The sequence below is a fragment of the Medicago sativa genome, chromosome 2 (assembly GCF_051527215.1).
Source record: "Medicago sativa cultivar Bolivia chromosome 2, Bolivia_mono, whole genome shotgun sequence".
Classification (NCBI taxonomy): Eukaryota; Viridiplantae; Streptophyta; class Magnoliopsida; order Fabales; family Fabaceae; genus Medicago; species Medicago sativa.
The window spans coordinates 15,862,987-15,935,075 of NC_140750.1; the positions used below are offsets into that span (position 1 = coordinate 15,862,987).

Genomic DNA, 72,089 nt, shown 5'->3' on the forward strand with positions numbered 1-72,089 from the left:
ATGTTTTAGGCACCAATCAACAAATAGATATTCAAGGTCCAACTCATTTTACATTCATACTGCCCTTCTAAAACTCAATCAACTATATTTTTTTTAAAAAAGTTTATATTAATGGTAGGATATGCATTTGACATGGGAAAATCTTTTAATTTGCTTATCATGGTCAACTTCAAGCAGGTACTCTACCAGCAATAATCAATCTCGCGGTAATTTAACATTTCACCAAAAAATATTCATGTTAGTGGATTGTGTCTTAGTCTATTTCTACTATAGTTCAAAGCAGGTTTTTGTATGTCTTCTTTAAGGTTTTGGTTCTAATGCAGAGAAGTTCTAGAATAGTTACAAGTTCAATAGCTAATTTTAAACACAATCAATGGTACATTACGCTCATAAACAAAATGATAAATGGCTCTCCCAAATAATGAATTCAAATTCAATTCTTGGGGTCCTTTATTTGATAGGTGGTTCAATCTTAGATGCTGGTTTGGATTTATTTATTTTTAAGTTTATGTGAAACAACTTACACAACTAAATAAATTTTTATGGATTATTTATAAGTTTGTCAAATTAGTTCATGAAAAAATATATTTTTTAGAATGAATAAATATCTTATGAAGGTACAATTTTCGTTAATGAAAACTTAAAAATTAATACAAAAATTTATTTATTTGCATAACACTCAAAATCATTTCTATTTTTCTTTCACTTAATACGTGTGAAATAAATAAAAAACTCGTTTATAATAGTAGGACAGAGGGGAGTAAATTAAGAAAATGTCAAATGTATCAACTTCTTATGCATTGAAGGTTGCATACTACTACTACTACTACTACTACTATAGTTCTGCAATTGCAATACTATGGCTGACAGTGCAACAAAATCTGTTGAATAAGTTGACAAAATTACGTTGAGAGTTATGGTGGATAAAGAAAGTAACAAAGTTATATATGCTGAGGCAGTGAAGGATTTCGTTGATGTTCTCTTAAGCTTCTTAACATTGCCTTTAGGGACTATTATTAGGAAACTGAAGAAAATGAACAAAATGATTCTTATTAATTGTATTGAAAGCTTACAACAAGTATTTATAGTAGTATGGGAATGTATGCTAAGCTATCATGTACTTGCATTAGAGGAAATGAACCCTAGAACACTGTTACTTGCGCAGCAAGTAACAACTGTCTAAGTGATATTACTATCAATAATATCACTGTGTAATATCCCCCCACAAGTTGGAGGTTGATAGATGTTGATCAGACCCAACTTGGACAAGAGCACATTGAAAGTCTTGGGAAGCAGGGCCTTGGTGAAGAAGTCTGCAACCTGGTCTTGAGAGGAAACTGGAAGCAGTTTAATGATGCCAGCTTGTAACTTTTCTCTGATAAGATGACAATCAATCTCCAAGTGTTTTGTGCGTTCATGAAATACAGGATTAGAGGCAATGTGAATGGCACTCTGATTGTCACAATAAAGGACAGGCAACTTGGAGCATGTAACATGTAAATCCCTGAGAAGATATAAAATCCACTGCAGCTCACAAGTGGTTGAAGCTAATGCCATATACTCAGCTTCAGAGGAAGATCTGGAAACTGTGATTTGTTTCTTAGTTCTCCATGAAATCATGGAGCTGCCCAAGAAGAAACACTGACCAGAAATGGATCTTCTTGTATCAAGGCAACCAGCCCAGTCTGCATCAGAAAAACCCTGCAGAGTGAGAGAAGAGCTTCTGGGAAAGAATAAACCCTTGCCTGGACAACCTTTAAGATATTTCAAAACTCTTAAAGTTGCATGGTGATGAGTTTGTGTAGGTTTAGATAGGAATTGACTCAGTTGCTGGGTGATGAAGGTAATGTCAGGTCTTGTAGTATTGAGATAAAGAAGCCTCCCCACAAGTCTCCTATATGCAGCAATATCATCAAAAGGAGGACTTGAATCATGATAAAGTTTGATGGAGGGGTCAGAAGGAGTAGAAATTGGTTTGGAACTGACAGTGCCTGAATCAGCAAGCAGATCCAGACAATACTTCCTTTGACATAATGAAATCCCCAGCTTTGAATGAGCAACTTCAATCCCCAAGAAATACTTCAGCTGCCCTAAGTCTTTGATTTTGAATAAAGAATCCAAAACTGACTTGATATGATCAAATTCACTAAGAGAGTTTCCTGCAAGAATAATATCATCAACATAAACTAGAAGGATAGTGAATGATGATGATGTTTTCTTGACAAACAAGGAATGATCAGAAGCAGCTTGGGAGTAGTCTTGAGCTAAAAGTGTAGATGCTAATCTTTCATACCACTTCCTACTGGCCTGTTTCAAACCATACAAAGATTTTTGTAACTTGCGAACTTGATTTTGTTTATCAGTCTTAATACCAGGAGGAATCTGCATGTAAACATCTTCCTGAAGCTCTCCATGAAGAAAGGCATTATTAACACCAAGTTGATGTAAATGCCAACTATGAATGGAGGACAAAGCAATCACAAGTCTGACAGTGGTGAGTTTGGCAACTGGAGAATAGGTATCAAAATAATCTAAGCCTTCAACTTGATTATAACCCTTGGCAACCAATCTTGCCTTATATCTCTCAATAGTGCCATCAACATGAAATTTAACTTTGTAAATCCATCTGCATCCAATTGGTTTAACATTGGGTGGTGAATCCACAAGCTTCCAAGTGCCAGTTTTCTCAAGAGCCTGAAGTTCAACTTGCATAGCATGCTTCCAACAATCATGTTTACTTGCTTCAGCATAAGTGGTAGGCTCAGGATGAGAATGTAAAGACATAACAAAGGAAGAATGATTATTAGAGAGTTGATGATGTGAAATATAATGAGAAGTAGGATATGTAGATGCATGAATATTAGCACAAATGTAATCATTAAGGTAAGAAGGTGTAGTGATGTTTCTGGTGGAATGTCTATGTATGACAGGTGAAATAGGTGGAGATGAAGTAGTGGGAGGGACAATAGGAGATGAAGAAGGGACAATGTCATCAATAATGGGAGGTTGATGAGAGGAGGTAATAGGTTCAGTAACAACTGAAGAAGGAAAATGAGAAAAATATTCCCAATCAGGAGAAGTAGAAGATGGAGAATGAGGATATGGTAAATAGTTTTCATGAAATGTGACATGTCTAGACACAAAAATCTCTCTTGAGTGAAGATCATAGAGAGCAAAACCTTTATATCCAGACTTGTATCCCAAGAAAAGAAACTTCCTGGCTCTAGGTTGGAGTTTGGTTCTATGAGAATGCAAGGTTGAAGCATAACACAAGCAACCAAAAACTATGAAAAGGGCAATATCAGGAAGTTTATTGTAAAGGAGAAAATAAGGAGAATGATTTTGAAGTAAAGGTGTAGGTACTCTATTGATGAGAAAAACAACATGATGAATGACATAGGATCAAAATGAAGGAGGAAGTTTTGACTGATAAAGCAAAGCTCTACCAACATTGAGGATGTGTTGATGCTTTCTTTCAACTCTACCATTTTGTTGGGGAGTTTCAACACAAGACATTTGGTGTACAATACCATGTAAGGCATAGAAAGAAGGTAACATGAATTCATGGCCATTGTCAGTTCTGAGAAATTTAGGTGTAGTATGAAAATGAGTTTGAATCATAGTAATGAAATTCTTAACATGTGAAGACACTTCAGCTTTGGTTTTCATAAGTATAACTCAGAGAAATCTGCTGTGATCATCTAAAATAGTAAGGAAATATCTATGACCATGAACTGAAGTAATTGAAAGAGGACCCCAAATGTCTAGATGAAGAAGTTCAAAATTAGCATCAGCATATGAAGAACTAGAATTGAAAGGCAAATGTCTGTGCTTGGCAAAATGACAAAGATCACAAGCATCTTTATTATTATTAAGAGTAATAGCAGGATACAAATTGGACATTACATGAAGTCTCTGATGAGACAAATGACCAAGTCTAAAGTGCCACAAGGCATGATTAGGCACATGGTGAGCAATTTTATTACAAGTAGGGTTTAAAACTGCATTACAAGAAGTTTGAGACAAAGTAAAAGACTCAAAATTAGAAGTTTTGCATGATGGATAGAATCTGTATAAGCCATCTATCTGCTCAGCCAAACCAATCATCTTCAAAGATTGTTGGTCATGTATAAGACATTTGTCAAGGGAAAAATGAAAGAAACAAGTTAAAGATTCACAACATTTAGCAACAGATATAAGGTTGAGAGTGAAATGGGGTGAATAAAGGACATGACTCAAGTGAAACTTGGAATTGAAAGAAACATTACCAGCAAAATGAGCTAACACAGAATTACCATTGGGTAAAGAAACATAAACATGTTTGATTCTATAAAAGGAACTAAAAAAGGCAATGTCACAACAAATATGTTCATTAGCACCATAATCAATAAGCCAAAATGGAGGTTTGCTTGCTAAAGAAGAAACAGAAGCATATATACCTGCAGGAGGATCAGGAGTGGAAATGCTGGTAGATGCAATGTGGTTTGAGGTAGCTTGAGGAGAAGGAGATGCTGAAACAACCAAATTTGATTGTTGTAACATGGATACAAGTTGAGCTAATTGCTCTTGAGAAAAACTAGCAGAAGAAGAGCCTGCAGATGCACCCAAACCAGAAGAAGACATTGCACCATTTTCAGGGTCTTCTTGAGAAGCAACATTCACTCTTGATGAAGATTTGTTAACATTTGGATAACCATGCTTCATGTAACAAAAACCCACAGTGTGATTTGTACGGTTACAGAATGTGCAAAATCTAGTAGGTTTATTGGAAGATTTGTCAGCAGCATTGATTTGAATAGAAGTGTCTTCAGAAACACTTAATGAAGGAATAGAAGCATGATTACTCTCTTCCTGAACAACCAAGGAATAAACTTTGTTCAAGGAAGGAAGAGGATCAAGAAGAAGGATTTGAGTTCTCACAACTGATAATTGATCATTCAATCCTGTAAGAAACTGCATGATCTGATCCTCATTTCTGTGAACCTTTGCAACTCTAGATGCAGCACAACGACAAGGATGAATACAAGAACAATTAGGAATAGGTCTTTGTGAAGACAATTCTTCCCATAAATCCTTCATTTCAGTAAAATAATCCAAAACGGATTTTGATCCTTGCTTCAAGTTGTTGATGTTAGAACGCAAATTTGCAATGCGAATACAATCAATCTTAGAGAATCGTTCCTTCAAATCAAGCCAAACCTTAATTGCAGAATCACAAAAGACAATAGTTTGAGCAATTGACTCAGAAACCGAGTTGATAAGCCACGATTGCACCAAATGATTGCACCGTTCTCATGCTGCGCGGTTCAAATCGTCTTCATCAGGCATAGGAATGGATCCATTGATGAAACCAAGCTTGTTCTTCGTTCCCAAAGAACGTTCAACAGTGCGACTCCAAGCAATGTAGTTGGAACCGTTGAGTTTAGGAGTAATAGCAAGAGAATTAGGACCTTCACTAGGATGAACAAAGTACACTGATTCAGTATCATGTTGATTATTACGTGGCGCCATGGATGCAGCTCAAGATGAACAAGAACAGAGTGTAACGAATTCAGAAATGGATGTTGAGAAAATTCAACAAAAAAATGTGATTGAAGAAAATCAATCAATCCAAGAAAGAATCAAGAACAAGAATGAAGAATCAAAGTGTGAAATCATGAAGATTTGCACACAAAAACAGAGAAACTGATCCAAAGAAAGATCAATTGAAGAAGAAGATGCAACGGAAAAATGGTTACAAACCGTTATGGATCGTAACAAACCCTTTCTCTTTGGAAAGAGCTCATGATACCATATTAGGAAACTGAAGAAAATGAACAAAACTAGTATGGAGCCCGTGCCATGCACGGGTAAATAAATAACTATTAAGAAAATAATTTAATTTTAGAGATTGATTTGCATATATTGACCGTTTAATTTTAGTGCGCATGCCTCTACGCATGAGCCGGATTAGTCGTCTACCTTTGGTGGGTCGGAAACCGGTGCGAAAGCCAAAAAAAAAAAATTCATTACATTTAGTTAAATCAAGTCAAATATTTTTTTGCAATGTTTTAGGAATTAACTTTTTTTTTTGTGGTGTCCGAGGTTCGAACCCCGGACCTTACATATATTATGCATTGTCCTTACCAACTGAGTTAAGCTCACGAGGACTTTAAGAACTAAATTAAAAAGTAGTATCATGGTATAATTTAGTCGGATATACTGTAAAAGATATTTCTAGTATCAATGTATATAAATTAAATCTTTGGTTCTATGTTATGGATTGACAAAACTATTGTGAAGAATGAGATTAAAATTCATTGACAAAATTATATATAATTTGATACTATGATTCATAAATCTATATTTTTATACAAATATAAAAAATTAATCAAATTAATAAAAGGGTCATGGTCTATTGTTAGAGTCATTTTAGTTGTAATGTGACGAACTCAACTTTGAATTCGGTCCTAAGATGATAGGTAGATTATTTTTTTTCTTCGTATTTTCTTACTTGTGAAAAGTTTATTCATGTGTCTAGGGTTTTAAATATTAATCATACTTAAAAAATATTGATCTTTTTTAAATAAAAAGATGTTAATTATGTTAAAAAAAATATTCATAAATATTCATCCCCCTGTATAAATTTTTATTTATATAAAAACAAAATAACATTGCTAATTTTTTACTTAAAAAAAACATTGCTTATTTTTAAATAAAAAGTGTTAATATTTTATTTCTACTAAAATATTAATTCAAAGTAATTAAGATGATAATGTTACTTCATATAAAAGGTTCAAGAGTATTTTATAAAGAATTTGTTGCAAGTCGAGTCTAGTTGATTAGTTGATTGGTGGGATAGTATATATTCAAATATTTCACGCTTTAGTAACAAAAAAAAAAAAACATATTTCACGCTTTTGAACTTGTCATGCTTCCTTAGGGTCCAATCGGTTAAATAGAGATGGGAGATTTTAATAGAGGGAATGGATGAGAGATATTTTAACTATATACATGTTTAATTCATAATTGTAGAGGAGATCTTTAAAACTAAATTACTTTTTATCCTTAAAGTCTTTAATTTTAATCTAACTTACTCTTCTCCAATGTTTCTACCTTTTGCTCGTTTCATCCCTTATCTAATTGTCCACCACTCTCCACTATGTCGTCTCTCTCTCTCTCTCTCTCTCTCTCTCTCTCTCTCTCTCTCTCTCTCTCTCTCTCCACAACTCGCCTCCAACATGACCCTGCCTCTCTTCCTTCTCTCTCTAGTCCCTCCTATCCTATTTCTCTTCCTCTCTCCCATCGCACACTACCACCCTTTCAACTTCTTTTGATCATGTTATCATTTTTTTTATTTTGTTCTTGAATGTTTCCAAAACATACAATTTGGTTTTGCTCCTATTTCAATCATCCAAGTTCTACTTAATATGAAATCTTCCAATTCCAAAATCTAATAACGTTAAACTGATCATCATAGTTTGGCAATACAATTAACTAAATCGTGTTATGCTCTCTTCAATTGTCTACGGCTTCTCCAATTTGAGCAAGTTCTATAACAATTGGTATGGACAACATGATTTTCTGATGAGTACTAATTTAGCTACTCCTAATCAAGAAATTTTTTTGAAATCAAAAGATATTGTCGTTGGTTTGATAATATAGTTAATACCATTTTTGTTATTAAGTTCTTGAATGGGATTTCATCTTATCATTGGATAAGATACATAATTAAGGAACTTGCAGCTCTTGGTTTACCAATCAACAATCTTCTATCGATAATCCGTAACATGAAAAAACAAAAAAGATAGACGTCGTTGTATCGTTAAATCATAGATGGCAGAGATATGTTGCTCATGGTCTTTTTCTGCAATTCAATTATTCCTTATTTCTACCAAACTTGTCAAATTACAGGCAACCTTTTAAGAAAATTGACTCCATGATGAAATTCAAAATTGTTTGATTCAACTCAAATTTAACTTTTAAAGTGATTACTATAATGATATAGTTTTATGACTTGAACTGATTATTTTAGGTATAACTAAAAACTACTATGGATCAATTTATACTCATATAAACGTTACTATGATTGAAGGTAAACGATGAAAGAATTAAAATCTACAAATTAAAGAGAAAAATAAAATAAAATGAACATAATGGTAACTTCTAATGTACATCCAAATCATAAGAGAATAAATAAGATTATTTTGTATTTATCTACTTCCCATAATTCATATAATGAGTTGAAAAGTAATATATGAAATCAAAATAAACTAAGAATGGGAAAATATAAGTTAAATCAAGCATGATTATATTGCAAAATGTTCTTGAAAGTTATGGTCAAGTAAACAATGCATCAATCCAGCAAAGCAATAATCAATCTAACAAATTGACCACACACTGCATACTACAATGTTCTACAACAAATCTGAGTAAAAAAGTAGAATATATTTAGTACCAAAATAAAGGCATCCAATAATAAGAATAAAAATAAAGGGTGTCTAACAGGGAACAAAAGGGTTTACCCTTGGACCATTATCTAAAAGGTTGGTATTACACGTATCTAAAATGGTGTAAAATAGTAATTATCATGTTACAAACCAAAATGAGTGTGCAATATCGATTATTAAAAATTTACATAACCGGTCATTTTTATAAGAAAAAAAGTTTTTCTAATTTCGTCACAAAGAAAAGATATTTATCAAAATATTTATTTCCATTCGATTTTATTTATTCTAGAGCAAGGGTATCTTCTTTAAAAAAAGTATGCTAAAAGATTACTTTTTTTAACTTTTTTTTTGTTGCCCGTTCTTCTGTTAAATATTACCACATGGTTAAAAAAACTCAATTATATCTCAATTTGTCACACTATGTTAGTATGACAACACCATACCTAGTCAAATATTGATATGTCAAATAACGAAAGATGTTTAATGAAACAATCAAATAAGGAGAGTGATAAAGAAAAAGGCCAATTGCATGTTGAAACTTAATCATGACAAAATGAATTGAACTTGAATACCTTTTTTTTTTTATATTCGGTAAATTAAAGATATTTTTCACTCACAACTTCGGAGATCAATTTAAAATCTTTCATCAAATGTTTTTCCATATGTACCAGTCAAGAATTATACCCTACCAAATGATTGATGAGTCTAATAACTACCGCTAGTGTCACACTGTGTTGCTTGAATATCTCATTTTATAAGAAGTCAAAGATCAATTAAATAAATGGAAATTAATTCTCTTGTTTTTGAATCTCACCAAATCAATTTGAATGAAAGTCAATTAATAGGAATTAAATCATTATTTTTTTCTTTCGGAAGGGTTAAATCACGATTACTAATAGCACAAATTATGTTGCAAATGCTCTTAATTTCATATATTTTTTTGATTACATATTAATTTCATATATAATAGTACTGATTTTTTTTTTTAATTACACCTGGTGCTGATTTTTCTTAAGGAGCAGTACTTATTATTGTATGCTGAGAAAATCAAAAGCTGATTTTTTTTTGAAGGATGTTGAAATTTTTGAAGGATGAATATGCCTTATGATAATAGTAGATGTTTATGATGTTATGCATTGAATGTCTTCATGTTCTCCTAAAATGCCTTGTGTTGCCGTGGGAATTTTTTTGAATGAGATAAATATGTCATAACAATGTCACGTGTCCTTTAGAATAGAGGATGATTGATTTTTATTTTTTAGGGTCATAAGGGCAAATGTTAGAGATTTCACAAAACTTAATTTTCAACCTTTTGAAAAATAAATTAGCACAATTGCCGGTGCATAATTTCTAATTCCAAAATCTTATCGGCATTTCCCTTTTTTATATTGTAGAATTGTAAACCTGAAATTATAAACCTCAATAATTATTATTGCAGATTAGAGGTTACATGTTACCATCTATATTCTCTTATTATTGACACCTCTAACTATTTTTGGATATATATCAAGCCAATGAACAGAGATCAACTTGAACCAAAGTCTCTAACAATGATGCCTCGAATTTCCAAATTCCAATCATTAAACTATGAAAAATAAAAGTTCATTGCTAATTCAAATAAATCTTAAAAAAGAATTAAATTAAAAAGAAAAGGAACCCTGCTTGCTCTTTGAATCATGTCCAACATCGGAACCTCTTTTTGATTAAGTAGTATGTGCATGATGCAACCCATTCATGTTTTCAGAGTGATTGGAAAAAAAACCTCAAATAAAATAAAATGTATAGTAAATTTATTCAAGTAGATGATTTGGAAAAGGGAAAAATGAAAATAAGAGAATGCAGAGAGAATAGTGATATGAGTTGTGAACTTGTGATTGAAATTCCATCCACATGCCTTACATTCTGAAACCGTAATTTTTTCGTAACTGCCTTACATGCATTTCAAAATGACGATTTGAAACGAAAAACCAAATGAATACTTGCAATAACAATGTTTAATCATATAATTAAGGAGAGTAGAAAATTTCAATTTCAAATCTGTAACAATTAATCATAATAATAACATTAAGTATTGTGTTGACCTTGAAAGCATTAATGATCATTAGGCCATAAGAATGCCACGTGTACTATAGAATAGAGGAGGATTGAATTGTTTATATTGTAGATGATTCTTATTGATTGTATTGAAAGCTTACAACATGTATTTATAGTAGTATGGGAATGTATGCTAAGCGATCATGTACTTGCATTAGAGGAAATGAACCCTAGAACACTGTTACTTGCGTAGCAAGTAACAACCGTCTAAGTGATATTACTATCAATATTATCACTGTGTAATAACTATTGCTAGACTCGTGGCTGCAGAGTCAAATATTGAAGCAGTTCAATTTGGTAGCATTAATTAGTTCACTGTATCAAAGTGTGAAAGATCTTGATCAACAATATTTATGGAATCAAACCTGCAAAAAAATGCTATTGAAGCCAAGAAACTCTATGGAAGCTTAGTGCCAGAAGCTCAATCTCAATATAGACGACACAGAACCATTGCAGCACTTCGTCTGTAAGAATAGGAACTGTATTAGAATGGAAACTGGAAACTGTTTAAGCATATTTAGGAATCAAAAGTGCAGTTGTGGAGAAGTAATGAACAAGTTATTATTCCCACCACCAGAATGTGAGATTTCAGAACACGGCTTTGCTCAGGAAACCACAACATTGATCATTTCTGATGAGCTTATGTATGCTTCAAGGATTCTCTTCTTTAAGCTGCATTGATAATTTATACAGAAGCCTTGCTGAGTTGAGTCCAGAAGGATGTTTAAGGTCACAAGAACTCAAAGAAAAACTAACTAAGCCTCCCATTGCTGCACAATTTAACCACAGCAGCCAGATATTTCCAATTACTGCAGCATCCTTACCTGTCTATTATTGTCGTACTTATTTTCATAATCGCAGGTTTCATTGCACTCTTACTACTACAGACGAGCATGATGATTGTTTTTCTGATGAAATGTGTGTTCCTTTAAATCTGGTTGATTCTAAGTACTCTGCTTCAAAATCATCTAGTTGTGGAGAATTCGCCAAAGGTCCACTAGTATACATGGTGACAAATGACTTGGTTGTGACTCCAATGTCGTCCTTCGCTGCTATTTCACATCTGAATAGTTTAAATAATCCTGTATCTGATGTTGAGGAAAAGGTGGTTAGAATTGGTCTGAGTGAGGTAAATCAATAATACTTTTAGCATTTGTCATTCATATTATCTTTCATTTGCTTACATTACACTAACTTTTTTATTATATATATTGCAGAGTTCCGGCATGCTAACTGCTTCACTGATCTCAACATCTGCTTTGACACATGGTCTCAACAAATTACTAAGGATGAAAAATGATCGATATTAGAATTGTGGTTGTCGCTTCTTAAGAGTGTTATGTATTGATATTATTTCATCAAATTTAGGTTTTATGCAACAAAAAAAATTGATTTGTCAGTGGTATATTTTCATTTCTCCATAATAAATTGTCTGTATTCAATGGAACAGTGCGACCTTGATATCAAATAAGGTTCTGTAGGGCGTTTGGTACTTAAATTGGGACCATAAGAGAGGGGAAAATTGTTTTGGCACCTAATCCTCGTAAGATAGCAAATAGATATTCAAGGTCCAACTCATGTTACATTCTTTTTTTTTTTTGAGAGAAACTCATGTTACATTCCTATTGCCCTTAAAAAACCCTATCAACTAAATATATATATATATATATTTTTTTTTTAAAAGTTTATATTAATGGTAGGATATGCATTTGACCATGATGAGAAAATCTTTTAATTTGCTTATCATGGTCAATCGGGTACTCTACCAGCAATAATCAATCTCGCGGTATTTTAATTATTGAAAATTTTACCAAAAAATATTCATGTTAGTGGATTGTGTCTTAGTTTATTTGTCCTATAGTCCAAATCAGTTTTTTGTAAGTCTTCTTTAAGGTTTTGGTTCTAATGCATAGAAATTATAGAATAATACAAGTGTAAGAGCTAATTTTAATCACAATCAATGATAACATTACGCTTATAAAAAAATGATAAATGACTCTCCCAAAAAATGAATTCAAATTCAATTCTTTGAATCCTTTATTTGATAGGTGGTGGTCCAATTCTATAGGGCTCGTTTGGATTTTTTATTTTTGAGTTTAAGTGAAATAACTTATACTCCTTCAAAAAAAAAAGTGAAATAACTTATACAAATAAATAAACTTTTATGGATTATTTATAAGCTTGTCAAAGTATGAATTATTTATAAGTTCATGAAAAAAAATATCTTTTTTTTTTAGAATGAAAATATATTTATTAGCTGAAGGGTAATGCTGTTATTTTGGAGCCTAGTAAGGGCATTTTAGTAAAAAAAACTAGGGCAAATTTAGGGTTTGTGTGCAATTTTTTTTACATTTGTATACATATTAAGATAAGATAAGATATATGTCTATGTTTCAGCAATAATATATTTTACCTTTCATTTTGATTTATTCTGATATTTGTTATTTCATAAACTTCTACGAAGTTCAACATGTCTCAAGATGCACAAATTGAAGTTCATATCCGATACACTTTCAAGAAGACGATTAAAGTTTTTTTTAACTCCAACCGACACAATAGATGAGTTGAAAACACAACTTAACAAATACTCTGTCTATCTTGATGAAAATCATACGACATCTCATGTATTTATATAAGTACCTTGTGTAGATCTGAGGGCGGATAAAGATGAAGACATGTGAAAAACAGTTTATTATCCTCAGGTTATCCGTGAGGATAACGACATATAATTTATGTTTAGGTCGATGGTTGAAAATAATGTGTTATATCTCTGTGTTCGTCCCAACTGCAACGGCCCATATTGTCAGTATAGATTTGATGTCATTTTATGAGCTTTTAACTTTATTCGTGTATTGTTGTGTAATGTGTTACCTAATGCTTCACCTTTGTTGAATTTCAATCATTTGTGTAATGTTAACGTAATGTCGAATTGATTTAATGTTAATGAATTATGAAAAATTATGTAATATTGTAGCTGATGACTTGGTATAGTTGGTGTATTGGTTTTACTTCCTCTGAAATTGTCGTTTTGCATTACATGTCATAATAGACTAAAAATTTGCTTGGTTTTGCATTACAGGATGCACTGTCTATATTACTGATACCAACAATAGTTAACTATGAGTTGAAGGTAAAAACATCATTTCTATCTGTTTTTAAGCAAATGCATCCGTGTGAATAGCAATTTTCAAAATGAATGGAGACGGGTCTTTGAGAATGATGATACATTGCAGGCTTTTGTATATTTTCAGCTGAAACTACAGTTCTACTTCTCCAACCCCCTCACTACTAAAAAAATCCATCGATCAATTATAACCTTATACTGCGACTTGCAATGGGTGACCTACTAATGTTTCTGTCATCACATGGCTGTGTTTTCTAACGACTAGGTTAAACTTCCACACTCCAACACTCAACAACCTATCTCAAAATTGGAAGGGACATTTATATTTTTTTCGAGCCATTATCGATGTGTTTCATGCATTTTTTTTGTAATACTCACGCATTTCCTATCCCAAAAACAATGTAACATTTATTCTTTGTCGTTCACCATTATCGGACCTCATCATCACAAAAAAAAAAAAAATCCTATCTTGGTTGCAATATTTTGAACTCATTTTTTATCTCACAAAAAGAGGGGTTTCCCCTCATTTCAGTAGGTTATATGAGTACAAAATACTTGAAATAAACAATAAACTAATTATAACAATATTCTCATATTAAAAAAAAAGGTTAAATATGTTTTTGATCTATATAAATATATCAATTTTTCATTTTAATCATTCAAAAAATTTTATTCGACTATCAGTCTCTCAAAAGTTTTCAATGGCCACTTTTGATATTTACTTTTAAGTCAAAAATTTTTGAATTTTTTTTTTTGGAATATTATAAGAATCTCTCCCAATATATTTTTTTTAACAAAACATAATTTCAATATGAATTTTTATGTTTTTGGCGCTCAAATATTCATACTTAATTCATGTTTTGTTAATTTTTTTTTTCCGGAGAGGTTCTTCTAAAGTTCTACACATTTATGCAAAATTTTACTAAAAAATATGAAGGCTACACACAAGTTGACTAAAAAATAGAAACTAAAAGTGGTGATAGAAAAAAAAATAGAAAATTAAAGTGGTGATAAATGCATTTATATCAGGTGTCCACCAAACATTTTCCTTTATTTCTTTTAGACAAAACATGTCTTCAAAATATATTTCTAGGCAACCCTTTTATTATGGTCTCAAAAAATGACTAGACAGCAAAAATAGACAATGATCAAAATTGAATTAAATTGTTTTAGATTACTAGCTACAAACCCATGCTTCGCACGGGGTGGATTGCTTTTTTTCGGATAATTTTGTTGGCAAACAGATATTTGTTAATACTCTTAAAAGTAAACTGATTCGAAATCTCTAGTTTTTTTTCGATGCATCATTTATAATGACGTATCTTACAGCAGCCCGTGAATATATAATCATATAAGTTATAAGTTACATCTCATTCACAACATATAATGGAGGAAAGAGTGGCACAACAGTAATGGAAAAAATATAGGCATGATGAAATGGAAGTATGAGTAATCAATGTAGACTAACAAAATTCTGTTCTTTGCAGCTAATTATAACAAATCCATTCTTTATTCTACCTCCCAAAGTTGCAATAGTTAATTTACTCAAAAAAGGAAATGTAAGTATCTGATCTCAAATAATGATATTACCCAACCCAAGTTAAGTCTATGATATTTTTAAATGAACAACTTCTCCAAAAAATTGCAATCACTTATATCGTGTGATGTTAGTTACGGTACACAACTTTTGAAATGCTCAAGCAAGCAATTTTTACTCAAATTAAGCTCTCTATACTCTTGGATTGAAAGAAGAAAAATGGAAGAAGATCAAGTGATTCAGATGGAAGAGTCTAAACCCTTTGATTCAATTAATCAAAGGTATTCAATTTTGCATATTTACTTTGGATTGAGGTTGATTAGGATGTTAGCTCATTTTTACTTCATTTTGAGTAAAAATTGCTTTCTTCTCCTTATATATAATGTGCAAATTATAATTCATTTTGACCTATCTAATGAGTATAGAGAGCTTAGATAGGTCAAAATGAATTATAATTTACTTTAAAACTACGGTTTGGGACCTATCTAATGATCTCATTATATATAATTTGCACATTACAATGAATTATAATTTCATCTTCTCCTTCAAAAGGAAAATTGATTTGCAAAGCATCCGGCCATTCCATTAGAAGTTAATGGCAACTATTAATATAAGATATTGTGTCCTAAACAAATCGCCTATTTATATCAATAAATCAATACTGCAATTGCTCAAAATTAGACTTCACATATTGATTTGCCTTCTTTGTATTGCTTTTACATCTTTCCTTTATTATGCCTTCCTCATTGTGCTCAATTTAAATGCTGAAATTTATCCGTATCGCAACACCTGTAACAGCCGAAATTGCGGAATCCTATACACGACCGCGACCTTGACCTTTATTTAAATCCTTGAAGACTATTACTAAACTGTTTTGTCCAATTAACCATTAGTAGATGCTAGTACATGGCCAGGAGCAGGTATACTAATCATGATGCTAAGAGAGTGAATAAGAGAAGCCTGCTTGCCATTTGCTTGTAATAATAAACCATTAGTAGTAAACAATGGCTACCCAAGAGGGAACGTAGGTAGCAAGCCCATCTGACATAAGCCAATTGATAATAAAAGTCATTGCCACACGAAACCTTGGAAACCTGAACTTAATTAACATCATTGTATTAAGAAACTTCAAGTTAACCACCTGAATAAAGTCATCACCTATGTCATATACAATATTATGATTACCCCCAGTTGAAGCACGCCTTAAGTAGCATAATTTGTTCATATATAATTACAGTGTTACACATATACCACAAACTGGACAGTAACAAAGTTGGATAGAAAAAATACCTCATATTTTAAATTTAAACCATTTTAAATTATAATAACAAATCTCTCAATTGCAAAACTTTTGCCTATAGAGAACCATGACACTGTTTAGCTAGTATAATTTTCTTACCAATATGGAATGGAAAATGCATATGCTTTAATAACTTTCCAAATTAAACATGGGTGAAATAATGGGGAAATTAAACTCCTTTAACATCAATCATTCAGTTTCAAGGCTAAATATACCGCAGATCCTTTGTTAGTCTTCCTTTATCAGCCACAACAAAACAACCTCAATGAAGAGCAAGACCGCACAATAATACTCCAAATCAAATACATGAGTTGCTTATTCATGAAGCATACTCCAAATCAAATACATGAGTTGCTTATTCATGAAACAATTACAATAAAGATTTTAAAGGTAACCAATTACGGATTTTGATTCTCAAATAGCAAATGGTGACACAATTCAAATGCTTTCAATAGGATATCTCTTAAACCAATGGTAGTCTCTTCATCACACTTTCTCAATCTTCAAAATAGAGTGTTGGGTTCAACCGCCTTCAAATTTCTTAACTTCATCCTAAACAACTCCAAATTCTAAATCCTGAAATGATCCATGGCACAACTAATGTAACAATTGCTGCAGGCAAATTATATTCATGGAAGCCAATGCAGACACGTATCAATAAAACCCTCTGCAGATTATTTCTATCAGCCGAACTCTTACACACGTAACAACTAAAACTTAACCAAAATACATGCAATTTTTTATCCCCACTCAACCCTCGCTGTCAATGACAATATGAGCATTCAAAATCAGTGGCGTAAAACAGACTTCATACAATAATTTCTGATGAAAACATAAAGATGGGAGAAATCAACAAATTGTAAGCTAAAAAAAACTCTCGATTATAGAAGCTCATTGTGGATCAATATCTTCCGGAAATTCTAGCTGATGGTTCATAAATTTTACAGCTCCAATAACCTGTCAGTAAAATCAAGAAAGATTCTCTCAAACCAATTAAGTCCTTAATAACTTACATCAACAACATTTTCTCATGTCTCGACTAATATTAGACTCAATGGAGGTTTCTTTGTTGAAAATGTGTTTGTATACTTTTCTCAATATGAAAATGATGACAAATTGATAATTGCAGATACATAACCATGGACCTCTGCCTTCTTGATAAGCATGTTATAAATTCAAATGATACTAAACTTACCACATTATCTTGTTCAAGCACTCATACAGCTCTCTTTTTAGATGTACCTGCATTGGATGTGGTCCCTTTAGTAGAAGAAGGATCCTGAGACACATAATAAATATTTTGATTTTCTTCATAAACAAACCTAAAACCACATTAAACTTAAATACGAATTAGAGACAGTAAAGCATGGTTAATCTTCAGAAATTATGAAAGGGAAAAACGCATATTTTCTTCGATATTAAAAGATGGCTTATGATTGAATTTTAGTGTACATTAGGAATCAAAAAGTAAGTATACTGCAATATTCTAATGAATTTTGAAAGAAAGGCCAGTAAGGTAAAGAAAAGGATGACACAAAAAGGATCAGTGGATTTGGTACAGAAACTGCACGCAGTTTTCGATCTCAACTGATTGTTCAAAGCTAATTTTGGTATTCAATTACCAAAAATAGCAAAAGTCATAACTCAGCATTTTTTTTTCAAATTGCATCGTGCATAAGGAACTTATACCTGCTCCAGGTCTGACAATTCAAATACCAATAATCCCAGTTCATCCAAGGCCACCAGAAACCTTTCGACACTCATCAGCTCATTCGAAGAACCACTTCCCTGAAGTTAAAAATGCATTCTTTAGAAGAAAGAGGACATAAAAAATATAATGAAAACAGTTCTAACTTGATTTCAGCTCAATTAATAAACAATGGATGATAATGTATACATAACTGATAGGGGAAAAGAAAAAGCATAGTATATTAGCTTGAGCATATAACACAATAAAAGATATTCCTACTACCTCCAGCGAACCAGGAACCAGTTTGTCTAAAATGGTACATGATACGGATCCATCCCTCAAGCATGCCCTTAATTCTTCCTCAGAAATTTCTAAGGCAGATATCCATGTTATCAGAGGTGCAAGCGGGATACCTAAAACCATATAAAAATCCAGTCAGTGTCGTAGATACGGAATGCAAAACTGCGAATAAACTATCCTTAGAGACAGAAGCTCCAGCTTGACCGGCGAGTTGTCGTTTCCAAGCATAGGCAACAACGACACCATCTGGACAAACCAGCAGCATATGCGATCCCCAAAAATCCGATTCACTGAGAACTCCAGCTTTTTCAAGCTCCTTTCCTATCAAATCGAATAAATATATATTCAGAAATTATGTAGATGTGATATAACCTTAAAAAAATCACATATTCCATATTAGCTAGATGTGATATAACCTTAATCAAAAAATAAGTTTGCATCAACCCAAATTCTAAATTTCACACGTTCTCACAACTACCAGTGGTCCAAATAATAATGTTTCAAATACCAAAATATTCAACACTCCCACGAACTGAAACCTGCAAACCCAACTCACCAAAATACACATTACCTGTGGCTGTCACCATAAAAACCAGTAGAACCAGTAGAAATAACTCGATTGCAAATGAACAGATGTACAATGCTAAAGTCGAAGTCTCTCTTCCAAAACCCATTTTTAAAGTCTATTAAAACCTCAATATCTGCTGCAAAAATGCATATGAGAAAGGGAAAAAAGTACAACTACTTTTAACAACAGAAATGTACAGAAGTGTCCTATGCATTATTAGGCATAAAAAGTCCACATACTTTAACAGCAGAACCTTATGATGCAAGAGTTCGCGTACAGTGGCAGCTAGTGGTATAAGTGAAACCAAAACCTTGCTTCCACTCCTGCAAGGACAATATCAAAGCTGATGATAAAAAAGATCATCATTGTCAAATGTTCATTTTTATTGCATTATCAGCTTGCCTGTGATTTGGGAAAAGGAGTGTGAATGATTATAGGATAGTAATGATTACTTGTTTATGGCAGACACCTTTTCTTCTTGTTGTTCCAGTAACGAAAGACCCTCTTCAAGCTTTCCTAGGTGAAAGTAGGCCTTAAGCATCATTGAACACCTCCATAGTCTGAAGTAGACAACTTTTGAGAGTTCTGAAATATCCATATATGTCACTTGGCAACCAGCAACAATTGGACAAGCATTCTTCTCAACAGAACTAACAGTCTTGTCACACTGATGAATCACCTCCTCATATCTACTCAGCTGATATTTGAAACGAAAGTTAACCAACTCGAATCAATTGGCATAAATTACTACACTAAAAGGCTTATGCTGACTCGTAAGTTTTTTTTTGATATTAATAGATTCAGAGAATTTGAGAGAAAATACAGAAACTGTAACTTGAAAATGAAACATGCTCTATCTACATAATATAAACTAAACATGCACTGAGATTGCAGATCATGTCAATTCAAAAATTGTTATGACTTATGGGTTCAAGACACAATATATCTAGCTAACCAATTAAAGTCCAACAAAAGATGAAAAACATAGCAAAATAACTATGACTAAAACTTGGCAACTATAAGGGAGGACAATGAGAAGAAGTTTAATACCTTTCTCTTTATCTCTTCTCTAACTCTTTTGTATCTCTCTCAAACCAATCAAAGGGTTAACAAAATCAATCAAGCGAGCAATAGGTTTCCTTTCTGTAATTATTATGGCTATGGTTATACACTAATCCTTGATACTAATTTTTTTTTCTTTCCTCACTTCAGTTATGAAATCACATGTCTTCAAATAATTTTGTAATGTAGCTAACATCAAACAAACTGGAAATCAAGAAAGTGATATAAATGCTTACCGGCCAGGCTTGAATAAGAGATAGCGATAGGTGAACCACTGAAATAGAAAAGGAAATTTCAGTTAGATATCAATTCATGTTGCCAAATCAATCCATCAATTCATCAAGTGAGTCAATTGCTAATCAATTGAGACTGGGATAGCTAAGAATAAATCAATGAACAAAATTCAGCTATATAAGATAAAAAAGAGAGCGAAATTTCAACATATTACTTGCAGTGTTCAATCCCATTGCAAATATTATAAAAATAATGAACAAAGAGCAAAAGAAATACTTTGAAATGAAACTTACATATTTTAGAACAGATATGGCCTTAATAGCTAGCAAAACAGCATCATTTGCAGTCTTCATGCACTCTCAGAATGAAACACAACCTAAACAACTGCTAGAAAGTGAATATCTTCAATGCAAAGCTTAGCACTATAACCTGAAAAAGTAGAGAAGCTTCAAACTTGACAACCATATGGATAATTTCACAACCTGTAAATAAGAGGAAAAACACAATAAATATTGTAACTCCTACACATTCATTCAGACAATCTTACAAACACTTAGTATTTCTTTTTGATTCTAAGGACAACAGATATGAACCCCTTACTTACAGGTCCACTTCTTGAGCTGGCTTTTGATTCTGCCATATAGAAATCCTGGAACAGAAATAGGAAAAAATTAAATGACAAATTCTACTCTCACTATTCTTATTACTCAATTCCATAAAACCCTAAATAAAAGAGGGCTCATCAAGGACTCCCAAATCAAAGGATCAGAAGCATGTAGCAATTCTGAAACAAATCAACATTGATGTATAATGCCAAATTTAGTTTTCAGTTCCTAACTAAATCACTGTGAAAGTGAGAGTGGTGATGGAGGTCTCAGTGAATTATATGTAGAAAAACTATAATGAAGAAAAACTAAAAGAACACAAGAAAAAGTAGAAATTAACCCTTTTTTTTCCTCTGTTGACTGATTGCCATCGTATCAGAAGCTGCTTGTCCATCCTCAAATCCATTGTCCATCTAAATTTTCAATAAAAGGGTGTGTGTAAATAACAAATAAGTAATGGATTCAAAACATTAGATTTCAAAATTAATCAATGTACAAAATACATATTTTTCAGTAATCATTCTAAACCAAAAAAATCAAAAGATACTTCTAACCCATTATTTCTATCTCAGACTAAACCCATTATTTCTTCTCTCTCAAATTTTTTCACTTCTTTGTGGTTGCAATTTTCACTTATGATATACAAACTACAATCACTAAACAACAACCCAAAATCAAAACACCAGACCCTCAATTAAAATCAAAGATACAATTTTCTGAAGATATTCAAGCAGAATTAGAACCACAAACATTAGCATCATCAAAAAACTTTGTATATCATAAAAACAAATTCCTAAAAGCATGAATTTCCTCAACCCAGAAAAAAATACTTGAACATGCAAACAAAATTAAGGTTTAGATGAAGAGAGAAACAAAGATTAGATAAAGAGGACACCTCTGATGCAAATCGGTGCAGATCAGAGTGTTGGACGATGAGGTCGACGGCGGCGACCCTTTCTACCTTTCGTCCCTCTCCTCTCCCTCGACCCTCTTTCTCGTTCAGCTCTGTTCCGCTGCAATTTCGTCGGAATCGCCGAATCGTCCAAATACCGGCGACGAATTCCTTCTTCCTCTTGGTTACCCGTTTCCTCTTCTTCTCCTCTCACTCGACCTCCCTTCTTTTCCCGTTTTCCCGTTCTTCTCACCTCTCTTCTTCTCTGTCCCCGATCTGTTTTCCTTTTTTTTTTTTTGCTTCACATATATATATAGTGGGGAGATGCTTATTTACTAATTTACAAAATTGCCCCTCTTAGGGGCAAAATGGTAAAATGCACGGACATGGATTTTCCTATTTAGTTTAGATAGTATCATATTTCATCCAGTTCTGAAATCAAACCAATTGAATTATATAGCAACAAAACCAACGAGACTAGATCATATCATTTTTCACCTCAAAATCGAGCAAATCCAATCTACAAGCACCTCGTTTTAAGGGTTTCCACAATTTATAGCGTAATAAAATGGATAATTAGAAATTAACTATTCAATCAAAGATAAAAGTGATAGATTAGAACCCAATTAAAAGTGATAGTAGCACATGTATTATAATTTCTCGCAATTTTGTTATTCTAATTGTAATCATTTGACTCCTTTCTTTATTCTCGGTTGTAACAATATACTAGCACACCTGCATATCTATATGTAATGGTGTTGGTGCATGTGAAACGGCCATAGAAAAATTGAATTGTAAAATGCATATATCTGTTAAGTTTCTACGGCATGGCTACCGAAAAATGGCGGAGAAAAGAGATGAAACAGAAATCTCATTAAGTGGAACAACATTGTTTTAAATGAGGAAGAAGAGAAACAAATTGATAGAGAGGTGGTGATGGAGCCGAAAAAATAGTTTGGATGAGCCATTAAAAGTTTGACTAAAAAGTTCGGGTACTTTAAAAAAATAAATTCCATAGTTTACTATTTCTATAAATTATGAATATTTTTTTATGGGAAATGTTAACTTGTGCCCTTAGGGCACAAGTTTAGAAACTATACATAAAAACTTTTTTTTTGAAAAGTGTGCATTCAATGCATTTAAATTTTAAAGTTTTATCTTTTCAATGTAAAAGTTATCTTTTAATTCCCTTTTTAGCTTCTTAACTTGTGCCCTTGGGGCACAAGTTAACATGACCCTTTTTTTATAATACAACTGTTAATTGGAGGAGTTTTCAGTTGACAAGACAATATAAATGAGATTTGAAACCCCAAAATATTAGAAGGTCTGTAAACCTCCGCTATCCAACCAAGTATAAACATTACAAAAATCACATATGTCACTTTTAGAACCGCTGAAAAAATTGTTTAAAAACTCGTAAAATAGACCTAAATTTTTTAATTTTCTAGATGGGCCACTACACTAATTAGTGGGGATTTAGATCTCTCTAACACTAAACCGCAACAAAATTGTTTAAAATCTCAGCAAAATAGACTTGCGGTCATAAATTTTTTAATTTTTCCCACCCAGCCCATGAAGGGCTCTGCCCCTGGAGAGAGGGAGGAAGAAGAGAAATCTAGGTTTTATCCCCAAATTTTCTTATTTTCATTTTACTTTTTTTTTATAAATATGAGATGGATTTAAAAAAAATGAAAAATAAATAAATTTGTCCGTTCAACGTGCCACGTCAATTTAGTTGCTTAGTCAGGTGTGATCAAAGGTTGTTTTTGATGGAATCTTTAAATGACAAGGAAGAATCTAAAATTTTTTTTACAGGATTTTTTTTCTTTTTAAAATTGCTCAAAAGGTTGAGGGAAAACATTATTTAACCCAAAAATATATTATAAAATCCATCACTTATATATAAAAAGTAATAATAGATTATAAATCTAGTAAAAGAAATATAGGAAAATATATAAGTAAATTATAAAGCATAACCGTTAAAGTTTATCTTATACTCTTATTAAGTTTTTATAAAAAAAGAGTGACTCCTCTTGGTCAAGTCTTATTTGTATCTCATCCAATATAAACTTGTAACACTGGAATAGATAACACATAAAATGCTATCTAATGTCCAAAAACATAAAGCTTTGATTTTTTTTTTTTTGACAATAAACATAAAGCTTTGATAAAACTACTTTAATGGCTTAATCCAACCTTTTTATTTTTGTCTTTATTTTTTGCTCAATTGATAAATTAATTAGAACTCAGTTCTTGATAAGGAAATCATACATGTGACCCACAAGCATTTTCTCATATGCTTGAAAAAACAACATGACGTTTGTCATTAAAAAAAAGAAGCGACATATCACTTGACTATGATTGTAAAAATGTGATATTAAAATAATACACTCTCCGGTCACTATTATAAGCAAAAATTTATATTTTAAATTCATTCAATGAATGACATATATGATCTTTATTATAGACCACATACATAATTTAATAAATGAATCTAAAATATTGATTTTTGCAATTATAATAGTGAACATATTCAATTCATTTTCAATTAGGCCTTGCTCTAGCCTCATTAGAGGTCATTACTTCGTTGGTAGCTCAACATATGTACTCTTTACTTATAATAGTGAACATATTCAATTCATTTTCAATTAGGCCTTGCTCTAGCCTCATTAGAGGTCATTACTTCGTTGGTAGCTCAACATAGGGTTAATTAAGTTTTTAATCCCTATAAATATTCAAAATTTTGTTTTTAGTTCCTACAAAATAAAATCACACTTTTGAGTCCCTATAAAATTTTTCCATTAGCATTTTTGATCCTTGTAAAAAATTTCCATCAACATTTATGGTCCCTAAAATGCTTAAGGAAAAGGTCACAGGGACTAAAAAGAATGTGATTTTATTTTGTAGGGACTAAAAACAGAACTGTGAATATTTATAGGGATTAAAAACTTAATCAACCCCTCAACATATGTAATCTTTACTTGCTTATGCGTTTATAGCGCAATACTTTACTACTCAAGTTGCGTTATATACTCATCATCAATACATTGCAGGGTTTATTACGACAGTGCTTTTTGCTCATGAAACGATATATTTTATTCGAGATGTACAATCCCGAACCGAAAGAGGATAACGTATTGGCAAGAATGTTAGCGCACAAAGAAGCTATCATATCCCATTTAAGTTGGGCCAGCCTATTTATGGGGTTCCATACTTTCGGACTTAATGTCCATAATGTTTTTTTTTTTTAGGGTTTATGTCCATAATGATGTCATGCTTTGTAAGGAATAAGACTAGCAAGCAAAGTAGGAGCAAAAAGAAACCTACATCAATACGTTTTGGTGACTTACGTGAGAGAGAATAATAGACATGCATGGAAAATCAGTTTCAACTTTCCCTTCGTTACTTGGTCAATCCCACTTTCCACTCCTATTTATCGGTTCCATCTTTTTTGGAAATAAGGTGATAGATTTCTTTCACATGCACTCATTCCACACTTAGAAAAAACAAACGCAGATAACGTATAGGAAATATGAAGCAATAAAGGAAAGAGAGATATCATTCACTCTAGGGAGACAAGTAAGAAACATTCGACTCTTTTCTTCATCTTTACAATTTCATAGTTATTGTTAGTAGACTAAAACTATTCTTTTTTCTTAGAAGACAAAATGAGCCATGCCATAAGAGAATTTTAAAAGTAAATTTCCGTGTGTTGCGAATTCGATGAAAAACTCACACCAATAACAATTTGATGTGTGGAGCAAGGGATAATTAAGCAACCAAAATCAAAGTGTATGGAACAGTTATAATCACAAGCCAAAAGTAGAAAACAACAGCGAGAGAAAAGGAAGAGAGAACACAAAGAATTTGTTGACCCAGTTCGGTCCAAATTGACCTAGTCTGGGGGAGAGAGCAGCCCTCCGTTCCACTATATGATGAGTAACGTTACAAAGAGATTTCAATGGGTTAGAAGAATAAGTCTCCCACCTAATTCTACCCAAAACCCAGCCTCTTCCTGTAACCAAGAGACTCAATCCTAATAGTGTTTCCCAAGGTGAATCAACCCTCAAAACCTAGTGTTTGTTCCAAAGAGACAAACTCTATACAAACCCTAGTTTTGTTGTTGCCTTTCTAAACCCTTGTTTCAGCCCCCTCTATCTCAAGGTTTACACTGATACAATGTCTATATTTATAGTAAAAGTAACTCCCATAAAATTGTACCAAATCTGGCCCAAAAAATACGTTTCTGAAAAATAACAGCACGCAAAATCGGGCCCCGATTTCCAAAATCGGCCGCCGATTTTTCCAGAACCAAACTGCTCCAACCTGCAGCCAAAATCGGCCCCCGATTTCCAAAATCGGCCGCCGATTTGTACTTTCAGCAAACATCAATTTTGGCCTCCAAACTCCAATTTTGAGTCACTTTCACAACACCGTGAAATTCTTTATGCCCTTGGTTTTAAACATCTTGCTAAGAAGAATATTAGAACATGTCTTTGCTTTGTTTTTGGTGGAAAATTCTTGGTTGCTGAAAATTTGATTTACTAATCGGTTTAAAAGATGAGTAAATTTGAGGTAATTACGACTTTGAGTAAATTTGACTCAAACCTTAATGATGTATTCAAAATTGGACCATTTCCAGATTTAGTTAACAAAAAGACACCTTTATTTTTCTGGTGGTTATATTGAAAACATATTTTTCAGTCACAGTTTGTTATATTTGAAAGTTTGTGAACACTAATTCATAGCTTATAAGCCGTGTAGGATAGGAAACTTTTAAAAGAGTGTTTTACTATAGTCTTAATAACACTAATTCATAGCTTATAAGCTAAATAGTTGCAGCTAAGTATCACTGTACTATAGTCTATACTATATACAAACAACATTAACATGCAAAATAGTTCGTATCTTAAAAACTTACAAATCAAGTTCATACAAATTCTCATCTTATATAACTCACAACTCATAGGCTTACATTCTTGCAAACATTCATAAATTCTTTAATACAATATCTCACATCACATTCATTCCTCAAATCTCTTCAACATTCATCATCATGAACCCACTAGATACTACAGAATTCAAGAAACAAGGTCACATGATCATTGATTTCCTAGCTGGTTATTACCAAAACATTTCAAACTATCCTGTCCTAAGTCAAGTAGAACCAAACTACCTCAAAAAACTGTTACCTTCTTTTGCCCCTTCAGATCCTGAACCTATTTAACCATCCTTGAAGATTATCAAAAACACATAATCCCAGGTATTACACACTGGCAAAGTCCTAATTACTTTGCTTATTTTCCATCAAGTGGTAACACAGCAGGGTTCTTGGGAGAAATGTTAAGCACTGGATTGAATATTGTTGTTGGATTTAACTGGATTTCATCACCAGCTGCCACAGAACTAGAAAATGTTGTTATAGATTGGCTTGGTGAAATTTTGATTCAAAACATGTGGTTGATTGATTACAAAGATTGGCAGGTAACTTTAAGCCGAAGATTTCGCGGTATGGTTTGTTCTTAGAAGCTATGGTGTTGAAAATCTTAGGAATTTTCTAAGGAACCATGTTGAAATGACTAAAAATTTTGTAGGGTTGGTGCAAATGGACAAAAGGTTTGAAATTATTGTACCTTGAAAACTTGCTGTTGTTTGTTTTAGGATTCCTCCACATAGTAAAAAAGTTGCTGATGGAAAGGTAACAAATGGAGAAGCTAAATTAATTGGTAAAAAAGTTGCTGATGGAAAGGTAACAAATGGAGAAGCTAAATTAATTAGTAGTGAAGATGTTGTTGCTACTAATTAGAATCAACAACATCTTCACTACTAATTAATTTAGCTTCTCCATTTGTTATCTTCCATCAGCAACTTTTTTACCAATTAATTTAGCTTCTCCATTTGTTACCTTTCCATCAGCAAATTTTTTACCATGTGGAGGAATCCTAAAACAAACAACAGCAAGTTTTCTAGGTACAATAATTTCAAACCTTTTGTCCATTTTCACCAACCCTTCAAAAATTTTAGCCATTTCAACATGAATCCTTAAAAAATTCCTAAGATTTTCAACACCATAGCTTCTAAGAACAAACCATACCGCGAAATCTTCGGCTTAAAGTTACCTGCCAATCTTTGTAATCAACGAGGAACTGCATGTGGTGAAGGCTTGGAAGGTTGTACAATAACATATAGATGTGATTCTAAAAGATAAAAAGAGTTCTATATTTGTCTGGAAACGGTCTATTGGTTACATTGGTTACAATGGTTTCAAGTTTGCAATTGAAAAATAATAACGAGTGTTTGGTTCTGCGGTGTAAGAATTGATTTTGATTGAATTGATTTTAGTTAAAATTGAGTTGAATGTAAAGTGATTTGTGTTTGGATATCTTTACAATAAAAGTGATTTGTGGGAAAAGTGTTGTTTGGATATTTTGTGTTAAAATCGCTTTTGACCGTGCAAATGACCAAAATATGTTTTCATGTGTTGATTTTAAACTAGATTTCATTTATTTTTTGCTACATATTTTATTTCCATTTTTTTATTATTTAATTTTATGTTGCAGTATTAAATTTAATACAATTGTGTAAAGGTTATTAAAAACAACATTTGGAAACTATATATTCCCTTAAACGAAAAAACATTTGGTAACTAAATTTCATACTATTAATTTATAAAACATAAATAATTTCCTGACCGAAAAAAAGAAGAAGATAATTTCACAAAAAAAAAAAACATAAAAATTAATGGGCTTTATGATGTTCGTATAGGGTAGGGCCATTAATTAAGAAAGGCTTTGTGATGTGTCTGTATAGAGAAAGCAAACATCACGCTTTCTTTCCACAAAACAGCGTCTTCTTCAACCCGAGATTTCTGCAACATATAAAAAAAAACCTTCACAGCAAACAAAAAATCACGCAAACTTCAATTAGCAGAAATATGGAGTAATGAATTTCTCAAATACGTGAAGGGATTTTTAAAACATAAAACGTATGTGAAAATAAGTGATGAGAACCAAGGGCAAAAGAGAGAGAAATGATAATATGTGTTTCTGTGGTAGGGGAAATCGATTTCATCCGTGTTTGGTTGCCCAGTGATAGTGGTGAAACACACGTCCAATGTCATCAAATGCGATTTCGACTTGTTTAGTTCTCCACAAGACTTTGCCGCCATCGTGGTTTTCATCTTCAGAATCAATTTTCTGTGAAGTTGCTCTTCCTAGCTTCTTGAAATCGATTTCTAACTAGGAAGCTAGAAAGATCAGCTTCACAAAAAATCGATTCTGAAGATGAAAAACACGATGACGACAGAGTCTTGGTGGAGAACCAAACAAGTCGAAATTGTGTTTGATGACATTGGGCACACGTTTGACTCTTATCACCAGGCAACCAAACATGGACTAATTTGCAATTTTTTTTTTTAGAAAAGGCAAAACTAGTTCATATCATTAAATAATAAAGTGTTCAAACCAGACGGTACATCAGAGAAAATATGGGGGCTGGGGTGAGATAAGGAAGCTTTAGCTATGTTATGAGCTACCTTATTTGCTTGTCTCCTTACAAAACGCACAGAAAATATAATATTAGAGATATAGTATTAGTTGGTAGGGACATTGCATAATTTATGCAGGGGCTGAGGTTCGAACCCCAGACACCCCACTTCTCCACATTTAATTGTGTGAGCTCTAGCCATTAGGCTACTAGACCAAAAAAAAGAGAGTAGTATAAATAGCTTGTAACCACCAATTAGTGGGATATTCACTCATTTGTAATATCACTCTTTACTATCAATACAATAATTTCTTACCTTTTCTCTCCTTCATCCATGGATGCCATGTTTTCTAACATGGTATCAGAGCTAATCTGGTATCCACATTGAAAGATAATTTCCGCTGCATTTTCTTTGAGAAAATCCAATTTTCTCTATTCTTTTCTTTTCTTTTTCTTTCTCTCACTTCATTTTCTCGAGAAAATTCATTTCATTTTCTCACGTTTTCCTCTTCGTCATTCAGATCAGATTTGTTTACCTTATCTCAATTTCATCCAATTTCTTTGATTCATTTGTTTTCCTGTGTTTTCTCATTCGCGATTCTGCTCTTGATTCAGTTCGATCATCTTTTTCCCCTAAATTTTAGGTTTCGCGATTTGATCGGTTTCGATTCCTTTCAATCTCCTGTTCATTGTCATGTTTTGATTCGAGTTTTTTGACATTCTTGATCGATAAAAATTTCTAGTCTACGAAGTTCTTGAGTTTTTTTTTGCTGAGTTTGTTCCAATTCATACGATTGTGATTATGAGTGCGTCTATCGCAATTTTATTCTGATTTTCCCCCAATTTCTAGGGTTTGCGGTTACAATTTCGATGGCATTTTGATCAGTTTCTTGAACCATTACTTTTCGTGTTTTTGCTTCCATTCCACAATTCAGTTTTGATTTTTGATCCGATTATCTTCAATTTGATTTCAATCTGAACTGTTTATCTCAATTTGTTGTTCGCGTTCAATTTTTCGTGCTATTCGATTCAATTTCTGTTTGAACCATTTTCCTTCAATTTCTAGGGACTCAAATTTCCATTCTTTTCTTTGACTCAACATTCTTGTTAGTTTCACTATTTCTTGTTCATATTTTTGTTCAACACTGATCCAGATTGAGTTTTTCTAGTTGATTATTCAAAGTTGGTTGCTTCTGGTTCTATTTATGAATTCATTGCTACAAGATTTGAGTTCGTGTTGTTTCTTCTCAACTCTGAATTTCACATGGAAGAATTTGGTTGATTTTTGGATGTGTAAGGATTTTGTTAGAAGCACGTTACAGAAGAGTGTTTGGGTTTGGTGAAGCCTGTTGGTAAGTTTGTGGAGGTACAGAAGATGATGGCTTGTGTTTTGATGGCTTGTTTTTTGAACTTATGTGATCAGATCAGAGGTGTTTTTTTTTGGTATTCTTACTGCCTGTAGAATTGGTTTTTCTGTGCTTTATTTCTATTGCATTCCATAGAATTTTTCATTGTTGATTATGCTGCTGCTCATGTGAGTTCCATTCTGGTTTAATTTCTTGCTCCGAAACTTGTTGCAAATGGGTATAAGAATACAGTACTCAGCCAAATTTAGAGGTTGCACTTGGTAATTTGGCTCACATGTGTGAGAGGTTTGTGGAGACAATTTGTTGGTTTTCTTTTGGTCTGAAGCATATGTTGAAAGGTTTATCTTGCATACTAAGTGTTCTGGTGATGCGTTGTGATTGCTTTGGCTTAGTTTGAGCCTCTTTTGGATTGTTATTAATTGTTCAAGAAAGTTATATTTGTTGTTGACCTTGCCTCTACTGTATCACTTGATCTGCCGTGTCTTATTTGGGTGTTGACTGCAACTTTTACAACAATGGAAGCAGCTTATGGAATTTATTGATATGAGAGGCACTTTTGTTTGTAGCTTTCTGAATAAGGTAGCATGGGATTTGCCTCTTGTTTTATTCCTGGATCATGTGAGAAGTTTTTGGTGGGGTTCCATATACTGTTGGACAGTGTTGGTTTCTATTAGAGCCTTTTTTGTTCCTTTTTGTTGGAGTCTAAAGGCTCAAGCCTGGAAGCAGTTTGGTTGCTTGTCCTGCATTTTATGCATTTTGGTTTATGCTTGTTATATGTTCGGTTTGGAAAATTGGCATGACCATCAATCTGAGTACTATATGCTGATGGCTCATTGATATGTTTGGAGCTTATGGATTGAAGAAACTTTAGTTTCTCTTCTGACTACGTATCATTGTCCAAGTATTGTTCAAGTCAAATGTTCAATGATTTGATTCTCCTAATTTTTTGCCACGAGTTTTTCTGTTTGTGGACTATAGTTCTCCACACCAAAACCTCCTTTTGCTTGGTGTATATGGGCAGAAGACATTTGCAAGTTTATGCTCAAATGATTTTTTGTTCAACTGGTATTTGATTAGGCTTATGAAACACAATACAATTTGTTGGTGTTTTGTCTCTTTTGTTGTTGATTAGGCTATGATGGCTTTACTTCTTGTCTTGTGCTTCTATTCATGATGGTTAAGCCATGTTGATAGGCTTCCATCATGAATGGTTAAACGTTGTTGTGCTTCTGCCCAAGGATGGTTAAGCTTCGTCTTTTTTGTGCTTCTGTCTTGAGTTATTGAGAACTCTTGATGGTTAAGCGTTGTGCCTTTTATGGCTTTGTGCTTGTTTGCTTCTACCGAAAAATTTCCGAGCTATTAAGACTAATAAGTTAAATTCATTCAATTTGTTGCCCGAATCATTGTTATCAACAATTGAAAATGATTTGAAAATGGATAAAAGGTTTGAAATTGTTGTACCTAGAAAACTTGCTCTTGTTTGTTTTAGGATTTTACCATATGGTAAAATAGTTGCTAATGGAAGCTTTTAGACTCTTCCAAACGCTAAGTCCAGACTCTGTCAAAATCCTCATGTTGAAGAAAAATGACTTTGATTTCTGAAAAGACAAAAATTGTATTGGAGGAGGGTTTTGGAAGAGTTTATATGATTTCTTCAAATTTAACATATGTTGTTATAATATTCTTAAAATTAAAAATGTATTAATCATAAGCATTAATTTATCACTCTCTAAAAAATATACTCTTTAAGAAAATGTGAAAGATTTCTCAATCTTCCCCTATATTTCTCTCCCCCTCAAAGTCTTTCCTTCCCCTCCCCTACAAACTCCCAAACAAAGCCTTTATTCCCATAATGATGTCATGCTTTGTAAGTAATAAGACTAGCAAGCAAATTAGAAGCAAAAAGAAACCTACATCAATACATTTTGGTGACTTACGTGAGAGAGAATAATAGACATGCATGGAAAATCAGTTTCAACTTTCCCTTTGTTACTTGGTCAATCCCACTTTCCACTCTATTTATCGGTTCCATCTTTTTAGGAAATAAGGTGATAGATTTCTTTCACACACACACACACACTCATTATTCCACACCTAGAAAGGAAAAAAAAAAAAATTTTTCCACACCTAGAAAGGAAAAAAAAAAATACGCAGAGAGAGAACGTATAGGAAGTAAGAAGCAGTAAAGGAAAGAGAGATATCATTCACTCTAGGGAGACAAGTAAGAAACATTCGACTCTTTTCTTCTTCATTACAATTTCATAGTTATTGTTAGTTGGACTAAAACTATTATTTTTTCTTAGAAGACAAAATGAGCCATATGCCGTAAGAGAATTTTAAAAATAAATTTCCGTGAAACTCTTTATGCCCTTGGTTTTAAATATCTTGTTAAGAAGAATATTAGAACATGTCTATGCTTAGTTTTTGGTGGAAAATTCTTGGTTGCTGAAATTTACAAATCGGTTTAAAAGATGAATTTGACGATACTAGAAACAAATTGTAAATCATGAAATTTTATACTCTAGCTTTTTATTTTTTATTTTTTATAATCTCTTAAATTGGTAGTAAAGAATACTATATATCACACTGTCTTTTAAAAAAAGAATAATTACGACTTTGAGTAAATTTGACTCAAACCTTTATGATATATTCAAAATTGGACCATTTCCAGATTTAGTTAACAAAAAAACACCTTTATTTTTCTGGTGGTTATATTGAAAACATATTTTTCTGTGACAGTTTGTTATATTTGAAAATTTGTGAACGTTGAACAAAAGAATAATAACATGTTAAATGTTTTTGGATGAAGTCTTGTAGTTTCAAGAAACAGGTTTAATTGGACTCAAATGAACATCATGCTATATCTAATCTATATCTATATATTTTAAACATTACAATGCATTGATATTTTGAGGTTTAAATCAGGATCGGAGTTGACAATAATTAAAAAAAAAAAAACTGTATTGGATTTATGTCTAGCATGCTTACTTATATACACATGTCAAGTTAAAATAAAGTAGTCTATAATATAGTAATTACATTTCCATAGAGTATTTTATGTTTACTTACCAATTAAAAAGTCATATTTTGAACAGAAAATCATTAAGTAGGAGCTAGTTGTGAGTCAAATCCAATTCTTTATTGAGAATTAGGAGTAAGTTGAATTTGAAACTAAGCTAGTAGATTTTTAATTGTGAAGGTATATAGGTTGTGGGGCAAAGAATGTTGGTTGTTGAGAATTAGGAGTAAGTAGAATTTGAAACTAAGCTAGTAGATTTTTAAATGTGAAGGTATAAAGGTTGTGGAGCAAAGAAGGTTGGTTGAAATCTTAAGAGCTTCTATTGTTAACATGATAATATTTTGAACATGTTTATGTGTTGTATTATGTGTATGTATTATATGACCTTTGAGTTTGTGTTGTTTAGCCGTGGAGTATACTTATACATGCTTGAATTGTTGCCTTTCATATATATATATATATATATATATATATATATGGGTTTTGCTAGAAGCCACCAATGAAGGTTTAGCAAATGCTCATAGAATAACTTGCTAAAACACACCTTCATAAAAGGTGTCTTCTTGCAAAACCCTATATATATATATATATATATATATATATATATATATATATATATATATATATATATATATATATATATATATATATATATATATTGTCTAGAGTTAATATTGGTCCAATCCGCGTCTCTAGATCGTGGTTAGGGCAATGATTAGTTTAGTCGGACACTCACCGCAATTAATCTATTTTGTGGATTTAATTAACAGGTTATCACATACATACATTTATAGCCGCGTGATGCCCATAATTGGATGGGACCCGAAGTATATGGTGTTCATAATTGGTTGGAGCTACGATGGAGTGTTCATAAATCTTATTTACTATTTTGAAAATTCAAAGAGAATGTTATTTATCGTTTATTTTGAAGTTAATGAGTTCTAACTTATTATTATTATTTAAAAGAAAAAAAAATTAAGAAATGCATAAGTTAATGTCTCAAATTTTTGGATCGTTACAAATCGCTCCGCTCACCCACAATGTTGAACTAGGATGTAATACCACTGTTGGGAACATTGGGGAGCCTACGATGGTGTAGATCGACACATTGAAGAAAAAGTAACCATACAAGTCAGAATGATACCACAACACCTTCATCCAAAATTTTAAGGTTTAAGTATATGAGTTTTTTTTTTTTACTTATTTGTTGTTCAACCTCCACTCTTTTGCTTTATGTTAAGATTTAACTGACACTTGATACATCACAATATTCTCCCGATCAACGAAATTATGTGCATACTAATATTTATTAATTAGCAATCTTTATGAAATATTTGGAATCCTCTGGTGGTTGAGTTTTTGAATGGCACCTATGGATATGGAGTTAGTTTTTGAATGGCACTTATGGAAATGCGATCGTAGGAGTTGAACCCAAGGTAGCACCACTAAATGCAATGCAATCTAACTTGCCATTGATGTGTTACAACTTACAACCAATTTGTATAATTGTTAAGTTTCATTATATATTATTTGGTTTTGGCCTAATATTAAAAAATATATTCAGATATAATTTGGATGTATAATTTCATATACACAATAAATATCTTAAGAAACACACTTTCGAACACTAAGAGCATCTCCAATAACAAGTTTGTAAGGAATTTAAATTTAAGAGAATGTTGTATTTTGACTCAAAATTTGATGGATGGAGAATATTGTTACTAAAAATATAAAAGATTTGTTTCAAATATACTTTGTGCTGAAAATATATTTATGGACAATAAATATATTTTTGTACCGTATGAAGGACGAATTGATGCAAATATATTTTGAAATGGAATATTATATTTTTGATGCAAATATTCTTTCACTGAAGGAGAAAAAAAAAGAAACGTATCTTCAGTGTGATATTCGTTCCAAATTTATGAGTTATATTTCTCTATAAATATAGACCTTGTGTCAGATGTAAACCTTGAGATAGAGGGGGCTGAAACAAGAGTTTAGAAATCAAACTAATGTTTGCTCTTGGCAACAAACACTAGGGTTGGGGTGATTCACCTTGGGAAACACTTATGATTGAGTCTCTTGGTTACAGGAAGAGATTAGGGCTTTGAGTAGAATTAGGCGGGAGACTTATTCTTGTAACCCATTGATATCTCTTTTGTAAAGTTAATCATCATTATAGTGAAACGGATGGCTGCTCTCTCCCCCAGACTAGGTCAATACAGATATTGCAGCAAAATCAAGCATACAATTGGAGAATGCTCTTTATTAAAGATTATGATTTTATACATACAAGAAATTTGCGGTTTTCTAATTTTAAAAGGAGGTTCTTTCAACAACTCAATATGAAGATATCTCAAGAGCTGCTAAATTGGAGAATGATAGAAATTTGGCAAGTGTACCAAATTCAATCGAAGTAATAAATAAATTCGTATCCACAAGGACTGTATTTAACATCTACTTAGCAATTTCATTATTAAAAAGGATGTAATAAATTATATTGATGGCCGAGGCAGTTGAGTTGTTTTGTAACATAAACTGATTAAAAGCAAATAAAGATTGGTTTTAGAAAATTGAGAGAAGTATGGTTAAGTCCTTCGAATCCTCCAAAGCTCTCCTATGGTAATTTGCACTCCTAATTCATTCAATGATTATTTAGTTTCACGACAGATTAACATAGTAATTCTACCCAATCTCTTGACGTAGAACTCTCCCCGCAAGTGACAACCCCTTAATCTCTTAAGTGAATTCGAAACCGTTGGAGGTATTAAAAGAACGTTAATCCCTATGTCATAACCTAATAATGATCTATCTCTAGCTTGATTACTTAGGTTAAACCTATTACCTAGTTCAGAGTTAAAAGCCAGGGTTAGTGGTCATTCAATCTCTATGATCAGTTTGCATATTCATAAAAGCTAGGGTTAGTAGTCGATGATAAACATACAAAAAACATTAAACACAAGGTAATATGAACAAAGACTAAACTTTCATTGAAATTCAAAGGAGTTCAACAAATTAGGGTTCCCATAGGATTACATCAGATTCATCTCAGGATTAACCACAAAAGAATTAGTTACTCATAGCTAAAGTATAAGCTAACTAACATAAGAAGAAAGATTCATACATGTAATGGATGATTGACTATTAGTTTTGATGGTTTCCCACCAGATCTCCAAAGTCTCTGCTCCAAAATATGCTTTTTATCTCAAAATTCGCTAACCCCTAATTCAGAAACGCACTTTTCTATATATATGCTGCTCAAAATTGGCACCCTAGCCCATATTTTCGGCCACCAAGTGCATGAAAAACGCGTCCTGGAAGCTGTAAATCGGCGCCCGATTTTTGTAGACCGGGGCCCGATTTTTCCAGTAACTCCACAAAATTCCTGTGGCTAAAAATCGGCGCCCGAATGTACAAAATCAGCACCCGATTTGAACTTGTGTTGGCAATCTGAAATCTTCATTTTTGAGTGCTTCCAGCTTCATAATCTTGATGAATTACCCTAACAATTACATGAAAAAGTGTCTACAAAACTAGTAATGACCAAGTGTCATCAGAGATGAATATGGAGATAGATAATATCTTTCTACAGAGTCACCGTCAAGTAAAGATTTTGAGTAACTAGTATAAAAGATTATTTAAACTTCTCCGTTCTCTTTATAAGGGGGAGACAAAAATTTGTTCTGCACTCTTTTTCCCTTAACCATGGTTTTATCCCATCGGGTTTTCCTGGTAAGGTTTTTAACGAGGCAGATTATGACACAAAAGGATGTTGTACTCTTTTTCCTTCACTAGAATTTATTTCCCATCGGGTTTTTTTCTAGTAAGGTTTTAATGAGGCATATCCTTCATGGATATCCAAGGGAGAGTGTTATGAATAATATTATTATGATGTAGATGTCCATATTCCCTAAGGCTTTCTATGTTCCTTAACTCTTATGAATGAATGCCTATATTCAATGTTAGTGGCACTTATGGCTCTTCATGTACTTGTAACTTACCACATTTGTGTCCTATAAATAGGACTTATATTTCAATGTAAAGAACACACTTGTGAAGAGAATAATACAAAGTGCTTTCATCTTCTTCATCCTCTTCTTCTTTGATCTTATGTTTTAGTTTATTTCCTAACAAACATGTCTATGTGTTGTATTATATGACCTTTGATTTTGTGTGGCTTAGTCGTGGAGTATACTTATACATGCTTGAATTGCTGCCTTCCATATTTTTTTTTTGTTTAGAGTTAATATTGGTCCAATCCGTGTCTCTAGATGGTGGTTAGGGCAATGATTAGTTTAGTCGGATACTCACTGCGATTGATCTATTTTGTGGATTTAATTAATCGGTTATCACATACATACATTTATAGTTGCATGATGCCCATAATTGGTTGAGACCCGAAGTCTTGAGTGTCCATAATTGGTTGTGACTTGTCATTTCCTTTTGAGAGCTCATAATTGGTTTAGAATCGTTTTCTTTTGGTGCCCATAGTTGGTTGGGACCCGGGATTATATGGTGTTCATAATTGGTTGGAGCTACGATGGAGTGTTCATAATTGGTTGAAGCCCTATGAAGAACGTTATGTTGCCTTGAAAGGGAGGTGAAAATCCGGATCATGTGCATCGGCATATAGGTCAATCCAGTGGCGGAGCCATGATTATTGTAAAGCCTGGGCAAATAAAATTTGCAACACATTTATAAGGTTTACATAAGAAATTGCAAACAAATAATAAAAAATATAAAGAAATTGCCCAATTTATGGGGTTTATATAAGAAATTCAGGGGGATTTACTTAAGAAATTGCAAAAAATTTGGGTCAGAGTCCGGGCTCGCCGGGCCTTAGAACCGCCACTGGGTCAATCTTTAGGGGGTCTTGTGTTGTTGAGTCGACTTTGTGTTTCGGGTGTTGGAATTTTATTTAGTTCATTCTAGTATTTGTGATATTTGTATGTCGCGCCAATATAATTTTGTAGACTTGAAATACATGAATGTTGACTACATTTGAAGCTCCGAGATATGTGGACCTTTGGTGTGCCTTGGCGAGATTTCTCACAAGCGTCCGAAGTTATGACCAACTAAAGTGTGTCCTTGGGTAGGGAAATGTTGAAAGCCTTATTCTTAGGAATTTTATATTTTGATGTAAAATAAATCTTATTTACTATTTTGAAAATTCAAAGAGAATGTTATTTATCGTTTATTTTGAAGTTAATGAGTTCTAAGTTATTATTATTATTTAAAAGGAAAAAAAAAATTAAGAAATGCATAAGTTAATGTCTCGAATTTTTGGATCGTTAAAAATCGCTCCGCTCACCCACAATGTTGAACTAGGATGTAATACCACTGTTGGGAACATTGGGGAGCCTACGATAGTGTAGATCGACACATTGAAGAAAAAGTAACCATACAAGTCAGAATGATACCACAACACCTTCATCCAAACTTTTAAGGTTTAAGTATATGACTTTTTTTTTTTTTTTTACTTATTTGTTGTTCAACCTCCACTCTTTTGCTTTATGTTAAGATTTAACTGATACTTGATACATCACAATATTCTCCCGATCAACGAAATTATGTCCATGCTAATATTTATTAATTAGCAATCTTTATGAAATATTTGGAATCCTCTGGTGGTTGAGTTTTTGAATGGCACCTATGGATATGGAGTTAGTTTTTGAATGGCACTTATGGAAATGCGCTCGTAGGAGTTGAACCCAAGGTAGCACCACTAAATGCAATGCAATCTTTTTTTGGGTGGTGGTCGGGGTTCGAACCCCGGACCTTGCATATTTCATACATTGTCCATATCTACTGATCTAAACTCACGAGGACAAATGCAATGCAATCTAACTTGCCATTGATGTGTTACAACTTACAACCAATTTGTATAATTGTTAAGTTTCATTATATATTATTTGGTTTTGGCCTAATATTAAAAAATATATTCATATATAATTTGGATGTATAATTTCATATACACAATAAATATCTTAAGAAACACACTTTCGAACACTAAGAGCATCTCCAATAACAAGTATGTAAGGAATTTAAATTTAATTTCATAACTAACTTCGACGATGCCACATCGCATTTATGCAACTGAAACATATTTTGCTTTGATGATAAAAAATTTAGCAAAATTTATGAAACTCACACTTTAATAATTTTTTATTTACCCTCAACTTTATTAAACTCACTTTTAATGATTTTTTTTATTCAATTTTGATGATTCGGTAACTTATTTTAGCTATTTCAACCATTTTTTTTTCTATCCACTTTGTCACATCCCAATTCATCCAATGAAAAAAATAATAAAGAATAATTCACCATTCTATAAAACTCACTTAAATACCTCTTTACATATCCAATGTTCCAAATTACTTTATCTAATTTATTGTTGTAATTAACCGTTAAAGTAAATCTTATACTCTAATTTTTTTTGGGTACAATACTCTTATTAAGTTTTGCTTATTAAAAACGAATGACCGGCCTCTTTTGCTCATGTCTTAGAAATATATTTTGGATCGTACATCTCATTCAATGTCGAATAACATAAAGCTTTATTAAAACTACTTTAATGGTCCAACCTTTATATTTTTGTCCCTTTTTTTTGGCTCAAATGATTAATTAGGACTCAGTTCTTGATAAAGAAATCTTACATGAGACTCAAAAATCATTTTCTCCTATGCTTGAAAATCAACGTGACATTTGCTGTTAAGAAAAAGAAGTGAAATATCACTTGTATATGATGTGTTAGTTTAACAACATAAAATGAATTTCAAATCCTCAAAAAAATGATTGTAATATATTTATTAGTATCACTTTAATCATAATTATGTCATCTTAAAACAAAAATGAGTAGCAAATATGATCACCTACTTTCTAGGGATATATCAACCAATTTTCTAGTTCACTGCAATGCAAGTATACATGCCTGTGATCACCTACTTGCAGGGATGTGACGGTGTACATGATCATGCATGCACGTGTAATGTGCGACTCTTTCGCAACCTAATTAGAAATAAATGAAAGAGATTAATTAGAATAGACTGACAGTGTAAAACAACTTTACACTGTCAACCAATGAAAATCATTTAATTAGACACATCATCTTAAGTGTTAAAAAAAGGAAAAATCAAATAAAATCTTTCCAATAACTGCCATATCCTACATCTTTATTATTAGCCTAAAAAGGGATTACAAAATTGCAACATAATGTCTCTCTCTTTTTCCCTAACCTTCTCCGACCTCCTTGTTTTGAATGTCTGAGCTCCATTTTTTTTGTCAAGAACTCCTTTTGGATTTAATTGCAAGGTAATGGATTTGTGCATCAGACTATTAATCTTGTAACTCATTGACCAATGCTCCAAGATTAGATAACTTGCTGATAATCAACAAAATATTCATCAAATACATCAACATAATTCATAAATAATTAATCAATAATCATAATAGTGATATGAAGTGAATTGTGATAGAGTCTCTGTTCAAAAAATTCTACTCAATGCCATACCATTTTGATTTTTTTGCCTTTTTTACTTTACAAAAGCCTCTAGGGTCTAAACCAAACCAAGAGAAAGTGCTCTTATGTTATGTAATATTGAGTTGAACCATGAAACTATGCAATTTGTATTTAAACTATAACTATAGACAATTCCTTTTCAATGGAGATTTTATTTTTTCTTCAAATTGTCATCGTCTCCTTCAACTTGTATGAAAACTAGTTTTGGAATGGTGAAAAGATGCATTATCATAATGCAGATTAAATCAAATACCTAAATTAAGAAATGTGGGATATGGCAGTTATTGGAAATATTTTATTTGATTTTTTTCTTTTTTTAACACTTAAGATGATGTGTCTAATTAAATGATTTTCATTGGTTGACAGTGTAAAGTTGTTTTACACTGTCAGTCTATTCTAATTAATCTCTGAATGAAAGAGATACTAACTGAAGTTCTATGGGGGTAATTGAGATCAGACTATTGGATGATAACAAAGTATCAGGTGGAAATGCATACAGCAACCATGAAATAATGGTTTAAACGTGTTTGGTATTTTTTTAATAATGTGTCGGCGAAGTTTTTTTTTTTTTTTTAAATCAATAATTAAATGATATTTTTGTAATAAACAAACAATTTGATAAATTTTATATTTTTTTTCTCTTAGCTTCTCTTCTAACAGAAGGAGTTACACTCCTCAATATTATGAATCAATATCTCAATTTAATTGGATGGATTGAGATATTACCAAACAATATTTATCTTTTCGTTGGTGATAATAAAATGTTATTTGTGATGGTACCTGAAATTCTAAACTAAATTACCGCATAAAATGAATGTAGTATTTTTGGTGGTGGCCGGACTTTGAATCCCGGACCTTGCATATATTATGATTATGCATTGTACATACCAACTGAGCTAAGCTCACGAGCACAAAATGAACGTAGTATAGTTTAGTTGATTGCAATTTTAATTATTGAAAAATTAGTCTGATAGAGGATTTTAAAAACCTTATGAATACGTTCTAAAAAATTATTAGTTGCGTCATATTTGTATAAAAATTAGTTGTCATATTTCCTTTTTTAAATTTATTTTCAAGATCACTCTATTGAAGTTACACATAGTGACACATATATCATTAGGAATATAACTTTATCATTTAATAATATTTGATTTTATTTTGGCGTGGAAAGTGATCTACAACCAAATTTTCTTACTTGTTTGTTAGCAAAATTGTGATCCTTAATTACTTGTGAGATGTGTGTGTTATTGTTGTTTTTGGATTTCCAAACTGTTAAATTTGAATTTCCAAATTCTATCATCTACCGAAGTTGTTACTAGGTTGAGTCACGACCAGGTCGCTCTCTTTAAGACGTTTCGTGGCACTACCCAAAATTGTGCAAGGTAGACTATCAACCACGCCGCCTCCAGGATAAAACAAGCCCAGCTACAACTGTTCGATTAACTACTGCACTGTAGAAAAATCGTTCGAGAATTACACCCTCAAAATATGGCTCAATCGTTTGATCGAAGCCACTCGATACGGTACGTAACCGCTCTATTCGAAACCGTTCAAATTAATATGGTATTATTACCATTCTATTATGGTGCTGAGACCACTCAAATATGGTGTTACCACCATTCTAACTTCTCCAAAACATGAATATGGCACTACGACCACTCAAATATGGTGATACCACCATTTCTCTTTAAAAATAATATATATACTGTTAAGATCATTCTTTAATATGATCTTAATAGTACTCTATATTCCGAAGAATCATATATTATCGAAGGGAATATGAACTTAAGACCAAGGGACTATGGTCTTAAGAACACTCTTAATACCGAAGGGACAGAAAGGAGTAGAAGCAGAAGAACGATTTGTTAAAATCGAAAGGGAGAAGAGAGAAAACCGCACAGGAAGCATCAACTGTGAGATTTTGGTGTCAAGAATCAAATGGGGCGAGCTCTCCTTTTATAGGGAGAGTTTGTAACAAAAAACGAGTGACTTGGGGATTAAGTCTGCTTAATCCTTAAGCAAACGCGTTTTGTTTCTTAATTGGATATATCCGGAAGTTTCTGGATATGCTTTTGGATTGGGTCGGATCGTAACAAATTTATTTGTTACGCGTAGCGCTTACGGATAATGATTAAATTAATTAATTAATTAATTTAACATTTTCAAGTGACAAAAAATATATCATTTTTTTTTAATTCACGACCCATATATAAACACTTACTAGTTGGGGTGACCCTCCAATGTGGGACATTTTTAAGTCACACCCACACACTAGTTCTTTCATAGTGTTTTTCTATCCAATTTTCTTCACTAGAATTAACTAGTGTTCCAACAATCCCCCACTTGACTTCAAAATGGTTTCGTAAACTTTTCAATAAGATTTGCTAATTTACAAAGGTGTCGCCAACAACTTGAACCTTTGCATAGTGGAAGGTATTCTGATTTAACAAGAGTTGCTTACAGCATTGAACTCTATCTCAGACATAGAATCCACACACAAACCTTTTCATAGGTGTATTCTAAAAGCCCGTGCGTTTTAAGGCCCTGCACGTGTATCCCGGTTTTAACGAATGCTCTAGGAATTCTGCCTCGAAATTCCATAGGACTGGCCTAAGTTCCACATTCGTATAGGTGAGTCTATCAAGGGTACTCCTGTAGCTGTGTACCCTACTCAACATAGAGTATAGATCTCATTAAGAGTTACTATTACCTCATCCTTCTTTCGCTGCAGGATCATGCTTTCTATATTCTTTCTCTCATAGCATGTTCTACCACTTCATGACTTGTTTTTACCCATTGAACCTATTTCTTGGGATCTCCAGTCATTTAGGTCGGGTTACCATCACTTGTGGGCTATAGGCATTAGTCCCATCCTACTGGATGTTTCTTGGACTTTCTCTCTATTAAGTCCTTTCGTCAAAGGATTAGCTAAGTTTTCATTCGTACGTACAAAATCAACTCTAACCGCTCCATTTAGAGATACACTCTCTAATCGTGCTATGTTTTCGCCTTATCTGTCGTCTCTTACCATTGTAATAACGATTCTTAATCTTTGCAATAGCCGCGGTACTATCACAATGAATTAACACAGCAGGTAACGGTTTTTCCCATAGAGGGATCTCAGCTAGCAAGGATCTTAGCCAACTTGCTTCTTCACTAGTTTTCTCTAGTGTTCTCATCTCAGATTCATTCCATAGTGGACTGAGTCAATATCATTTGTTTTAACAAACAACTCCTCTAGTGATGCTCAATGTGCAAACACTAGTCACTAAATATTCATCTGAAAGATGTTCTATTTTATATCTTCTACCATTTAAGTACAATATGTTACTCCTAGTGAAGTAATCTTAGAGTCATAGTCTTCTCATGACTCTTTCTATAGCATGCCAATGCTTTCCATCCGTCTACTAGTAAACTTGCACAGGAGTTTCACGACATCGACAATGTCGGATCTAATACATTCAGTGGCATAGATAAGTGCTACCAATGATGCTCGTATATTTTTTTTTCTAGCTCCATCTCAAGTGTTCTTACACTTGGATCATAATATGTGATTGCAAGTTTACGGTGAAATAATTACATTTCCTTAAGATCTTCTCAACTTTGTGAGATTTATCAAAAAAGTTATCTTTTCTGATCTAGTAATCTTGAAACCAAGAATTACTTCAATTTTTTTTTTTTTTGTCTAGGTCTTTCTTATCAATGTTGTTGATAAACAATGATTTCACATAATTCATAACATGAATCTTTAAATCCAATATGAGCAAGTCGTCTTCATAGAGACATATGATCGTGCAAATATTATTTGTCACTTTCATTCACTTTATACTCATTCGATAACATTAGAATGTCAAATTTTTCATGCCATTCCTCAGGAGTTTATTTTAGACCATTCAAATAATTATCTAACTTACAGACCTTGTTTTCTTGTCCATGAATTGCAAAAATTTTCAGGTTGTTTCATATAGACTTGTTCTTCTAGTTCACCATAAAAAGGCAACTTTCACATCCATTTGGAGTACTATCGAGTTATAAACGGCGGCTAAAGGGACTAGTACTCTTATGGATATGATTTTCGTGACTGGTGAATAAATGTCGAAGAAGTCTATATTTTTCTCTTTGTTTAAAACCTTTGACTACAAGGAAAGCCTTGTATTCATCAACCGTACCATCAGGTTTTAGTTTTTTTTTTTTACAAAATCCAAATACAACCGATTGGTTTTGCAACTATGAGACAAGTCAACCAAGTGTCATGTTTTGTTAGACTCTAGAAAATTCATTTCATCGTTTATTGCTTTTGCCATGATTATGCATCCAATGAGGATATAACTTCTTTAAGGCTTAATGAATCTTCTTCCAATGTATAAACCAAGTTCATACTCTTTAGCAATTTTAGCTTTCTTACCTCCTTGAGGTTCTATAACATCTTGTATGATGTTTTCATAACTATTTCTAATTACATGAATGTGATTAGATATAGTGCCCCCACTAGTTCTTAATTTTTAAAGGGAAATTTATTTTGCCCCCACTAATGTCGTGCTCCCATTAGAGCCCCCACTAGTGCCCCCACTATTCTTTAGTTAAATGGGTAAATATTTACATAGAATTCGACATCTTTTAAATTCTATGATCACTTTAACATTTAGGTCATAAAACCTATATGTTTCGTTATTTATCGCATACCCGATGAATACATATTCATAGGCTCTACTAGTGAATTCAACTCTCTTGGGGTCCAAGATCTAAATATAGTCCAGACAATCCCAAGTTCAAAAAATAAGACAAGTTGGATTGTCTTTTCTTCAAAAAATTTCTTAATTAGAATTTTTGTTCTTAGACTTGGGAACTCTATAAATTTCAATTTTCGTTATAAAAATTGAACATTCAAGCTCATCAGTTTTATTTTCCAAAATTCACAGTCATCAATAAATATGATAAAAATATCATTTTATCATTTCTAATTTATGTGGCTTCAAATTAACACATATCATAATTTATTATGTTTAGAGATTCATATTCTCTAAATTCTGATTTATATGAACTTTTGGTTCATATATCTTGACTGCAATAAATAAAATTGTCTAATTATATAACTTTGGAATTAAGTCCAAGTTACTCAAGTTTAAAATTAAACACTTGTTCATGATCAATTTTGATATGTCAAATATTAAAATCACACAACTAATAAAATAGAAGGAGAATTTAATTTTTAACATACCATCAAAGTGCAATCTTTTTCCACAAGAATGCATGGTACACAAGTTTCTTTTAAGTCTGAGTCAACTCAGTCTTATTCAATAGAAATCTGAAATTCAGATTCTTTCTTATTTTTAGAGTAACTAACTTCCGAATTTTAGCACTCCCTTTGAACTAAAATCATGTTAGTTCCTTCAACCAATTAACCAAGGACACAAATTTAAGAATATTAAATCTGCGCATTTTTTCAAATTGTTATTTCAAAGTAGTACAAAGCAATTCCACTTAAAGTGACAACCGAATGAATGCCAAGCAATTCCATCTTCAGAAATCGTTTGTCCATTAGCATCCAATCTTAAATAGTCACCAATATAGGATTTGCTGCAAGTGCTGACTTTTTCAATAGCAACGTGTTCTGATTCAATATTTAAAGTTAACAAGCCTTGCCGAACATGGCTTCTAATGTCAAATAATAACAACATTGCTCTTCGGTGAATTTTAGCGTTGTTATTAGAAACAACAAATACTTCATCGTTTCAGTTGAAAGATGCAATTCTATAGCTTGATTTATCCTTAATGTATTTAGGGACAACTTAACCTCAATATGTAACTTCTTCGGTAGACATAGCATATAGAAACGTCTTAAAATTGTTGTTTTTGGATTTCCAAACTGTTAAATTTGAATTTCCAAATTCTATCATCTACCGAAGTTGTTACTAGGTTGAGTCACGACCAGGTCGCTCTCTTTAAGACGTTTCGTGGCACTACCCAAAATTGTGCAAGGTAGACTATCAACCACGCCGCCTCCAGGATAAAACAAGCCCAGCTACAACTGTTCGATTAACTACTGCACTGTAGAAAAATCGTTCGAGAATTACACCCTCAAAATATGGCTCAATCGTTTGATCGAAGCCACTCGATACGGTACGTAACCGCTCTATTCGAAACCGTTCAAATTAATATGGTATTATTACCATTCTATTATGGTGCTGAGACCACTCAAATATGGTGTTACCACCATTCTAACTTCTCCAAAACATGAATATGGCACTACGACCACTCAAATATGGTGATACCACCATTTCTCTTTAAAAATAATATATATACTGTTAAGATCATTCTTTAATATGATCTTAATAGTACTCTATATTCCGAAGAATCATATATTATCGAAGGGAATATGAACTTAAGACCAAGGGACTATGGTCTTAAGAACACTCTTAATACCGAAGGGACAGAAAGGAGTAGAAGCAGAAGAACGATTTGTTAAAATCGAAAGGGAGAAGAGAGAAAACCGCACAGGAAGCATCAACTGTGAGATTTTGGTGTCAAGAATCAAATGGGGCGAGCTCTCCTTTTATAGGGAGAGTTTGTAACAAAAAACGAGTGACTTGGGGATTAAGTCTGCTTAATCCTTAAGCAAACGCGTTTTGTTTCTTAATTGGATATATCCGGAAGTTTCTGGATATGCTTTTGGATTGGGTCGGATCGTAACAAATTTATTTGTTACGCGTAGCGCTTACGGATAATGATTAAATTAATTAATTAATTAATTTAACATTTTCAAGTGACAAAAAATATATCATTTTTTTTTAATTCACGACCCATATATAAACACTTACTAGTTGGGGTGACCCTCCAATGTGGGACATTTTTAAGTCACACCCACACACTAGTTCTTTCATAGTGTTTTTCTATCCAATTTTCTTCACTAGAATTAACTAGTGTTCCAACAGTTATATTATCACTAGTACAGCGGTTTTGGTTGAAGCTTTAAATTATTAGTCGGTCTCTTGGTTGTTATTTGTAATTGCGAGTGGACACTACAATGAAAGCAAAACAACATGCCTAGTCGCGGTAATTTTATACGTTAAGTTAAGTATTGGATAAGATAGAACAACTCAACACGATATAGAACAATATATGACAAACTTTTATGGTATTGAGCTGTCTTATCCCGTCTTTTATTTTTTACCAAATCAAATGCATCCTAAGTATTAGCGACGAGTCGTTTATCAACTACAAAAATTTAGTCGTTATTCGGCCACTAAAGTGTTTAAGGATCGGTGTTTTTTACATGTGCATATAAGTAGTTGAATATGAACTCATAAACAACTTTTTTGGAACCCACTTGAGTTGGTCTGGTGATATTGGATTGAGACCTTGTAGTGTGATCCTCTCAGAGTCTCATGTTCGATTCTAGTCTCATGTTCGATTCTTCCCGATGCCAATTTCAATAGATTAATTTGGCTTCTTCAATTTTTTATTTTATTTTTTTGGTCTTAATCTTCTAATTTTCAGAAGAAGAGCCTCTCAATAATCCAGGTTCGGTCAGAAGGTAGGTAATGTCTAAACATTAATTATTTTGGTGGGGTTTCTAGGGTTCATGATATTTAGATTTCATTAACTAGACTAGACCAGACTTCCTTAACTAAAACTTTCTAATATTTGCATAATATAACCATTATTTCGAGAAATGACAATATGAACATGAACTCTACTGTCCAAAGCTAAATCGTTGCTATAGACAAATAACCTTAATACTTCCAATTGAAGTTCATACAAATTCTCATCTTATATAACTCACAACTCATAGGCTTACATTCTTGCAAACATTCATAAATTCTTTAATACAATATCTCACATCACATTCATTCCTCAAATCTCTTCAACATTCATCATCATGAACCCACTAGATACTACAGAATTCAAGAAACAAGGTCACATGATCATTGATTTCCTAGCTGATTATTATGAAAACATTTCAAACTATCCTGTCCTAAGTCAAGTAGAACCAAACTACCTCAAAAAACTGTTACCTTCTTTTGCACCTTCAAATCCTGAACCTATTGAAATCATCCTTGAAGATTATCAAAAACACATAATCCCAGGTATAACACATTGGCAAAGTCCTAATTACTTTGCTTATTTTCCATCAAGTGGTAGCACAGCAGGGTTCTTAGGAGAAATGTTAAACACTGGATTGAATGTTGTTGGATTTAACTGGATTTCATCACCAGCTGCAACAGAACTAGAAAATGTTGTTATAGATTGGCTTGGTGAAATTTTGAATCTTCCTAAGAGTTTTCTTTCGTAAAACTTGTGATGCATCTTATCTGATTACATTGGTTTTAATCTTTCTATGACACGGTTCTCAATTTCTTCAATTCACAGAGTTGATAAGCCCTTGAGGTGGAGGAAGGATAATAAGGTATTGAACCACGAGATAAAAGCATCACTGTAGTTAGTTAATATGAGTTGCTTGTTGTACAAGTTAACTATGTATAGCACCATTTTAGTGTTAGATGCTTGCTAGTACACAACAGCTATGATATATATATATATATATATATATATATATATATATATATATATATATATATATATATATATATATATATAGATGTTGTAAACTCATGATTCATTAATGGAAATTACACTCTATCATTCACTTCATATTATAAGGACCCCTACGACGATATCTCGGTCAATCATATTGGACCCGAGAAATCTCCCTCATAAATCTCAATCTTCAATACAACCATTTTTCAAGTAAGTTTCCCATTTATTTATTTTCTCAACAAATTCTATAGTTTCCCTTTAGCCAAGAAGGATAATTTTTTCACCTTGAAATTTGTGTCATTATAAAAAAAAAAATTAGGATGAATTAAATAATGAATTGTGAAAATTAATTGCAAAAGGCGAGTGAAAAATCTATTAATTGATTTATTTGTTGTTAGGACTTGGTTAGTCTTTCTCGTGAACATAACTCAATCGATAGAGACAATGCATTATAATATGTAGTGGTCGGGGTTCAAACTCCAGACACCCCGTTTATTATATGCTTTTATTTTTATTTTATTTTGATATAGACTATATGCTTTCATAAAATGACATTCCTTAATTATGTTGTTTTTCATATATTTCTTTTCATGTTATAAAGTTTTTGGCCTTCCAAAAATCAAATATTAGAATATTTATATAGACAAAAGATATGATTTAAATTAACAATCACACTTGTGAGATTTGGTTTTCCATTCACCATAGAATTTGTAATGTCTCCACCTCTCTTATTCTATTATTCTGGAATGATTTTTGACCTTTTCAATTTCTTCTATGTTATAAAAAAAAAAAAAACAACCATCGGTTGTTCTTGGTTTTGCAATATTTCATTTTCTATTTCCTCTTGGAGGTTCTTGATTGCCATTGGTTATAACTAGTTTTATGAGTGGCAAATCCATATTATCAGGAACACCAACCACTCCAAATAGAATACAAATTAGGGAGCTTCTATGGTGCAGTCAGACAACTGACTTTTTTGAAAAAGTTAATTTTGTTCTTAATGTTTGATTCATTTTTAAATTGTTGATTACTGATTAATGATCAATAGTAATTCATCTAGTAATGCTTGCAACATCTTGGACTTACAAGTACTATTTTATTGTCGGAATCTTTAATATGCAAGCAGAGTTGATGATATTATGTGATAGTCTTAACTGTTATACTTTGTGGGGTGTTACGCTTATAACAAGGTAGCATAAAATTAGATTAAGTGTAGTCTTGTTAATCTGATGAATTGATGATACTATGAGGACTGAACTTTTGATGTCATTGTACAAACAGTGAGGTGTTACTCATTACATTTTTTATGTTACGGTGTTAACTTCACCAAAAAAGTCATTCTCATGACTTCACCATAGAATTTTCCTACAAATTATTATAAATATCTACTATCAAATAATGAAAAGCCAATAACAACTAGCTATACATATTCGTATATTTATCCTTATCCATTTTTTATTGTATATATTTTGCTTGACCTTGTTTCTTACACTTTTCCATTTGTCTCTAATCCTCAAAATTCAACGCATGAAGTCCTGTAGTTTCAAGTTATAGGTTTAATTGGACTCAAACGCACATTATGCTATATCTACTCTATATATTTTAAACATTACAATGCATTGATATTTTGAAGTTTAAATTACTTATATACACATTTCTAGTTAAAATATAGTCTATAATATAGTAGTTACATTTCTATAGAGTATTTATGTTTATTTACCAATTAAAAGGTCCTATTTTGATAACAAAATTATTAAGTAGGAGCTAGTTGTAAATCATATATTAGTCAGACCCAAGTCTTTATTGAGAATTAGGAGGAAGTAGAATTTGAAACTAAGCTAGTATTCCATCCGTTTCAAAATGAATGTCACTTTAACTAAAAAAATTTGTTTCAAAATGAATGTCACTTTACATTTCCAATACAACTTTAATTTGTTTCTTCCAACTTTACCCTCAATAAATACTCCAACTTTTCTCTCATAATTTTCAATGCAACTTTAATTTTGTTTTTTTCTTATAAAGTAAGGGCAGTTTAGTAAAAGCGTTATATCTAATGATTATTTCATTCCATTTCTTAATCTGTGTGCCAAAGCCTAAAGCGACACTCATTTTGAAACAGAGGGAGTAGATTTTTATTTGTGAAGCTAGTAGATTTTTATTGGTTGAAATCTTAATAGCCTCTATTACTAAGGTAAAGGAAAGAGCACTCCATCATGCACACACTTTTGTTAACATGATAATACTTTGAACATGCTTGTGTGTTGTACTATGTGTATGTATTACATGACCTTTGGCTTTGTGTCGCTTAGCGGTAAGTATACTTATACATGCTTGAATTGCCTTGCATTTTTTTTTTCTTCTAGAGTTAATATTGGTCTAATATGCGTCTCTAGCTAGTGGTTAGGTAATCAGGGCCGTTCCTATGAAATAAGAGTCTTGACTCTCTTTTTGAAATAGGCCCCCTAACATAAAAACATAATTTTTTGTGTAGCTAAACTTCATTAAAGAATCAGAATTAGAAGAACTTCTAAACATGAAACGAAATAAAAAAAAATTAAGTGAAAGAGAGGTGAAATTTATCTAACAGTGTCGTTTGGATTTATCATTCCTCCGTTGTGGGAAAGGGGAAACAAATGCTTTATGCGAAAAAGAAATGATTGTTGTGATTCTTTTTATTGAAATAGCTTTCCAAATTGACTGATTGAGTGATTATATAAATTGGGGGTGGTTTGGTAACATCAAATTTATGTCCAAAGGAGAATTAGAGTCTAGAAAAAACTCAAACGTGTACCGAAGAAAGAAAAAGAAGTAACATATATATATATATATATATATATATATATATTTTATTTAAGTGGGGTGTGGTATTAGACTTAATTTATTTTTTTGAGGCCCATTGGTTTTGGAGGCCCGGCTTGGTTGAGCTGCTTGCGCACCCCCAAGGTCGGGCCTGAGGGTAATGATTAGTTTAGTCGGACACTCACTACAGGTGATTTATTTTGTGGACTTAATTAACCTGGTGTCGTATACATACATTTATAGTCGTGTACATGGTGCCTGTTGATATTTGACTTCAAATTTCTGATTCTGTAAAGACCAAAATCGTGGTGCGATTTTGGGAGCCGTGACACGTTTTTTTCGTTGGTAGAATGGATGTTTTTGCTGAAGGTAAATCGCGACATGATTTGTACTGGCGTGGCACGATTTGTGGATAAGGATGCCGTACCTTGGGTCGTACGCTTCAATCGCGGCGCGATTTTCACAGGCGCGGCGCGATTTCGTCTTTCACTGTGTACTATATAAGTGTTTCGTTGCAGATTTTGAAGGAGAGGCTTTTAGAGAGAGAAACTGGGAATACAAAGGAGGTAACTTTAGGGTTGAGTGTCTTTGTAGTGAGGTTCTCTTGGGTTGGGAAACATTGTAAACACCTTGGCTAGTGAGATTTCACCATTGGAAGGATCAAAAGCTTCCTTTTGTGTTTTCTCTTAGGATTCATTGTTGAGTGTGGGTGACATGAAAATGGGTAGAAATTAGGTCTTGTTCTTTTGTGAGCTTCTAAGCTAATTTCTTGTAACCCATTTGTATCACTTTCATCTTAGTGGATTGGAGGGCTGCTCTCTCCCCCAGAGTAGGTCATATTGGACCGAACTGGGTTACCATCTTGGTGTGTTTGTTCCTTTCTTTCTTTGCTTATCTTTATTGCTTTGATTATGCTTGTGGTGTTGCTCTACACATAGATTTAGGTCTATTTTTTTGTTGTTGTTGCTTGGAGACACTTTATCTATTGATTACTACTTCCTTTGCTCCACACATCTTTGTGATTCATTGGTGTGATTTTGTCCGAAAACACAATAATTGGCGCCCACCGTGGGGCATAGGCGTAAATTGGTAAAGTTTGTATCATGGGTTCAAAGTGGGACATCGAGAAGTTCACCGGAAGTAATGATTTCGGGTTGTGGAAGGTTAAGATGCAAGCGGTTTTGACACAACAAAAGTGTGTAGAAGCATTGAAGGGTGAAGCGGCGATGCCGGCACATTTGACACAAGCGGAGAAACGTGAGATGATAGACAAGGCAAAGAGTGCCATTGTTTTATGTCTCGGAGATAAGGTCTTAAGGGATGTCGCGAGGGAGGCTACCACGGCGTCGATGTGGGCTAAGTTGGAGTCATTGTACATGACGGAATCGTTGGCTCATAGACAACTATTGAAACAACAACTCTATTCATTCAAGATGGTGGAGTCTAAACCAATCTCGGAGCAATTGGCGGAATTTAACAAAATTCTTGATGATTTGGCCAACATTGAAGTTAATATGGAAGATGAGGATAAGGCTTTGTTGCTACTTTGTTCATTACCAAAGTCTTTTGAGCATTTCAAGGATACCATCCTTTATGGTAAGGAGGGCACCACTACTTTGGAGGAGGTCCAATCGGCTTTGAGAACAAAGGAATTAACCAAGTTCAAGGACTTGAAGGTTAATGAAGGTGGTGAAGGCTTGAATGTTGCAAGGGGAAGGAGTGAGAAAAGAGGAAAAGGCAAGGGGAAGTCAAGGTCCACGTCTAAGTCCAAGGGTTTTGACAAATCAAAGTATAAATGCTTTCTTTGTCACAAACAAGGTCACTTCAAGAAGGATTGCCCGGATAAAGGGGGCAATGGTAGTTCTTCCGTTCAAGTTGCGGTGGCGTCCGATGAAGATGGTTATGAGAGTGCGGGTGCACTAGTGGTCACTAGTTGGGAACCGGAGAAGAGTTGGGTTTTGGACTCGGGATGCTCTTATCATATGTGTCCTAGGAAGGAATATTTTGAGACTTTGGCTCTAAAAGAAGGAGGAGTTGTTCGACTCGGAAATAACAAAGCATGCAAAGTCCAAGGCATGGGCACCGTTCGTCTAAAGATGTTTGATGGCCGTGAATTCCTTTTAAAGGATGTGAGGTTTGTTCCCAAACTTAAGCGAAATTTAATTTCCCTTAGCATGTTTGATAGTCTAGGTTATTGCACTAGAATTGAGCATGAGGTTTGTAAAATTTCGCATGGTGCATTGATTACGGTCAAAGGGTCTAAAATGAAAGGTTTATACATTTTAGATGGGTCCATAGTAATTGGTAATGCATCGGTAGCTAGTGTAGTACCTCATAATAATTCTGAATTGTGGCATTTGAGATTAGGGCATGATAGTGAAAGAGGTTTAGTTGAACTAGCTAAACAAGGTTTGCTAGGAAAAGATAAATTGGACAAGCTAGAATTTTGTGAGCATTGCATACTAGGCAAGCAACATAGAGTAAAGTTTGGTAGTGGTATGCAACATTCTAGTAGGCCTTTTGAGTATGTGCATTCGGACCTTTGGGGTCCTTCCAAGACACTTACTCATGGAGGGGGTTCCTATTTTCTTTCCATCATTGATGATTATTCTAGGAGAGTGTGGGTCTTTGTTTTGAAAAACAAAAGTGACACCTTTGAGAAGTTTAAGGAATGGCACACTCTCATAGAAAATCAAATGGGAACTAAACTAAAAGGTTTGAGAATTGACAATGGCCTGGAGTTTGTTTCAGAGCAATTTAATGAGTTTTGCAGGTTGAAAGGAATCAAGAGGCATAGAACCGTACCGAGAACACCGCAACAAAATGGTCTTGCTGAACGGGTGAATATGACCCTTTTGGAGCGGGTGAGGTGTATGCTTCTAGGAGCTGGGTTGCCTAAGAGTTTCTGGGGTGAAGCAGTGACAACTGCTGTTATTTGATCAATAGATGTCCATCAACAGGAATTGACTTCAAGACACCTATGAAAGTATGGAGTGGGAAACCGGCAGATTACTCCTCTTTGAAGGTTTTCGGAGCTTTGGCATATGCGCATATCAAGCAAGACAAGCTTGAGCCTAGAGCTTTGAAATGTGTCTTCATTGGGTATCCGGAAGGTGTGAAGGGTTACAAGTTGTGGAAATTGGACTCTAGTGGAGGATCAAAAGTCTTGATTAGTAGGGATGTTACCTTTGATGAGACCCGTATGGGGATGAAGTGTAAAGACCTAGAGACTTTAATACCGGAAACAATTGTGGAGGAAACTCAGTTTGAGGTGGAGCTTCCAAATGTAGAAAAAGATGAAGTGGAAGATGAAGCTTCTACATCGGATACAAGTGGAACTCAACCGGTAGTGGATCCCGATTATCTTTTGGCTAGAGATAGAGAAAGGAGGACCATTACGGCACCTAGAAGATATGGTTATGCGGACTTGGTGTGTTTTGCTTTAAATGCGGCTGAAGATGTGCAAGAATCGGAACCTAGAAACTTCAAGGAGGCATTTGAGAGCAAAGAAAGCAAGTATTGGTTGAAGGCGGTGAATGAAGAGATGGATTCATTGGAAAAGAACCAAACTTGGAAACTTGTGAAGCTACCTAAACATCAAAGGGTAGTTGGATGCAAGTGGATCTTCAAGAAAAAGGAAGGTATTCCGGGAGTTGAAGGTCCTAGGTACAAAGCAAGACTTGTGGCCAAGGGTTTCACTCAAGTGGAGGGGATCGACTACAATGAGATCTTCTCACCGGTGGTGAAACATTGTTCCATAAGGATACTTATGGCTATTATGAATCAATTCAATCTTGAATTGGAACAAATGGATGTAAAGACCGCAGTCTTACATGGTGACCTTGAAGAGACAATCTACATGGAGAAACCAGAAGGTTTTGTAGAGGACAAGTCTAAGGTATGTCTTTTGAAGAAATCTTTGTATGGGTTGAAACAAAGCCCTAGGCAATGGTATCGACGATTTGATGAATTTCTTTTGAAGACTGGTTTTGTGAGAAGCGGGTATGATTCTTGTGTGTACATGTTGAAGAGGGGTGAGAAAGTCATTCTCTATCTTCTTTTATATGTGGATGATATCTTGATGGCAAGCTCTAGCAAGGATGAGATTGTGAAGCTCAAAGAAAAGTTAAATGGTGAATTTGAGATGAAAGATCTTGGTTCGGCAAAGAGAGTTCTTGGAATTGATATCTTGAGGAATCGTGACAAAGGTGAACTTTTCTTATCTCAACTTAGTTATTTGAAGAAGGTGGTGGAGCGTTTTAGAATGTCAAATTCTAAAACCGTGAGCACTCCCTTGGGTCACCACACAAAGTTGTCCATAAAACAATGTCCTCAATCCGAGGATGAGAAGCAAGCGATGGAAAGTACTCCCTATGCAAGTGGGGTTGGAAGCATCATGTATGGAATGGTTTGTAGTAGGCCGGACTTAGCTTATGCGGTTAGCATTGTGAGTCGGTTTATGGCAAATCCGGGTATTGTGCATTGGCAAGCTTTGAAGTGGGTGTTGAGGTACTTGAATGGGTCTTTGAAGGGCGGTTTGAAATACACAAGAGTAGCTCAAGATAAAGACGCTTTGGAGGTGTATGTTGATGCAGACTATGCGGGCAATGTAGACACATGAAAATGTCTATCGGGTTTTGTGTTTACTCTTTATGGCACGACTATTAGTTGGAAGTCAAATCAACAATCCGTGGTGGCATTATCTACCACTCAAGCGGAGTACATTGCCCTTGTTGAAGGGGTGAAAGAGGCCATATGGTTGAAAGGGATGATTGGTGAGTTAGGAATTACTCAAGAATGTGTGAAGATACATTGTGATAGCCAAAGCGCCATTCACTTGGTGAATCATCAAGTGTATCATGAGAGAACAAAGCACATTAACATTCGTTTGCACTTTGTTAGAGACATGATTGAATCAAAAGAGATTGTGGTGGAAAAGGTGGCATCGAAAGAGAATCCGGCGGATGTGTTTACCAAGTCATTACCTAGATCAAGGTTCAAGCATTGCTTGGACTTGATCAAGTTTGTTGAAGAGTGATTCCCTTTTGGAGAGAGCAGCATGGTGGTTGATGGTTAAAGTGACATCATCACCAATTAGAAGTCAAGGTGGAGAAATGTTGATATTTGACTTCAAATTTCTGATTCTGTAAAGACCAAAATCGTGGTGCGATTTTGGGAGCTGTGACACGATTTTTTTCCTTGGCAGAATGGATGTTTTTACTGAAGGTAAATCGCGGCACGATTTGTACTGGCGTGGCATGATTTGTGGATAAGGATGTCGTACCTTGGGTCGTACGCTTCAATCGCGGCGCGATTTTCACAGGCGCGGCGCGATTTCGTCTGTGACTGTGTACTATATAAGTGTTTCTTTGCAGATTTTGAAGGAGAGGCTTTTAGAGAGAGAAACTTGGAATACAAAGGAGGTAACTTTAGGGTTGGGTGTCTTTGTAGTGAGGTTCTCTTGGGTTGGGAAACATTGTAAACACCTTGGGTAGTGAGATTTCACCATTGGGAGGATCAAAAGCTTCCTTTTGTGTTTTCTCTTAGGATTCATTGTTGAGTGTGGGTGACATGAAAATGGGTAGAAATTAGGTCTTGTTCTTTTGTGAGCTTCTAAGCTAATTTCTTGTAACCCATTTGTATCACTTTCATCTTAGTGGATTGGAGGGCTGCTCTCTCCCCCAGAGTAGGTCATATTGGACCGAACTGGGTTACCATCTTGGTGTGTTTGTTCCTTTCTTTCTTTGCTTATCTTTATTGCTTTGATTATGCTTGTGGTGTTGCTCTACACATAGATTTAGGTATGTTTTTTTTGTTGTTGTTGCTTGGAGACACTTTATCAATTGATTACTACTTCCTTTGCTCCACACATCTTTGTGATTCATTGGTGTGATTTTGTCCGAATTCACAACAGTGCCAACAATTGGATGAAACTTGTAGTTTCTTTTTGAGTGCTCATAATTGGTTGAGACTCGTTTTTATGGAGATAAGCAAGATAGAAAGAGCACCTCAAGTTAGCTATTCAAATTTCTGAATGCTCCAATCTCTTCGTTTGCTAAGAAGCAACCAATGGTAGCATTGTCAACATGTGAATCTGAGTACATTGCATGTTGTCTGGTAGCTTGGCAAGCAGTTTGGCTTGAATCTATACTTAAGGAGATGGAAATTGAAGTTAGCAGACCTATAGATTTGTTTATAGACAATAAGTCTGTATGTGTAATTCACAATTTACATAATTCGATCTTCTCATTCTCTCTTCTTCTTATTCTCTTAAATTCCAATAATCAAAAACCCTAAAAAAACTAGCTTGTATCACAAGCATTGTGCTGCGCTAACAACTTCAACCATTTTTTTCTATCCACGTTGTAACGTCCCAATTCATCCAATGATAAAAAAAATAATAAAGAATGATTCACCATTCTATAAAACTCACTTTTTTTTTGAGAGAAATAAAACACGCATAAATACCTCTTTACATATCCGATGTTCCAAATTGCTTTATCTAATTTATTTATTGTTGTAATTAACCGTTAAATAAATCTTATACTCTTATTAAGTTTTGCTTATAGAAAAGGAATGACCGGCCTCTTGCTCATGTCTTTATAAATATATTTTGGAGGGAGCTTCTATGGTGAAGTTGCTTTTGTGACTTTTTTGGAAAAGTCGCTTATGTGGCCTAATAGGAAAGTGCCAAGTGGATGTCTTTTTAAATCGGTTAATTGGAAAAGCGATTTTAAAAAGCCTTTGTTTTTGGAAAAAAGATATTTTTAATTTCTTTTTTATTTTTATTTTCATTTTTAATTGGAAAAGCGATATGAATTGTATCTTTTCCTAAGAATTCTATGCTATGGTGTGAATTACTCAGAGCATAATTAATTCTATAATAAATTGTAAAAGGATGATTACCTTCTTTCATGAATTTTGAATTTTCCATTTTATAATGAAAAACTATGGATCTATCTAGATCTATATCTTTTAGGGATAATCCTATTTGTAAATTTATATCAAATTTTATTTTTCCATCTTTAAGATTACATTTTCCTTTTGCAATCATTGCATGGTTCTTGTCTAAAATCCTAGAGTCTTCTAGGGCTATTTCTAAAGGTGAATTAATACCTTTCATGAAGGTACTTTTGATTAAGAATTGAATGGTTGATATATGAATATAACCAATTTTTCTTCTTTCGTTTTCGGAAAACGTTTCAAGTCTCTTTATGATTTGTTCTTTGTTTATAGTAGATATAACTATTTTTCCATTAGTTGTTTCAATAGGAATTGCTTCTTCCCCTGTTACTATTCCAAATTTCAGAATATTTTTCCTTGAAAGAAATTCTCTCAATTTACTAAATTTTCTTTTAAAATTTTCTTCAGCAGTTAAAGACAAATCTGCTTATTCTATTTTATTATCTATTATGCTATCAGCATAATAACTAGATGTTCCTTCGAAATATGAGATTTCAGTCATGTTTTATAATAATATGCAATAAATTCATACCTGATTATTTCTTCAGAAATATGGTTGATTTTTGCTTCAGCAATTTGATTTCTTCAGCAATTTTTTCTGCTTGTGTTTGAGTTTTTCCCAACTCAGGGCGAATTCCTCCAGAGTATTACCTCAAGAATTCTCAGCTATAGTGTTTTACCACTATAGGACCACTAGTTCTTAAAACTAAGAGGCAAGCTCATATCAAACTGATATAACTTATATTGCTTCAATTCATGGTGGTTACAAATGGGCTTCGAGGCCCTTATTTATAGGATGAGAGACTTACAAGTTGGTCTTCATAGTTGGCACAACGTCTCTTTCCTTTACAGCACACGAAAAGAAATGACAAGACAGAAAAAAAGAAGACGTAGAAAAATATGTTACATAATTGCCTTAGAGATAAGGCTTATCTCTAAATGGGTCCCATGCCCACTAACTTTATACATTTTCTTCGTTGTTTGGTGATACGTCACTATCATACAATGATTCTTTGTCGGCCACGTTATTCATGTCTTTTGCACACCACTTGCATTGGTGTCCTTTGTATTTTTGAAAGTGTCGGCAGAACTCCTGTTGAATTGGGTCGGGTAGATGGCCCAAGTCTGCTTCAAGCCCACTAAAGTTTTCTTCGAACTTTAGTATTTGCTGAAGGTGTTCTTCTCTAGCTTGTTTTCTTGAGTCACTATAGACTAGAAAACTTTCTTTTGCTGTGATTACCCTGAAGTTAGGTAATTTTGATCCAAATCTGATGAGAGTATCATAGAATTTTTCCATTTGATGCAGAAAACATTCTGGTCTTGGATCCACATCTCTATCATCATTTGTTGGATATGAATGATTTGAAATGCCAATCTTGATTAAATGTCTGGCTTTAATAACTTTATCATCTTCAAACCATGGATAGGTTGAAGTAAAAGATAAAAAGAACTCTTTACCTTTTGCAAAGTTATTGTTGAATTTATAAGCGACATCGCCTATATCTTTCGGAAGAAGTTCTAATTCATGGATCTTCTTTCTTGTATCTTCTTGAAGATACATCGTTTTAATCATCCCACAATCATAGAATGATCTTACCAATTCCTTGCCTATGCCTGGAACTGTTACAGCTTTGACTTCTATCCCATTGTTGCTAGGATAAAAACATTTTGCTTTTAATTCTTCTGAATAGTTGGTTAACCATCTCCAGTTTTTGTAGTAGTCTCCAATGGTGACTTCTTTGACGAACTGTCTTTCTCCATAGATAATTCTATCTACAGATATCTTCTTTTTAGTCTCCATTTTTGATGGTTGGACTATGTTATTGGCTGTTGCAACTTCTTTGTAACAGCGTTGTAGGCTGTTTTTGCTTCTTCAAGAGTCATATAACCCTTGTATCTGACATTTTTACCATTTACATGTAACTTTGTGGTTTCCCAGTTATGGTAGATACCTTTCATGGGTCCATCAAAAATTACATATGCTTGCTTTTTGCCAAGTTGACTATCAATTTTCTGACTTGTTTGTTGATCAATGGATTCTTTTTCTTTTCCATTTTTTCTTTCATCTTCTTCAACTTTGTCAGCCCAAGATGTTTTAGGTAATTCTGCAAGGACAGTTGTTGGGTTTGTTGATGAATTCCATCCATTTGGTGCTATTGACTCAATTGGAGTTTCTGATTCTTTTGGGATTGTGTATTTTACATAGTAGTTGTATTTCCCAGAATCTTGTCCTAGTAGATCCCAGTTTTCAGTAGTTTTGGATTCTGAAACTGTTGATGTTTCTTTTTTACATAGTTTTTCAAGGTTTTGAATTGTTAATATCATCTCCCCCTCTTCAGAAAGAAGAGTTTCTAGACGATTTTTTTGCAGAGGTAATTTGCTCCTGCTTTTGCCTGAGAGAATTCTGTAATGTCTTTATAGCGGCTTCCATTCTCTAGTTAATGCATCTGCAAAGCAATTCTTTTCAGATTTTATATATTCAATATATGGGTGAAACGGCTGGAGTTTCATCTGCCATCTTACAAGTCTTCCATATTTATAATTGACACGAAGGTCATATTTCCAAAATACGGTTACATATTTGGAATCTGTTCTTAGTAAAAATCTGGTTGGAATTAATTCCATTTGCCATTTTGTTAAAACTTTAACACAACTTAATGTTTCTAACTCATGAATTGGATATCTCGTTTCAGTATCTGTGAACGACCCTGAAACATATTTACAAAGCAAAAGATCTTCATCTTTTATCTTATTTTTAATATTTTCATAAGAATAATCAATCTTAGTATCTTTTGATACTAATTTTTCTGATAAATCAGATAGTTTGTCTAATTTCTCTTTCGAGCTACTAGACTTAGCGTACTGGGTTGCTCCAGTATCTTTTATTCCTTGTTGATGGGTTATATCACCAACATAGTTTCCCGAATCATCAAGATTCAGTATCACTTTACCATTAGGTAGAGCTCTCATACAACCTGCCCAGGTTGTTTTATCAGCATCAATCTCAACAATTAAAAAATCATTTTCTGTTGGATTGTATAAGCTGGGTAAAACTTTAATTTTTCTTTTAATAGTTTTTACAGTTAGAGTATCTTGTTCAGTCCATGACCATGGAACTTTTTCAGATATCTTTTTCTGTAAAACCTTTCTTTCAGTTGCCAAATTTTTGAAAAATCCTTCATTGGCAATATAATTCAAACATCCTAAAAATCTTTGAATTTGTTTTCGGTCTTTCAATTCATCAGGGAAAGCTTGAATCTTTTCCTGAACATGTGGAGATAAATCGAGAGTGCCATTTTCTTTTAAAATAAGACCTAAATACTCGATTTCTTTTTTTGGCTAATTGTGATTTCTTTTTTGAAATAACAATTCCTTTTTCTGAAATTCTGTTTAAAACAGTTTCTACATCTTTAAGATGTTGTTCTTTAGTTCCTTTTGTAAAAACTAAAATGTCATCAATATATGCCAAACATGTATGTTCTAATCCTCTAAGAGCATTATCCATAAATCTTTGGTATATAGATGGTGCTTGTTTTAGTCCAAATGGAAGGACATTCCATTGGTAATGACCTTGTGGACATGAAAAAGCTGTTAAAGGCTTAGTTTCTTCTGAAAGTCTAATTTGATAGTATCCTGATTTTGCATCAAAGGATGAAAACCAATCACTTCCTTTTATTTTCTGCAAAATATAATCCTTTCGTGGTAATTTATAAGAATCTCCGATTGTAGCATCATTGAGTTTCTTATAATTTATCACCATTCTAGCTTTTCCTCTTTTTATTTCATTGTGATTTGTCACATAAAAAGCGGGTGCCGAATGTGGACTTGCAGATGGAGTAATTAACTTCTTTTCTTGAAGTTCTTTTATATCTTTTTGAAATTCTAATTTATCTTGTACTGAATAAGGCATTTTATATTTTACATTAATCTCCTTATTGAGATCTCGTAATTTAATAGTAACAAGTTCATGATTTGTATTTTTCAGTTTATCCGAAGGATCTTCTGAACATACAGTATCAAGTTTTTGTTCTATTTCTTCAAGATTTAAAAAGAATTTTCCTTCTTCCCAAATACTCTTTAGGTTTATAAGATTTTCAGAAATTAATTGCATAATCTCGTTTCTAGTTATAATTTTTGTTGTTATAACTTTTGTCTTTTCTTTGGGGTTTGCTAAATTTTTCCAAAGCAAAGAGATAGTTTTAACATTTTGCACAAACGGTGCATATAACTTTAAAAAGTTATTTCCAATGATTAAATCTAATCCTGAATCATGGAGATAAATTGTTGGTATGAAGAATTCATGACCTTCTATAGTAATTGAGATGTTTCTCAAAACAAACCATATTTGATGTTTTGACTTATCTGCAACAATTATTTCTTTGGGTTTTTCTAATTTTTCCCAATTTCTTGATATGTTTCGTTTTCCAAAACATAATGTTGCGCCTATATCTAAATAGGCTAAAATTTCCTTCTTGCGAAGTTTTACTTTGATAAAGGTAGCACTAGGGTTTCCTTTACTCAAAATCTTGGTTTTTCTCATCTTCGGAATCCGTACAAAGTTCATAGAAACTTTGTTGCTCCCAATCAGAATCTGAATCTGATTCTACTGGTTCATAACCTATTCTATAGATCATGTTTAAAACTTGTTTCTTTTCTTTAGAAACTTTCTTTGGACATTCATTAGCATAATGTCCTGTTTCATGGCATAACCAGCATGTACATAATTTTTTTCCTTTGGGACAGGTTTTATTTTTTCTAGGGTATTCCCTTTTTTTTCTATAGAATCTTTTCTTCCTATGTTTCTTTTTATCATAGGAAAATCTTTTAAATTTCTTTCTTCTAGGATATTTTCTTTTTCTCCTATTTTTATCACAACCATATGCTCCAATTTTTCCTTGGATTCTATCGCAGCACAATCCTATTCGTGCATCTCGTTTTGATTGTTTCTTTAGGCACTGTTCTTGCATCCAATTTCTAAGAATAGAAATTCTAGCTCCTAAAGTATTTTTAACCTTTCCTGAGGATACTGCATTATTAAATTCGGTTTGAATTATTTGGGACATTGCCATATGTAATTTTTGGTAGAATAGTTCGACAACCTTTTGGCTATCTCTGGTTTCCTTATTTAAGTCATAATATAATTGTGAAAATTCACAAATATAATTTTCTATGTAACAAGGATTACATATGGATAAATTCATTATTCTCCATAATTTTTCAGTATTAAAGGCGATATTTGAATCTACCGTATCTTGCCATCCTTTGAATTCATTTAAAAGCCATTCAAAGACTTTATTGATCATTCCCATACTGTTTTCTGCAGTTTGTTCTTCTTCAGGTTTTCAGCCAGAAATTTATATGCATTACCTTCTGTTCTACACAAAAGATAATTAAAAATCTGTTTTGGGTTTATACCTTTTAAATCACTATCTAACTGTATTTGGATAGTATTTTTATTATACCAGTTTCTTATAGCTTGAACAAGATTGTCAACACAATCAATATTTAGAATTCCACTTCCATCATTTACACTATGTTTGGGAATATAATTCATAGGAATTCTTTGGTATTTAGCTTGGGAAAATTCTCTATGGAATTCTGTATTCCAATTATAAGAGGGTCCTCTTTTTGTTCCTGAGCTTTCGCCCATTTCTAATTGTTCTATTTTAACGAAATTTCCATCGTCTTTTGATTCATCATCAGAACTAAAGTCGTAGACAAAATCTTCTAGATCTTTAGGTTCAGGTTCTTCCTTAATGGAATCTTTTTCACAGTAGCCATAAGTTGGTCTAATTTTTCGAGTTGATACTCTATGTTTTCTTCTATACTCATTTTTTATAGTTAGTAAATAAAGTTTTTTCGATTTTTTCCTTATTCTCCCCCTCTTCATGAAGAGAAAGATTTTGTTTACAACAATTTTTTATCAGATAATTAATCATGTCAGTGATATTGTTTAACTGAGGATTAAAAGAATGATATATATGAGGATATTTATGGTTCTCATTTTTGTTGTAACATGGAAAATCTCTTTCCATATTTATCAAAGTTTCATGGGGTCTTTCTAATCCTTGCTCATAATCTTTTGTGAATAAACTATTTTGTTTAAAGATTTGAGGTAAGGTTTCAAGAAAAGAAATTTGTCTTTCAAATCTCTCATTTAGTTTCTTGGTTTCGTCAAGCAAAGCTTTGACTCTAGTTGTGAGTGTATTGTTTTCTTCACTCATCTTATAGAGTTATCTAGCTAACTTTTTAAGTTTATCCTTTAAATCTTTAGCTAATTCTTTATATTCATTATATAAAAAATGATCTTCAGTTTCTTGGCTTTCATATAAATATTTTTGTAAAAAATAATCTGACGTTTGTTCACACCATCTAATTTGTGCTTTTACTAGTGTAATATCTTGATAATTTGGACATAAAATAAATGGTTGTAAAATAAGCTTCCCTGTTGGTCCTTTAATAAATTCCATTATTTTATTTTAGACTTTTTAAGCCGGTTTTTGTACAAGCTGATTTTAAATGTTTGACTTTTTTGAAAAAGTCATTTAGGTGACTGCACCGTAGAATTTCCTTATTTTGGATCGTACATCTCTATAAACTTGTAACACATACGATAATACTGGAATAGATAACACATAAAGTGCTATATAATGTCAAAAAACATAAAGCTTTGTTAGAACTACTTTAATGGCTTAATCCAACCTTTTCTATTTTTGTCTCTTTTTTTGTTGTTGTTGGCTCAATTGATAAATTAGGACTCAGTTCTTGTCTTCTTGATAAGGAAATCATACATGAGACTCAAAAATCATTCTCTCCTCTGCTTGAAAATCAACGTGACATTTGCCGTTAAAAAAGAAGAAGTGACATATCATGTGTTAGTTTAACAACGTAATGCCTTCGTGAGCTTAACTCAATTGGTATGGACAATGCATAATACATGTAAGGTTAGGGTTCGAACCCCGCCACCACAAAAAAAAAAGTCTGACAACGTAAAGATGAATTTCAAATCTCCAAAAAACGATTGTAATATATTTATTAGTATAACTTTAATTTTATTATTTCATCTTAAACAAAAAAGAGTAGCATATATGATATATCACCTCGTCAAAACCAATTTTCTAGTTCACTGCAATGCAAGTATGCATGCCTGTGATCACCTACTTGCAGGGATGTGACGGTGTACATACATGATCATGCATGCATGTGTAATGTGCGACTCTTTCACAACCTAATCAGAAATAAATGAAATACTAACTGAAGTTCTATGGGGGTAGTTGAGATCGAACTATTGGATGATAACTAAGTATCAGGTGGAAATGCATACAGCAACCATGAAATAATGGTTTAAACGTGTTTAGTATATTTCTTTTTTAATAATATTGCTAAAAAAAAAACTAGATAATAATAATGTGTCGGCCTAGTTTTTTTTAAAATCAATAATTAAATGATATTTTTGTAATAAACTAACAATTTTTTAAAATTTAACTGAGATATGACCTGCACTATATGAATGCTTTTATGAGTTAAGATTCAAACATTGTTTCATAACATTGAGGAGTTTAACTCCTTCCGTTAGATTTTTTATTTTTTTTTGACAAAACTCCTTCCGTTAGATTTAACACCCGTTGTATGGTCATTTTTCCAGTTCTAGTTATTTTTAGAGGATTTCATGGTTCTAGTTAATTATTTTTGTTATATTTTTATAAAAAACATTTAACATTCCCGAACACATTTTTTTAATGGAAAATGTTAGTATGATAATTGTTATATTAGTTTTTTTTTTCTTTTTGCAAGAACTTGAACTCTAAACCCCCAACTTCTTAACCCTTAACTCAAACCAGTTCAGCTACACAACATTCTCTAACACTAATATTTTTACATTGTCATGAAGTGCGAATAAATTTTTTGGGTAGATAAACGATATGATAATATCCACTGAAAACTCACACACACACAAGTGGAGTAACTGAGATTCAAACCGCAATCGCATTCGGTCTAATAATTTTGAGTATTTTTTCGGCTGAGTTAAACCTTATACACTAAGAAGTGCGAATGAATTGCATATTATTTTAATCAGTTAAGCAAAGGTCACGTAGATATATATAAGCCGTATCCAAATTCCAAGCAATGAATGTAGTTTAGTGTCTGTTTGGTATGGCTTTTTTGTCATCCAAAAGCCAGTTTGAATTGCCAAAAGTGAGTTTACCCTTTTCAATGATGTTTGGACAAAACAAAAAGCAATTCTAGTATTTCACTTTTCAAAGCTAAACGTGAGTTTGAGAGAAGCATGAATTTCAAGCTTCAGCGTTTCATGTAATCAATTCTGCAGCAAACAAACTTGATTTACCAGTTTTGCCCCTTTCATAGCCATGTGCATTCATGCAGTTTTGATTATATGAATCCCCTGTTTCATGTTTTAGGCTGCAGCCATATTTCATTAGTTTGAGAGAAGCATGAATTTCAAGCTTCAGCGTTTCATGTAATCAATTCTGCAGCAAACAAACTTGATTTACCAGTTTTGCCCCTTTCATAGCCATGTGCATTCATGCAGTTTTGATTATATGAATCCCCTGTTTCATGTTTTAGGCTGCAGCCATATTTCATTATCTAGGTTAGAGATGAAGAAGCATTAATTGGGCATGTTAGTATTTTTCTTACTTAACCCAGCCCATTAGCTTAAGTGAGTTTTTTTATAATGAGAATAACGTTTTTCTTTAAAAATATGTCAAATGATTTTATTTAAAAAAAAAAGACTCTCATAAACTGATATTATTTTAAAATAAATTTGTGAACCAATAAAAATTCATTTATGATTTTAGATAAATTCAAATGATTATCTAAATTAAGAATGGGATATTTAATTTTAAACACAGTTAAATGGGTAATTTGGTCATTACTTATATAAAATCAATTTTTATTCAAACTATCCAAACATCATCAACTCAAAAAAATCACTTTTAATAAGCGTATCCAAACATAAATCAATTCACACCCAACTCACTTTTAACCAAAATCAATTCTTTCAAACTTCATTTTATCAAAATCAATTCTCGCCACCGACATGCCAAACACACACTTAGTTGATTGACCTTATAGTAGAAGACATAAGTTTGATTATACAACCTAGAAGAAAAAAAAAAGACATAAGTTTGATCTATACAAATTTTTTGAGGTGGGATACCAATTTTAAACTGCAACTTTACTTGCTGAGAAATTATTCTGATTCTGATAGAGGATTTAAAAATCCTTATGAATACGTTTTAAAAAATTATTATTTGCGTCATATTTGTATAAAAATTAGTCGTCATGTTTCCTTTTTTAAATTTATTATCAAGATCACTTTATTGTTTCCTTCTATAAAAGTTACACGTAGCGACACCTATATCATTAGGATTATTAGCTATATCATTTAATAATGTTTGATTTTATTGGGGTATAGAAAGTGATTTACAACCAAATTTTCTTAGCAAAATAAATATGATCCTTAATTACTTGTGAGATGTGTGTGTTATATTACCACTAGTACTTCGGTTTTGGTTGAAGCTTTAAATTAAGCCGGTCTCTTGATTGTGATTTGTAATTGCGAGTGGACACTACAATGAAAGCAAAACAACATGGTTAGTCAACAGGGAATCACAAAGAAAAGAAAAAAAAAAAATCAAACTTGGTCCTTAAAATGCGTTTGATATGCTAAATATTCATACAATTGGTCCTCAAAATTTAAACTTGATACACAAATAGCATTAATATGCAAAATATTATTCAAACTTGGTCCTCAAAATTTAAACTTGATACACAAATAGCATTAATATGCAAAATATTAGTCAAACTTGGTCCTCAAAATTTAAACTTGATACACAAATAGCATTAATATGCAAAATATTATTCAAACTTGGTCCTTACGATTTAAATTCATACAAATTCTCATCTTATATAACACAGCTCATATCATATTTACACATTCTTGCAAACATTCATAAATTCTTTAATACAAATATCTGACATTCCTCAAATCTCTTCAACATTCATCATCATGAACCCACTAGATACTACAGAATTCAAGAAACAAGGTCACATGATCATTGATTTCCTAGCTGATTATTATGAAAACATTTCAAACTATCCTGTCCTAAGTCAAGTAGAACCAAACTACCTCAAAAAACTGTTACCTTCTTTTGCACCTTCAAATCCTGAACCTATTGAAACCATCCTTGAAGATTATCAAAAACACATAATCCCAGGTATAACACATTGGCAAAGTCCTAATTACTTTGCTTATTTTCCATCAAGTGGTAGCACAGCAGGGTTCTTAGGAGAAATGTTAAGCACTGGATTGAACGTTGTTGGATTTAACTGGATTTCATCACCAGCTGCTACAGAACTAGAAAATGTTGTTATAGATTGGCTTGGTGAAATTTTGAATCTTCCTAAGAGTTTTCTTTTTAAAGGTGGTGGCGGCGGTGTTTTATTAGGTACAACCTGTGAAGGTATTTTGGGAACTCTAGTTGTTGCTAGAGATAAAATTCTTAGCAAAATTGGTAGTGAAAATGTAGGTAAACTTGTTGTTTATGGTTCTGATCAAACACATTGTGCAGTTCAAAAAGCAGCTCATATAATAGGAATAGACCCGAAAAATTTCCGGGCTATTAAGACTGATAAGTTAAATTCATTCACTTTGTTGCCTGAATCATTGTTATCAACAATACAAAATGATTTGAAAAATGGTTTGGTTCCTTGCTTTCTTTGTGTAACTGTTGGCACAACTTCAACGACCGCAATTGATCCGGTAGGAAAATTGTGCAATGTCGCGAAAGATTATGGAATTTGGGTTCATGTTGATGCTGCTTATGCTGGTAGTGCTTGTATTTGTCCTGAGTTTAGATATTTGATTGATGGTGTTGAAGATGCTGATTCTTTTAGTCTTAATGCTCATAAATGGTTTTTGACTAATTTAGATTGTTGTTGTCTTTGGTTAAAGGATCCAAATTCTTTGATAAAGTGTTTGTCAACGACGAATTCTGAGTATTTGGAGAATAGTGCTTCTGATTCAAAACAAGTGGTTGATTACAAAGATTGGCAGGTAACTTTAAGCCGAAGATTTCGCGCTTTGAAGGTATGGTTTGTTCTTAGAAGCTATGGTGTTGATAATCTTAGGAATTTTTTAAGGAACCATGTTGAAATGGCTAAAACTTTTGAAGGGTTGGTGAAAATGGACAAAAGGTTTGAAATTGTTGTACCTAGAAAACTTTCTCTTGTTTGTTTTAGGATTTTACCATATGGTAAAAAAGTTGCTAATGGAAAGGTAACAAATGGTGATGTTAAACTAATTAGTAATGAAGATGTTATTGTTGCTAATGGAAAGGTGACAAATGGAGAAGCTAAATTAATTAGTAGTGAAGATGTTATTGCTAATGAAATTAATCGTAAGTTGTTGGATTCTATCAATGGTTCAGGTGATGTGTACATGACTCATGCTGTGGTTGAAGGAGTTTTTGTGATTAGGTGTGCTGTTGGAGCAACTTTAACAGAGGAAATGCATGTGATTAGGGCTTGGAAGGTTGTACAAGAACATGCAGATGCTATTCTAAAAGATAAAAAGAGTTGCATATTTGTCTAGAAACGGTCTATTGGTTACAATGGTTACAAGTTTACTATTAAAAAAGCAAAATTTGCATTTAAGTTAGTTTGTTGTTAGTTAGTAGTTGAGCTTAAGGATTATGAATTGTCTTGTTGATTGATATCCTTTGTGTTATTATGTTTGCTATTATGTCTATTTCCTCCCGAAATAAAGTATATGTCTAATTATAATATCTTTTTATTTGTGGCAAAAGCCAACCTACATATTGTGTATTCATCTGCACATCAACATCAGCAGAATAAATTTTTTAAGGGTTGGATCAAATAGATTGAAACAAAAATTAAAATCTTCTTACATTAAATAGATTGAAATTTTATATGGCTCATCTATTAAACAGATGGACTATTTTAACTCACTTTAAATTTTAAAATAGTGGAATTTCCTTTAGGACTATATAAATAATAAATAGTAAAACGGTGTTCCACCATGCACAAGTGTCTTTTTCACCACTATATCGATAAGTCACATCATATCTTATTTTATCGAAAATTGTTGTTCACACATTTGACAGGGCTGAGAAACACATATAAAAGACGAAAATACCCCTCGACAGTTAACTGTCGAGGAAGTAAACCGGCTGCAGTTAACTGCCGAGGAAACTTTTGCAGTTAACTATCGAGGAAAACTTCGACAGTTAACTACCGAGGAACTTAAAACTTGAAATTAAATAAGGAAATACACCTAAGTTTTCCCTTAATTAAATTTAATTCTTTAATTAGAAAATATTTGTAATTATTTGTAATTAATTTCATTGATGTCTATCATTATTTATAGGTTTGACTAACCTATTATTACTTTATAATATTTAAGATATTATTCATCCCTTTTTCAAATAATTATATAGGAAACTATGAATGGTATGACAAATTTGTCGACGAAAATATAATTTGCGAAACAAACTGCGACAAATTTTTACGAAGTGC

General features: G+C 32.9%; 4 protein-coding genes, 1 long non-coding RNA gene and 1 pseudogene across 19 annotated transcripts; 5 read left to right on the plus strand and 1 right to left on the minus strand.

Annotated features, from left to right (window-relative positions):
- The first annotated feature begins 859 nt into the window (after positions 1 to 859).
- On the plus strand, positions 860 to 11,165 carry LOC146944955 (uncharacterized; annotated as a pseudogene).
- A 4-nt stretch (positions 11,166 to 11,169) lies between these two features.
- Positions 11,170 to 11,833, plus strand: LOC146944956 (uncharacterized). The gene is made up of 2 exons (XM_085748004.1): positions 11,170 to 11,652; positions 11,741 to 11,833. The coding sequence occupies exons 1-2, from the start codon at positions 11,170 to 11,172 to the stop codon at positions 11,831 to 11,833; spliced, it is 576 nt and encodes a 191-aa protein (XP_085604130.1).
- A 4,811-nt stretch (positions 11,834 to 16,644) lies between these two features.
- Positions 16,645 to 22,222, minus strand: LOC146944957 (kinesin-like protein KIN-14G). 15 transcript variants are annotated; one of them, XM_085743339.1, is made up of 13 exons: positions 21,839 to 22,124; positions 21,284 to 21,356; positions 20,943 to 20,987; positions 20,632 to 20,767; positions 20,341 to 20,378; positions 20,093 to 20,185; positions 19,495 to 19,739; positions 19,046 to 19,365; positions 18,679 to 18,795; positions 18,457 to 18,587; positions 18,174 to 18,272; positions 17,680 to 17,763; positions 16,645 to 17,441 (listed from the first exon to the last, which is right to left on the minus strand). In XM_085743339.1, exons 8-12 carry the CDS (start codon positions 19,146 to 19,148, stop codon positions 17,701 to 17,703), a joined length of 513 nt encoding a protein of 170 aa, XP_085599465.1. In that variant the 5' UTR covers positions 19,149 to 19,365; positions 19,495 to 19,739; positions 20,093 to 20,185; positions 20,341 to 20,378; positions 20,632 to 20,767; positions 20,943 to 20,987; positions 21,284 to 21,356; positions 21,839 to 22,124; the 3' UTR covers positions 16,645 to 17,441; positions 17,680 to 17,700. The 15 variants fall into 15 exon arrangements, 12 of the variants coding, with proteins under 12 accessions (XP_085599465.1, XP_085599464.1, XP_085599462.1 ...); XM_085743338.1 differs by lacking the exon at positions 20,093 to 20,185 and having other exon boundaries at positions 19,046 to 19,175; positions 19,282 to 19,365; positions 19,512 to 19,739; positions 20,632 to 20,820; XM_085743336.1 differs by lacking the exon at positions 20,093 to 20,185 and having other exon boundaries at positions 19,046 to 19,175; positions 19,282 to 19,365; positions 20,632 to 20,820.
- Positions 22,223 to 26,277: 4,055 nt separating this feature from the next.
- On the plus strand, positions 26,278 to 28,293 carry LOC146944958 (uncharacterized). The gene is made up of 2 exons (XR_015026186.1): positions 26,278 to 27,533; positions 27,585 to 28,293. It is a non-coding gene; the product is annotated as an uncharacterized LOC146944958 (long non-coding RNA).
- A 20,814-nt stretch (positions 28,294 to 49,107) lies between these two features.
- On the plus strand, positions 49,108 to 49,521 carry LOC146944959 (tyrosine decarboxylase-like). The gene has a single exon (XM_085748005.1). The coding sequence runs from the start codon at positions 49,108 to 49,110 to the stop codon at positions 49,519 to 49,521; it is 414 nt and encodes a 137-aa protein (XP_085604131.1).
- Positions 49,522 to 69,272: 19,751 nt separating this feature from the next.
- Positions 69,273 to 71,365, plus strand: LOC146944960 (tyrosine decarboxylase 1-like). Its single transcript, XM_085743351.1, has one exon. It carries the CDS (start codon positions 69,562 to 69,564, stop codon positions 71,143 to 71,145), a length of 1,584 nt encoding a protein of 527 aa, XP_085599477.1. The 5' UTR covers positions 69,273 to 69,561; the 3' UTR covers positions 71,146 to 71,365.
- The last annotated feature ends 724 nt before the right edge of the window (positions 71,366 to 72,089 follow it).

What these genes read in the sequence shown, in the direction of transcription:
- LOC146944960 (XM_085743351.1), top strand. Translation starts at nt 69,562, where the DNA reads ATGAACCCACTAGATACTACAGAATTCAAGAAACAAGGTCACATGATC.
- LOC146944956 (XM_085748004.1), top strand. Translation starts at nt 11,170, where the DNA reads ATGCTTCAAGGATTCTCTTCTTTAAGCTGCATTGATAATTTATACAGA. An exon ending in TTAGAATTGGTCTGAGTGAG is followed by an intron (nt 11,653 to 11,740) that starts GTAAATCAATAA and finishes TATATATTGCAG; the next exon opens with AGTTCCGGCATGCTAACTGC.
- LOC146944959 (XM_085748005.1), top strand. Translation starts at nt 49,108, where the DNA reads ATGAACCCACTAGATACTACAGAATTCAAGAAACAAGGTCACATGATC.
- LOC146944957 (XM_085743332.1), bottom strand. Translation starts at nt 21,349, where the DNA reads ATGGATTTGAGGATGGACAAGCAGCTTCTGATACGATGGCAATCAGTC. An exon ending in CCAGCTCAAGAAGTGGACCT is followed by an intron (nt 19,740 to 20,942) that starts GTAAGTAAGGGG and finishes TTCAAATATCAG; the next exon opens with CTGAGTAGATATGAGGAGGT. An exon ending in AAGGTGTCTGCCATAAACAA is followed by an intron (nt 19,366 to 19,494) that starts GTAATCATTACT and finishes TTGTCCTTGCAG; the next exon opens with GAGTGGAAGCAAGGTTTTGG.